Source organism: Gavia stellata, chromosome 23, assembly GCF_030936135.1.
Source record: "Gavia stellata isolate bGavSte3 chromosome 23, bGavSte3.hap2, whole genome shotgun sequence".
Classification (NCBI taxonomy): domain Eukaryota; kingdom Metazoa; phylum Chordata; class Aves; order Gaviiformes; family Gaviidae; genus Gavia; species Gavia stellata.
This window is the reverse complement of record NC_082616.1, coordinates 2,577,532-2,649,314: the sequence shown is the minus strand read 5'-3', so window position 1 is coordinate 2,649,314 and position 71,783 is coordinate 2,577,532. Positions and strand designations below refer to the sequence as shown.

The 71,783-nt window shown below is 47.2% G+C and overlaps 1 protein-coding gene across 1 annotated transcript; it reads right to left on the bottom strand.

Annotated features, from left to right (window-relative positions):
• Nucleotides 1–17,170: 17,170 nt before the first annotated feature.
• On the bottom strand, nucleotides 17,171–45,063 carry SLC1A4 (solute carrier family 1 member 4). The gene is made up of 8 exons (XM_059828545.1): nucleotides 44,546–45,063; nucleotides 34,499–34,541; nucleotides 33,015–33,077; nucleotides 26,525–26,691; nucleotides 22,750–22,983; nucleotides 21,446–21,640; nucleotides 19,876–20,010; nucleotides 17,171–17,405 (listed from the first exon to the last, which is right to left on the bottom strand). The coding sequence occupies exons 1-8, from the start codon at nucleotides 45,061–45,063 to the stop codon at nucleotides 17,171–17,173; spliced, it is 1,590 nt and encodes a 529-aa protein (XP_059684528.1).
• Between the last annotated feature and the right edge of the window lie 26,720 nt (nucleotides 45,064–71,783).

Below are 71,783 nucleotides of genomic sequence, written 5' to 3'. Positions count from 1 at the left end.
CCCCCGCGCCGCGTCGCGGCCAATGGGAGCGGGGGTCGCTACGTCACCAAGGGCGCCCTTGTGGCCTGGCAGCCAATAGGAGCGGAGCGTGGCGCTGGGCGCCGCCGCGCGGCCCTGAGTGCCCTCGGCGCTGGGCCCGATCCGGCCCCGATCCAGACGCGCTCCGCCCTCGCTCCCGGCCCCGCTCCGGCCTCGCTCCCGGCCCCCGCTCCGGCCTCGCTCCGGGCCCCGCTCCTCGGCCCCCGCTCCCCGGCCTCGCACGGGGCGGAGCAAATTAGCCGCCTGCCACCGGGGACTCAAAGATCCCCCCCGGGACCGGCGGGCGCTGCCGTTACTGGAGCAGCGTCACCTCCAGTGCCCTTGAGGAGCTTGTTGCAACCTTAGGCTGTCTCCTTTTATCCTATAGATCGACCTTCCCGGGGCTAAGCTGTGCGCTGGCAGCCTCCGCTCCTCTCCGGGCCCTTTCCGGGGTGGAAAACCACCTAAAAGTGGTGTTGGGCGAGCGATGGCCGTACGTGTCATGGCAGACGGGTTTTAGCATCCTACAAGCACAAGGCAAAGCCTCTTCAGCCGCAGGAGGAGGCCCCCCCGGTACAAGACCTTCCTCCGATGTAGCAGAGCGGGGTCTGGTTCGGGGGCCAGGCTGCCAGCGTGTCCCGGGGCCGGCTGACACAGCGCCCTGCCCTTTGGGCAGCTTTCTGGGTAGATCTCCACGGAATTGTTTCAGTTGGAAAAGACCTTGAAGATCATGGAGTCCAAGCGTAATCCCAGCCCTGCCGAGCCCGCCGCTAAACCACGTCCCGAAGCGCCTCGTCCGCACAACGGCCTCATCCATGCCGTGCTTTGAAAGGGGCTGCTCTGGGGTTTGTACCCGTCTTTGGTGGATATCCCGACACGTGCCCACGTCCCGTAGAAAATACAAACCTTCTCCCTTGTTTCTGTCCGTAGGCTGATTCTGGTTTTTGTCTGCATCATCTGCTCCTGGAGCTCACTTCTTAGATAATGCTGAGATTCCCTAGAGGTCAGTTATCTGATAAAGCACTTTATGAACAACATTGCTGGCAGCTTTAGGCCACGAAGGACCAAAGAGATGTCTCAGCAGGCTGGCAGCAGGGTGAGGGGCACAACGCAGGTATCCCAAGTCCCTGGCTAGTGCTTCGGTCCCCTGGTCACACTCCTCAGCCGCGCAGCGTGCTCCCGCTCTGCCACCCCGTGTATTATGGTCCAGATTCCCAGCTGTTATGACCCGGGTTTATTCTACTGACCTCAAGGAACCGGCCCCATTTACCATCCCGGAGGATCTTGCTTTTTCTCTGTAGAGAAACAGAGTGGGAGTATCTTTTTCAGGGCTGCTTTAAAAAGCGGAGCTGTAACGCCGCGGTATAACATGGTACGGCGCTCTCAGAAGAACTCACGGCTGAGAAAAAGCCCACATAATCTCTGTTCCTGCATAATATTTGTATGGGTTTTCTTTGATGAATGTTACAGCGGGTCTTCCAGAGGGCTGCACATCCCCCTGTCTCAGATGCACGCTTTTGAGAGTTGGCTTTTTGTTAGAATTCACGGAGGCAAAGCCCTTGTGAAAGAGAAGTCCTTTAAAAATGTTTATTGCTTATTCTCCAGGGAGAGCCGGTTGCCTGCCAGTAGAGGCCGGTGCTGCTTTCAGGCGAGTCGAAAGGCTGAAGCAAACAGGGATGGGTCATGATTCATACCCAGGCTCGACCATTTTTAGCTGGTTTAAATTACTTGCAAGCTGCCAGACATTGTTCTCGGAGCTGAATAGCGCTCGGCTGCAATCTCAGCCCCGGCAGGAAAGGTTCGCGTCCTGTTCCACCTCCGATCAAACGAGTGCCAGGATGTCGGTCGACAAGAACAGCCAGAGCGCCGCAAAATCTTTCCCCTCTCCTTGGCCTCACGCTGAGAGGATGTCAATAAACAAGGGGGGGAATAAATTGGTGATCTAAAGGAGAGATTATTTAAAAAATTCAGGGAAACAATACCGATTTTCTTCCGCTGACATCTGGCCCTCTTTGTCAGGAACTTCGCTGAAGAGGAACTAGCTTATTTGATCTGTAACGTAGGGTCAAACCCAGCCAAACTCCCACCCAAAGTCACTCAAGGCTGGCAAAGACTAACATGGATATTTTCTTGCTGATTTGAGACCTCAGGATTCTCTCAGACTTGTGTTTTTCAGCAAGAAGGTTCTCCAGCGAAGACAAATGATTTCACCACATCTGTGGATGCAATAATTCAGCAGTAATTCAGCAGTAATCCCCACATCTATGACAAGAAGTAGAGCTTCCTTACGATGATCAGATTTGAAAGTGCTGTGTTTCTAGTCTATGAGAAGCTGGGGTAGGAAGACTCCATTTTCTTCAAAAACTTCTACCTTCTTGGTGGGAATATCCATGTTATTGTACAGAACAGGATCCATCAGGAGCACCAGCTAAATGTATCCTGAGTTTTAATGTGCCCATAACCAATAATGTGCTGTTATCCAGAGTTTTCGGCACATCAATTTCTTTCTACCTTGAACGGTCTCACACTACAAGCCAGATAGTTAACACCCTGCGATGAAACCTGAAGCCTGGATGTGCACCATATGCTCTTGCATAGCATCTGCACTATCTTCAGCAGCAAATTTCAGAGTACTGCAGTGAAAAGAAAAACTGGTTGTAATCACTTTTTGCCATCTTTTGGCCAGCAGTGTGGTATTATCTGTGGGGAGGATTTGCCTGCGTTCGGAAAATTACTCCATTTCTGATGCTGTGCCTCAGACAGCCAAAGAGATAATATTATCTGTAACCCATTAGTACACCTGCCTGTCTTCCAGTGTTATCATGGAGGTGGGAAGGAGATGCCACAAGCCTTCTTTGCTTCTGTTGGCTACATCAAAGTGATTGACATCATTCCTCTCCTGTGCTAAAATTGCTCAGGCACTGATTTATAAAAATACCTATGTTGCAGCCCGACAGCGCCGCATTCCTCGCTCCTTAAGGACAGGCTGGCTGGCAAACTCTCTCAGCCCTGGTTCTGGGCAGGAGCCGTCTTCATACAAACTGCTCAGGACTCTGTTCGCTGTGCACTCGCTCTGCCTCTGAAAGGCGTTCGCAGGGAGAGGTCCTTCTCTTCTTGAGGCTAACAACCGTTTTCTTTTCCCCAGAGGTCAAGATTTCCACCTCTTGGACTGTTCCCCTTGTTCTCTTCTTGATTCTCACTCTTTGGGCCACGTTTCTTTGAAGTTCAACACCTAAACCTGGTCCGAAACTCCAGGGCAGTCTTGGCTATGATTAGGCAAAACTGGTACGGTAGTCCAGGCTGCGTTCCTGTTTACACAGCCTGGTTAGTACCTGCCTTATTCACAGTGCAGGGCATTTGACTCATGCTTCTGACTGCCCGTAACTTCCTGATCCTGCTCCTTAATCTACCGTTTCCCACCAGTATTAGTGCAGTTAATTACTCTCATCTAGATTAAGTCTTCGCAGCCTCTGTTGCCCAGACCTTCTCTCAGTTTTTCTGATGCTGCTATGAATTTCAGCTCTGCGCTTTTCCATGTTCCCAGACCTTCTCCTCCAGGTGGGACCTGCAGTTTTTTCTCTGTTCCAACATTTGTGTCACTAATCAACTACTTATGGTCCTGGACTTATGGTAGGCCCCTGAGGAATCCAGTCGTTCAGCTGGACAGTCTCTCTAGTAATGGCTAAATAAGCAGGTTCAAACTCAGCCATGTTGCTTTAGCTTCTTTATAAAGTCATGAGAAGACTGATGGAAAGCCTACAAACTTTCCCTCACTCTTCTAGATCATCATAGCTACTACTGCACTATTACGAAATACTTCCTAAAAAAGGTAGCTGCTTCTTTTTCTTCCTGATTTTGAAGAAGCACCTGAAAATATGACTTAAGCAAATGCAAGGCAGCTGACAAATGAAACATGTAAGGCAGGATTAATGAAGAACAGAGGAAAAACTAGAGTGACATCTATTTTCGTGTCAACATTGAAGCGCAGAGCAATGAACCCCAGTGCTAGCAGCTGGGCAATTTCAGTTCTTTACCACTTGGTTGCTCAGCTGGAGAGAGGGGCAGGATTTAGCCCAAGAAAAAGGTCAACTAGAAATTGCACTTCTCCTTTCTGGCCACACGATGTACCCATCACACCACCAACAGCCTGGCCGGACCGCCAGCAACAGGAGACCCAGCCAGAAAGGCGGGTGTTTCAAGTTTCCATATTCCCCCAAAACATCTCCTTACCTCCAAAACACCCAACACAGCTGCAGGTCAGGGCTAGGTGCCGTGGTGCAGCGGGAAATGAATGGGATGGAGTTGGTGTGGTCCAGACGCTTCGCCTTTCCTCTTGTTGGATGAAGGTGGCACGTTGCTGTGAAATAAAAATAGGAGACAGCTGGTCAAGAGGTGGTGGCAGCTTTCGGGCAATGTGAATTGTAACAGGCAATGAATAATTGGGATTAATTTTACTTTTTAAATGTGAGATTTTACTGCTGCTTTCAGTGGGGAGTGCGAGGGGTTTTTTTTTTCATTCTAATTGCTGGCATGTCTTGGCCCTTTGTTATTTATATGTTGTCCAGAGCAGAGCCAAGAGGCTCTTCAAAACCGGAGCTGGTTTCTGCAGGAACCAGTTATCAGCACAGAGATTTTTAAAAGAAATATTGGGACTGGTATGAATGAAAATCTGTTTAGGTAAGCATCAGGAGAAATAGCAGAAGAGGCGGGTTAAGGACAGCTTGTATTCATAACAAATAACACCATTCCCAGCAAAAAAATTGAGACGATGTTATTTTTGTCAAGCCCAGAAGGTCTGCACACCGATAAGACCATAGCACACACAACTCATTCATGAAAGACCCTCCTCTCTGATAACAAGAGGATGGCAGCATATCACATCTCCCATTCCTTCTCCTGGCAGCCTAGCAGGAAGAGAGACTGCAGCAAAGGACTACCACAAAAAAAACCCTGTCGATTCTTAAAGATTATTAAAGAACTGTCCCAAAACTGGGAGGTTTAGTGAAGATTTAACAGCCGCCATCCCTTGTGTGTGTTGCACGCAAGTGATCGGGGCCAGACCACTTGAACAACCATGTCTTGTTGCTTGTGAGCGTTGAGTGAATGAAATCTATAAGAGAATGAGTGCGGGCGGGTGAAATCAGCTTAAAATGTAAATAAATACCATATTCCCCTTCTGTAAGATCTATACTGAGTTTGGCCATGCTAGTTTCCTACCTCAACCAGAATGGTACTGCTAACAGGACAAAGCCCGGTGCCTTCAGGATGCTCAGTGAGTCAAATTACTCGAGCCAATTAACGATGCAGTACCAGGGAAGTCTAATCTTAACGACTCTGCTGGTGTTGGTTGGAACCTACTCGGTTTGCAAGCTTCGAGTTGCAAATGTTTGTAGGCCTCCCTCAAACTCCAGTGGCTGTAGGCATCGCCACCTAATTATACTGTAGCACACCACGATGAGAATCCAGATCTGCCTGATTGTGTACACGTTTTAGTGACACAGTAATTACAGTAATTTACATCGCATTGCTGATCGCTATCCTGCGGAAACGGTGAAGTCTTGTTACCCAAGCCTGCGGAGTGGCTTTGCATTGCAACTCTGGTCCTAGGTTTCAGAGACAGTTTGTAATTTGCCTGGTCCCTGGCATATATTTTGACAAACCCAACCCTTACGATCATGAGGATAACTTTCAAAATGTGGAAATAAATTCCAGCTGCTACTCTGTTTGCCCAGTCTATAACCACAGGTATCTTCTGTAGCGTGATGGCTCGACCCTAACATCCAAAATGCAAGAACTTGCAAGAACAGCAAGTTAGCTGTAAGCTCGCCAAGCTATTTTCATGCACATCGCAGCTCACGAGAGTCCCGAGAGGTACAACGTACTTGTACGTCGGCTTGAATTCTCATAATGGGAAGATAGCAGAGATTTGATTTTCAACAAGCTAACATCAGTCTACATATTTGGAAGATGACCTGTTAGCACAGCTGTACCACACAACCTGTTCGACTCAAACCATTCATTTCACAGCAGAACAAAATGGTGTTGTCTTCCATTTAATTAACTCACAAAGCACTTCCCTATAATTATATCTATCTTAATCAGACAAACTAGGGATTAAAAAAAAAATAAAAAGGACTAATCTGCTCCTTGGCCATAATTGGATTTCCTCTGCAAATATTAAGTTACAACAATAGCAGTGGGTTTTGTTATAAATTTATTTTTAAATGCTTTTCTTTATGTGAACTAGACAAATGTGTGTTGCCTGCCCAGAGCTTTTTAGAAGGATGAAGTGGGGAGCATTTTCCCCGAAAACTGTCATCCTCTTAAAAAAAGATGAAATTACTAAGAAATGGGAAAGCACGTGGCCAGACTGGTAGGTGGTGGTAGAAAAACAACATAAAGTCACTGAACTTTAATTAGAACTTCTTCCAACTTCTATTACTTTGTTGAAATATCATAAGAAACTTTATCTATTTTGGTTGGCGTTAATAATAATGCCTAGCAAGCTTTAATAATGTCTTGCTTGAGTCAGCTGGGACTCAGTCTACCGCTTGACTCAGTTCTCATTAAAGACAAGAATCATTCCACATTTTTCCACAGGTCTCATAAAGCTTCTTGTGTTTCAAATGGTGAGGCACTACAGCTCTGACAACCACCACTTACCTCAGAAGATTTCAGAAAACCTGCTTGTTTTAGGCAGCAGCCATCTGTATCCAAAGCTGACATTTGAACGGCTAGGGGCTGGGGTTCAAGAGGACTTCGCTGATAGCTCGCTGGTCTAGTGTTGCTCCAGGTATCTCCTCGGGGTTTCAGCTAGGAAGTGAGAAGACAAAAGATACAGCCATGGAGTCGGAGAGGCTTTTTGGAAACCACCACATTGATGGTTTTGTAAAATTCACATACCAAGACACAATACCAGACACAATGTGTAAGTCATACATGGGCAGGTCCTTCGAATTGTACTTCTTTCTTCTGGTGCTTGCAATTCTTGCAAATTTTGCACCCTTGTTTATTAGTTTTAATGCTTGAAACTAACCAATCTACACTTACGTAGTAGATTTTTGTCAGGATTTGTGATATTCTGTGTTGTGCGTCTCAGGATAAAATCTACCCTACGGAGACATAGGAGCTTTTAATGGAAAAGTGATATCAAAACTACTTTGATGGCAAACCCAGGCCCTCAGTCCTGGAACCAGCACACTGCTCAGACTGACTGCGTGCGTCCAATGCAAAATTACCCTGAACTTACCCGTCCGGTTGCCTACTGCAAAGGATTTGCTAGGTGATTTCTCCCACTCCTCAGTCCTCCTCCAGGGAACAAAGTCTGTTTGCTTGGCAGAATAGGCAGCCGGTCTGTCTGTCAGCCCTTGGACTCCACACATCGACAAAAATTACCTACTATTCTGAGCTCCCCCAAGGCCCCCGTCGAGCTGAGTACCTGTGCAGAGGGCTTGGAGAAATACTACCCTGTGTAGGCTTGCCCTGGGCTCCAGAGGAAGGGGTTAAAAGGAGTGATACGCCGATAATCAGTGACAGCAGCATGCTAGCAAAGGGCGTGATCTGGGAAAGTTACACAATTCTCATTCAGGGGCATTTCCAAAGGAGTCGCAGAGAGTTTGCCAGCTGCCTAGGCAAGGCTGACCCAGCTAAAAGGCTGGGTCTTCTCCAAAGAAAGATGGAAACATGAGTTCTATTCGGGGTGATTTTTATTTCAGATTGAGAAGCTACACAAAGAGAGAACAAATATACATTGCCATGAGAGAAGGGAAGAAGAGAGAGAGCATCCTACTGTGTCACCCTCCTAATACAACAAACCACCTCAGCCTGAGCCTGTTTTCTTCCCGGGCAGGCGGGGAGAGTTTTTACGCCGAAGGGTGCACTACACATTAAACATCTGTAATATCTACCCCAGGGTCACACACCCCCAGACTCAGCAATATGGTCTTTTTTTTTTCCACATGTGCACATACATCTGTTCTTGGTAGATAATAAAAAGCCTGATACAGAGTCACATGGATCAAACCCATAGCTTTAAAACAGGAACAATTATGGATGTTCACAAGGATCAACGCACCCATATGGCACACGTACTTACTCAATGGAGTGGTTACTGTAAGCGCTAGGTTTTCTCTGAAGGCAGATACCTTTGTATCAGTGATACTGGATTGTACGGAGCAGATGGCAGTGAATTTCAGAGTTCATCTGTCTGTCATTTTATTAAAGTAATTAATCAAATGGCTTAGCATATAAAAATACAAGAATCCTCCCTCCTAATTAGAGCAATTTGTGTTGATGTAGAAATAAAAGCACACACACGCGTACATACATCAGAGGCAGGAATGCTGACAGGGAGCTTACAGGATAAAGAAAAGAAACTCACTTTCCCCGTCCCACACCAGGACATCACGTTCTCCCTCCTGTCTCCAGGGATAATGGAGACTCTCACCTTTGGTGCATAGTTATATTCAAAAGCCAAACAGCAACTTGGAATTTGTCCTGAAGGGAACTAGGACAAGGCACCTTTAAGGATAATAAGGCAGATTGTGTACCTCTGCTGCAGCGACTCCTCGTGCCTTAGGGGTGATCCTGCTGTCCCTGAATCTAGGGGGAGTAAGCAAAATCTAATCAAAATCTTCACCCTCACAAAGCAGTGAGCAAGTCAGTCTCAGTTTGCCATAAACAAGCAGCAATTCAGAAAAAGAGCCTCATCTCCCATTAGCAGAGGTACGCTCAGCTACTTGTAGTGCTATGGTCTCCATCCTGTACAGCACGTGCTTTGTGGGCGACCTCACAAAAGCGTAGCCAGGATAGCGACAGAGAAAGTCTAAATAAGACTATATTCTTAAAAGGCTGCAATATTCAGGGATGGCAAACACGTTACCTCCACACTGGTCCTCAGGGAAGCAATGTCAACAGAGCATCTATTGTGGGGCAGAGCAGGGAGGCAGCCAGGGCTGGGCTAGCTTGGTCACAACTATTTGACTTGTTAAGTGTAAAATGTCATTAAGGTATTGCCTTAATGAAGTAGGGTTTTCTTCAGCCCAGCCCCTCCTTCAAAGTTGAAGCTACGTCTTTGTCCCCTCATAACAGGATGTGAGACCTATGTCCTCACATGGGACTAGAATATCTTCAAGTTTAATCTAGGTACTATAGGAGCCTGGTCCTGCTGGGGTCTGGGCAGACTCCAAGGACCACAGCAGACTCTGCAAAAGGGATACAAAGGAAAACCGACCAAGAAACAAGGAAGCTTTGCTTCTGCATCAACACTGACCATCTAGAAAACACATTTTTCTTGTGGGAGCAACCATGTCGTAAGAATACTGTCAGCACGTAAAATGCCTCCAGTTATAGCCAACAATTTTTAAAAATGTTCCTTTACTGCTGCTTTACTGAACACGATCATCTTAAGAGGACCAGACCAAGGAGGTAGGTATCATCTCCACCAGAAGTCCACAGGCCACTGAAAGCTCAGGAAATTACGTTCATGCACACCAGCGAAGGCCCTGGCCCGTCCACTTTGTGGCATCTGGTTCTTAAAAAAGCTGCAATCCAAACCAGTTAATATTTGGAGTATTTTTTATGGTTAAGCACAATTTTTTCTGTGGGAATGTAATCCAGGGGAATTCATTCTTGTATAAACTGTTCCCTTCAGAGGTTTCCCTTGGTAATTTCTTTCTGCAACCTGTAACTGCAATTAACTTAAGTCGCACCAACATGCCATATGCAGTTTAGCTTCAGTTACTAAATACATGCTTGCAAAAGAAGCGTCGTACTTTTTCAGTGTTGTTATCAGAAGGAGCAAGCAAAAGCTATCCTAAGGAACATCTAATACCGAATTGCTTGGTCTCTGTGGCTTAAAACCACACCGTTAACTTAGCATTACAACAGGGTTGGCTCAAAATTCATTTCCTCACGCTGGTTCCTGTCAGTAGGGCTGCTTGCCTTGCAAACGGCATCTGTGGCCTTGGAAAAGAAGAGTATAAATGTTTCTTAAGCAAGACTTCAAGTCAGAGCAGTTGGCCTGCTGAAATGTCCACAGTCCTCACCTCCTGCTGGCACCAGGATCAGTGGTTAAATCCAAATGACATTTCATAGCTGCTGAGGATGATATAGCTGCTGACATTGAGATAGAACTTGATAAATAACTATACCGTGAACTCTTCAATGAAAACAAGATTTGCTTTTTTCTTTTCTATTAAAAAAATCCATCCTAGAGGGAAGATAACTCTCCTACACTTCTCCCCTTCCATTCCTCCAAAAAGAGAAGTGATCATCCTGCGCTAACATGCTATTAATACTCTGGTATCAATACTCAAATATATTTATAAACCCCCAGATGTTAATTTTTTAAGGTAGGTGATAGTTGTTAGCTAACAATGAACTTGGCTTCAGGATTCAAGGTCTGCTCCTAGCCTGCTTGATGATACTTCGTGTGACTCGAGAAAGCATTCTTTCACCTTTTTCTGCGTGCATTCACTTCTGCAGCTGTGAAATGGTGCCTGCTGGTCACAAATGTCTGTAAAGACCCCATGCAGAGAATGAATACCGTGTTAACATTTACTTCCCAAGCCGGTACTCAGATGTGAAGAGAGCGAGCTACGGGAGCCAAATAAGGTTCTCGATCACGTCTCGTCAGACTTACAAGTATTCAGTGGCAACAGTCTCAACGTGTTGCCCAATGTTTGGAAAAAGTTTCAGATCATTTGTCATACCCTTTTCCCTCCTCCCTGAAACTGAAGCAGCAAGTGAACATGGCTTTCATCAATATGCTCGCATAGATAACAAGGTCTTCTTTGTCCTCGGAGAATAACGGCGACCATGCATTTATCTGAGAAGCTTTTGTCCTAGCTATCCTGCAAGGAGGAATGTGGGTCAATCCCTGATCCAGAACTGTACCGTTATTTCTCTGTGGTCATGGCTAGCGGCCAGGAGCAGCTTATCAGAGCTCCATGCTGGCACACTGCATGCTTCCTTGTTGCTCAGTGACGGTGTGCTTCAGAAACATCGGCACTTGGCATCTGCCTCTCCCTGCCAGTCAGCGGGCAGGGATTTGCATAGTCTCTGCTACCTGCCGGACAAGTGCCTGTGGTCTTTTTGATACTATCTGTATCAAAACGCCAAGGAAAAGATGCTTCTTTCAGCGTCTCGCCTTCTTTATCCACTTGTTTACTCTGTCCTCTGTGATGGCCCCCTTGCAACCCTCCAGCTCTTCTTTCTTTCTCTCCACCTTTTCTCCCATACTGCCAAGACAACTTGGTTTTTTAGTTGAAACGCTCTTTCATCAAAACTAGACAGAAACGAAGCCGTCAAAGCTCCTAACTGAGATGTTGAATCCATGGTGAGGTCTGTTATTTTACCTGAACCTAAGCTTTCATGGCATCCCAGGTGGAGCTGGAAGGAAGCAGATATAACAGGGCACTGTGCCCCCCTTGACTAAATCACGTCTGCTTTTTGAAATGCAACTCACACTGACACTAGCTCCCCCGCTTCCCCCTGAGTTAGCCCAGCAAATGCATACACTGGATCTCCTCTCCATCACACGGTCATTCACACTCTAGCACAATGAAACTCTGACTTCATGATGCATACTTTAATTATTTGATTCCTTTCAGATTTTTGAAAAGTTCATTATTATTTAAGATTTAGTGCTCTGTGCCTTAAGAGTGCTTTCCAAACACTGTGACTCACTATTGTCCACACTATTGCCTGTGAGAGACAGGTAAGTATCTGTAAACTCAATTTACAGAAAAGGAAGCACAGGCAGAGGATTTATGTGACCTGCCTAATGCTGTGCTGTTCATCAGTCACAGGATCAGTCCTTACAGGCAGGTCTGCACATGATTATGAACTGCCATGGCCCAGTTAAAATCAATGAAGATGTGACTTTCCTCCTTTGGTGAGAGTTTGTCTTTTGCCCCTTTGACTTCCCACCTGAGGCCCATTGCTCACTGCCTGTGTGAGGGTTAGAATTAAAAATGATGATTTCCAACAGGACAATGCTTTCTAGTGGCTGCAGAAATATGCTGTGCTGGCACAGTGAAGATTCAGCCTGGATTGTTGACCAACACTGCAAATCTTTGCCGAAAGAAGTGGTGGTTTTGTACCTTTTGCAAGCTCTCCTGGACATAATCTACAACATATGGCAGGGTGGTCAGTCACAAAGATACCAGGGCCTTTGACATGACTGAAAGAAGAACTGCCTAAATGCCTCAGTTTGCATTATTCCTGCTGTAAAATATGGAGGAACCACAGGAGAATGAGTCTAAGAATGGTGACACTGGGTCACGTTCTTCTCTGGCACTGGCCACAGCAAATGTCCAGGGAACAGTATAGGAACAGAGCAAGCACATATGAAACCTTCCTGCCCCTCATACTGTCCCCCTAACCTCTCACCACCTCCAGCTCAGGGCACTGCCTCTTCAGGCAGTAACAGGGCTGCCCAGAAAAGACAAAGCAGAGGTGGTTTCACCAACTGATTCAGTACTTTGGCTGGCTCCTCATTTCTGTTACGTCCGAAGGACACAGTCCTATTTGGCACATCCCTGCAGGGGAAGCCCTGGGTTTGGCCCTAGTCTGTTTTCAACACAAAAGCCATCCTGATTGCAAGAGCCATCCCCAGAAGGGTTTAAAGTCCTTTGCAATTACTGAATCTTGTAGTGCAATTACCAACACACCAGCCGAGACTCAACTAAAGCTCAATTCCTGGGAATAATGGGTCTTCACTGAAAATATCCTAATAGCAGCCAAGTGCTGGCACTCTCCGTTGCTCACTACAGCTTTTCAGGCATCCATAGCCACACCTCACAGCACAGAACAAGCACCTTTCTCAGGATGAGAGACAGATACTGCACCGCACTCTCTGAGCAACTCTTTAAATTACTAAGTCTCACAAAACTCTGGTGAGTTAAGGACAGGAGCAAGGCAGAATGCAAACTACTTTCCCAAAGACCAGCTGGAGCCCTCGAAACTTTGTCCACCCTCCCATTCATACCTGAGACACCAATACATAAAAACAGCATAGGGCATCCCAGGAAATGGGATGAGATCAGGCAGTGATGGGTAAAGCATGGAGTGGAAAGCCAGTCCTGGAGAAGAAGAAATAGAAGATGGTCCAAAACAAAGAAACTTCATTGAAAGAGAGAAGGTAAAAGTGGAAGAATAAATGGCATCAGAGACAAAATGGGATTGCATATGCCAAAGGCTTGCAGACTCTTCTCTTCCATATTCCCATATCTTTCTCCCAAAAAGCAATTGCTGTACTAGGGGGTAGTACATGAGCTGTTTGTAGCCTGCTTTCCTAAGGAGAGAATTTGTACCTTCCAAAAAAAAAACAAAACTAAAACCAAAAAGGAAAATAGTGTTTTCTAGATGAATTTATTTCCTCTTGAAAGAAGAAGCAACTGACTAAAGGTTTCCAATTTACAGTCATGTTGGGGGAACATAAACATATGTCTGGTCAAGAGACATTGGAATTAAGAACCACACTGGAACCAGATTCGTGGAGTGCCTGGGTGAGAGCAGAGCAGAGCAGGTACTACAGGCTGCACCTGCACTGCTGCTGAGCACCTCCTCAGCTCACAGCCTCTTGGAGTGAGGCTGCACGGGACCTGAAATAGGAAGCTCCCAGTGTAACACATTGCACTGCAGGTCAAGGACAGCATCTCAAATGCACATCCTTCAACAGCCCTTTCGTTTTTCTCCCAGTGGCCTTACCTGAAGGCCTTGACCACTTGAAGCAAATGCCAGGTCTTGTATCTCATCGGGCTTTTGATCAGGATTCACGTTGTTACAATGGCAGTTGTTGGAATGTGCCAAATTTTTTACAGTCCCAGAGGGTGTAATATTGGATCTTTTACATTTGTACCCTAAGGAAAAAAATCTGAAGCCAGGTGGAGAGCCCTAAAAGATGTGGCATGGCCATCGTGGGGAATGGGAATATCACAGAAAAACAAGAAATGTGATTTCTGACACAGATGATACAGAAAAGACCAAGAAGATGTTCTGACAAGCAGTAGTTACTCAGCGTTCCTGCTTCCGTGGAAAACTCTGGGATCCCTCTCGCTGTGCACGAACAACAAAAGAACTGGCACCTTGGTAAGTCTAAAGTAGGGCTTCTGAAAGATTACAGATTTCTGGCAGGTTAAGACCCAAACACTCATGGTTCATATAAACCCTATGGCACCTGTTTCCAGAAGGAGTGTTAGATTTCCTTGGTTAAATTCCTGCTACAAGAATGATTTGATCTCCTTAAATCTGTTTGCTCTAACAAGCTTTACACGGCACTAGACATTCACACTGATGCAAAATGTGGCAATCCACTAGTGGGGACTGGGAGAGGTGTTGTTCAGCAAAGACTTTGAGCTTCTGCAGTGCTATTGGAAAATAAGAAGACTCTGAGGTATGGGCTCGAATTTACCATTTCCTGGGATCTACTGTCAGAAAGTATGTGCGACAGCCTACGGCATGCTGCTACAAGGATGAGGCGCATTCAAGCTGCAGCACTGCAGGGAGGAAAGATCAATAAAGCAATGGCAAGGGGCTGCCTGCGAGGAAGCTCAGCCTGTGGACTTGCCCAGGTGAGCACTTTCACCTGTGGGCAACAACAGCTTTGGGGTGAAAAAAAAATAAAAATTGAGAAATGTTCTAGTCCAAAATGGTGCTGTGATGCTTCATGGGAATTGCCATTTGAGTGCTGCCTGCTCTCATGTCCTGATTCCAGCTGCATGTGTCATGGTGAAAGAGAGGATCAGAGGGGCTAAACGTCTGACGGGGGATAAAATGCAACTACAGAACCCAGCCCACGGGGAACAGTCATGATTTTTCAGCTTCCTTTAGACATCTATATATTGCTTTAAAATCAAAGTATTTGGGGTTCTGGTGCATTCAGATTTTTCAAAGAAATACTTAGACTTGTTAAAAAAAAAAAAAGAAAAAAGGTTTCGCTAAGGCCATTTTTTCAAACCTCCAACATTTTTCAAAACACCTCTTATTTGTTGACTTTCGTAGTCAGCTACAAAGTGCGCTTTTGGTTTCCTGAGTTGAAAGGAGTTGGGATGATTCTAATGGGAGGAAATGCAAAGTTTCAGTGGGTCTTGATGTGCTAAAAATGAAATAATAAATACTGGGCAAAGGATGTCCCTAGAGAATTGTGTTTGTCTCCTTCCATTTTGAAGATAAGCCAAGGAATGACCAAATTTTGTGGACATGGATATAAATAAACTGGTTAAAAAGAAACTCCACCTGCAGTTTCTCAGTGGGCTGACTAATCCTTTCCTACTTCAATTGTTTGCATAGCCCTGCTGCACACGATTAAACAGCCAGTAATGACGCACTCACTGTTTTCCCTCAGAGGTAGCCACATCTCATTCTCAGCGTCTTTTTGCAAAATTCATTGTGTCCCTTTACCAGGAAGGATGCTTTGCAAATGAAGGCTGCTGCTGCTGCTATGAAATTGGAGCTGCCTCTTCCTAGTGCCGTGAACATAAACATCAGCAACTGGGTATCTTTCCGAGATAGCTTCCTCTGAAGCAAAAGAGGAGAAAGAAAAAGGGAGACTTAGCATTACTTTATATCAAATCTAAGTGTAAATATATATATTGCTGAATTAACAGTGTGGAGACTGACCATATCCAATCATCTTGCTAAAGTAGCCAAGGGAAAGCATCACAAGTCCAGGCAAATCTTGGCATATGCACAACCGTAATTTTGTAACTATCTGCTGTCCAAAAAGCCAAGATAAATCAACAGGATCTTTGCAATGAGTTTACCGGACTTTGTTCAGGTTTGGGGTGCAAATTCAGGAATTATGTTGTAAAGGAAAAAAGGTGGAGTCAGAATCCAGAAGCATTTGGCTCAGCCTCAAGCAAAGGTTTCCAACTGCCACTAAGCATTACCCGGGCCCAGCACCACCCGGAATTACTAAATGTAAGCTGCTACCAGAAGGATGTTTATAGCATGACCAAACTCCTAGCAGGGACAGGTAAGCAGCTGTCCCAAGACACAGAGATTGCTGAACTACATGGGGTTACAAACTCACCTCTTCCCCTTTCAAGCCAACACTCAGACTTGCCTGTCGTCAGTTCCCACACGATGTGTGTTCAGATTTTTTCCTCCCCTGTTCAATTTTGCTGGAAGAGGGATATGACTTAACTGTTTGGACTGACCCATTAAACAAACATGAGCAGGACATGGTGTGCTAGCAAAGGAGCATGCGTGTTTTCATGAAGGGAACTGACTTCTGGATTTCTTGATGTTGTCACAGGCAAGCCTCTTTCAGACATATTTATGCTGGAACAGACTCTACATTTTTTTCAGCCCCAGAGGGATTACTTTAACAAAATTTGTGTTTCCTCTGGATTTTTTCCTTAACAGCTTGGTTAGAGGAAAGGAGAAAACCAGTCCTTGATCTGCACGAAGTTCTCCTCTGTTTGGTCCCAAAGGCAGGAAAGCTGCTATGAGCTGCAATGCAGTGGGGGAATGGAACAAGGGTCAGACCCCTATAAGCTATTAATTCGGATATGAAAGAAAAAATAAAAAAAAAAAAAAAAAGAAAAAGCTAGTTTTCAGGATATATTTGACTTTTTTAAAGGATCGATCAGAAAACAGGAGAGGAAGGGGAGTGGGAGAAAAATGTTGCTTCATATCGTGTTTGTAATGGTCAGTAAGTGTTTCCAGGACAGAAACTAAATTTAAGTAAGCAACAATTTCACCCACTCTGGAGTTTCTGGACTGCACCTCCATTCAAACAGCAGCACAATAAGCTTACTAATTTCTCTCTACAATAAGCACATACTGGGTTTGTCTGCTTCCCCATCTCCAACCCATATGGGCCTTTACTAACAGAAGTCTTGTTAAACCAGAAGTCTCAATGGCATTGTTTTCACATACATGTATATGTGTGTGCATGTGCAACACATATACATGTATACATATGAATTATCAAAATACTATTATAAAGCGAGTGTTTTTTCTCAACACCCCTCTTCTGCCCACCCCACCTCCCTCCCCTTCCCCAGGCCAGCGTATTTCAAAACAGACTGGAACTGAAAACTTTCAAGAGCCATCCAAGCCCTTGTTAGCACTGCAAACGTCTAGGTGTGTTAACAAGTCCCTGGTCCACCTCTAGGACACGTGTTGACGAACGGCCTCTAGTTCACAATACTGATTCCTTAGATTCAGGGTCTGCTGTACTGGTTGTGTTGGAGACTTGGTTTTTGTGGGTTACCAAAGGCGATGTTTCCCCTTCAGACTTGCTGTTAGCAACTGCTTCTACGTTGACTTCCTTTAGCTCCTGCTCTTTATCTTTCTTGTCTTTTTCATTCAGGTAATTAAGGATGCCCGCTCCTAGGGCATCCCCTTCCACATTCACAACTGTGGTGGTTCGGTCCCTGGTTAAAATCAGAAACAAAAAACAAAGCGGCAGGCTTTTAGCTTAAGAAAGTTACAGTACAATAAGGGGAGCTGATTCACCCCTGTTGACCCACTAACATCAGTGGAACTAGACAAGGGAGATGATGTTACCATAGGTATTTTCCACAGAAGTATCATCACCATTTCAGAACTAAAAATGTGTACCAGAGCTGGTTTAAGGTCGTCCCGACTGTTACTATCAACTGGTTCTGGTCTCTCAGTGGGTTGCAGCAATGGTACTACTCTTTCCCGGGCACCCTTCTTTCCCCAGTCCACCTCCTTCCGCTTCCCCTTCCCCAGGCCAGCATTTTTCAAATGCGAGTTCAGAGCAGGAACATAATTTGGGCTTATCCAGAAGGTGAATCAGAGCACGCAGCTCTCTTTTTTAACTATAGAGACTTGTACCTTAACCCAAACACCTACTTAAGGGGTCCTTCCAAAAGCAGGCAGAATGCCCGTGTTCTCTGGATTTCTTGCTAGTAGCACCTGTCCTAATCTTTGGTCCTACAACACAAAACTACTGTGTCCCAGGGTCTAACGGAGGAAGTTTACAGGTCATAAAGAAGAACAATTTCTTCACGTGCCTTTTGAGACTTCTGTTAGTAATTCTGCAGCCTAACTCCAACCCGTGCTCAACTTGTAACTGTAGTCCTCTCCGGCAATTAAACAGCTGACACTAAAACAAGACACGGGGACTCTTCCCTCCCTCCTTCTCCCTTTTGTTACCACACGGCCGAGTTCCTTAACTAGAACAACAGCGTTGACCACAGAGGGATGCTACATGTTTTGAAACGAAGGCAGCCAGCACGACACAGGCTGAGGGCAGCCCAGAGTAAAAGGAAGGGCAAGCTTTGCACTCTTGCCTCCACGCACTTGCAAGTACAGCTTGTGGAAAGCACGGCTACTGCTGTAATCCTTGAGGAAGATGGGATACAAAGAGCTAGCCACTGCTTTGCCTGTCTCTCCTGTCCTTTGGAGGTGGCTGATCCCCAAGAGGTGACAGCGAGGAAGAGTGTGATAGCCCTAATGAAGCCATAGGAATATGATTACGCTCCACAGACACATGTGATGTGGGAAGAGAAGGAAGCAATACTGCTGCCGCCTTCCCCAGCCTCTGGAATTGAAGAGTGTCCTCAGGCATCCTAATTTCCACATCTGCTGTGCAAGTGCACAATCTATACAGAGAGGCTGGTGTTTCCAAAAAGCAATGCAGAGGGTTTATGTACAGTCTAAACCAGGAACTGCCCAGAAACCCACCAACTGAAGAGAAACTCCAATGGGATTCAGATAGCTTGACCCATACTGACCAGTCATTTCAGCCCACAGCCCAACTTCAACCAGATGGCTTCAAAGCAGATTATGCTTTTAAATTATCAGATCATGCTTACTTCACTAGCGTTTAAACTCTAAGCATGCTGTAATTCATGAGTGCTCAGAGAAGTCCTTCCAGTTTGATTTTCTAGTATTTGAAGAACAGCAGACAGCTAGGGTTGTTTGAGGAAAAGGGGAGACACCCTTTTCCAGGGGGCTCACCTAAGCTATACAAAAATCACCTACATGCAGCATTGACACTTATCATGCACTTGTGGCTGGGTCCCCAATACTTAAAGCAAAACAAATTTTCTAGGCTTTCCTTAATCTAATTTACGTGGCACAGAAGGTAAATTTAGGCCTTAACAAGGACATAACTAACGCTAAGTAGTGAGATAAGCTCTTCTAAACAGCTGGGCAAGGAGATAATCTCTCATGTTTCAAGGAGGGGAAGGGCTCTTGGAAAGAAGAGAAGGAGCTGAGCAAAGGTCTGACCTCTTGTCTCTTTCCCAGAAGATGGAAAGGAAAGGTGGCAATACTGTGTACTAAACTGGTGACTCCCAACAGCGTGTTCCAGCTGTGACACTGCCCACAGCTGTGATGAGTGCCACAAACCCTCTGTGTCCCTGCCCTGCCAATGGAGGGCACCTCTCTGTGATGCTTGTGTTTGTGCTTTGACCAGTCTTGAACTACAAAAATAGTTCAAAAAATAGCTGATGAAACAACAGCTTCTGATGGAGACTGCTTCCCACATGTTACCAAGAAAGCTTTCCACCACTATTCAGACTCAATTTCCTTTTTCCCCCTTCCCTCCTAGTGTCCAACTAATTTCCAGCAATATCGACACCTTCTGAACAAACTTTTAAGAATCCTTCTAAAGGGAACTGAAACCAGGAATAAATACATTTCAATAAAGGCTGAGAAAAAAAGCTGAAGATGGGTTTTAGCATACTAACTGCTTTAGTTGAGAAGGGACCACCTTTTCCATTGTCTGTCAAGAGTTACCTGTCCCGTGGGCAGCCATATTTTGCAGGGTTTTATTTTATACTGTGCTACTTGGACTACCCTGCCCCGTGTTTCCACCTGAACATGCTACATGTCATGCAACAGCAGATACGTGTGGCCTAAAGTACTCACACAATCCAGTCCACTGCTAATATCAAGGAGAGATCGTTGGTTGGAAGTCCAATGGCCTCCAAGATGATAGCAATGGTGAGGACTCCTCCGGCTGGGACCCCGGCTGCGCCCACGCTGGATGCGGTAGCTGTCACACTGCAAATCAATTTGCGTATCCGGTTAGCAGGAGCTCTGCAGCACTCCTCTTCGACACTGACGTCACACATTTGCCCGCTATGGGAATTGTAAACAAACTCTACGGTGTGTAACACAGAGATCGTTTGCTTCCCAGGCAAACCCTTTCCTGCCTGCTGATGCAAAGGAATGGGTACAGAGCACAGTTGCTCAGCAGGCACAGCAGCTACCAAGGCAATGGCTCTGTGTTTAATACCATGATTGCCTTTTCAGAAAAAAAAACCAACCAACACAACTATATCCTGCTGCCTTACTAATATATCCATTTCCAAGTCATGTATCAGTTCAAATATGCTGAATACATCATATCTCCTGGCCCCAAATGTATGCCATGTGGGGTACTGTCCCTTCTCTGTGTCTCGTTTGCATTCACAGACCCTAAATCAGGAGCTGGAAACCTGCGGTGCATGTGCTATAGACATGGACCACACACCTTTTTGTGCGCAGATGTCCACAACTGAGTTTTCCTTGGGTTACCACTGCAGAATGCTCAGGCCTGTGTTAACACCTGATTCATTAAGAGTACCTGAAAGGTTAATCTGGCCATCTGCAAAGAAAATAATGCCCCAGCCCTGCCTTAAATAGACAAACAATATACTGGGAAATGCAATAAGGAAGGAAATAAAACCTGGTCAGGGAGGGTAAAAAAATGCCAGGAATCAGCCCTAGGAGGCATCCGGTGGATAGAGCTATGGCTTCTTGGCACAGCGATGGGCGAGAACTCCTTGTAGGATCCTCACTTAAGGGATTTTGAAGAGGGAAACACTTCATGGGATACGTGATGTGGAAGGATATTCCAGGCATGGAGGGGAGAGAGTCCTAGAGAGGGAGGCAGGACTGGGGTGGTGGAGGGGATAATGGAGCAAAGCAGTCAGGAGGGGAATGATAATGGGTCTGACCTGGGAAGCCAGCGATGTGATGGTAGAAAGGGCAGAGGCAAGCAGGAACAGAGTCTTTAGTATGAAATTGATACATAAGGAACTGAGAAGCTGGCAGGAGGATTTTCTAAGATGTGCAGAGGGGGATTCGGGGTAGTTTTTTGGGTAGAGCAGCATGCCTCAATTACCCAGCTTAATGGTGAGTGGAGGGTGAGGGAGTGAGATGCTTAAGGAAGGAGAGGGATTTCGTGTGAGAAACAGCTTTAAACAGCTCAAAGTCTGTTTCAGAATTCAATTACCCCTCCCAGGTTCCACCTTTTATTAAATCGAGATTCTGGCAAATCTTTAACGCTTGAAAAACTCCATCCTTTAATCACCCTATAATTATGTTTCATAGCAGTTTGCAAGCTTTAGGTCAGAGATGTGGAATGCAAACTACTAGCTATTAAACAGAGAGACCACAGGCTTGAATGTGTCTGGAGGCCAGAAGGATGTGGTTGTAATAGCAAGCAACTTACAGAATTGTGAAGATTTGCCCAGGGTTGAGGTCGACATTGTTCAGCTGCGCAATAAACACAGCTGCCATGCACTGAAAAATAGCAGCTCCATCCATGTTTACAGTCGCCCCGATAGGAAGGATAAACCTGCTGATCCTCTTGTCGACTCCATTGTTCTCCTCAATACACTTGATCATCGACGGGAGAGTGGCTGAGCTAGAAACAGAGAACAGGGAAAAATCAAACACAAAGCATCAGGGTGCACTGAATGGGAAGTCAATGTCTCATGGCTTCCATGTTTCTAACATGCTGCAGACGGGACTGTCAAGACAACAATGCCATTTTATAGTCCCTCTCTGTCATGATAGCAATGAGGCACCCTCCTTGTTGGTCTTGAGCAGTGGTATTTAATAATCTGCTTCCATCCAGAAATAGCGGATAATCTCCCAGAAGCAAGAACTCATGACTTAACACAGTATGCAGCCTAACAGGGCTGTGGAATGATCAAGTCTCAAAACCATAAAAATACACCAATAGATGCCAATACAAACATAACAGATGCAACAGCAATCTTTATTAATGTTGTACTAGTACCTTCTCAAATGAACAGACAAATAATAATTAAAAAAATAAATCATTGTTGGATTTATTTCTTGCATTATAAATTACATGGTTTTATTCATAAACCCTTCTCCTACTTCATGTACTTCAGCCCCTGTGACAGACATGCATCTACTTTTGGAGATGACCTGAGATGATTTTATACAGTTATGATATTTGATCAGGTGTTTGCCCCTTGAGAAAAGTGTAAATTACATGCTTGATAGTTTGGTTATGACAAAATAAAAGCTGATCACGCAGATCTTTGAAATCAATAATATTAAGTCCCTTTACACTAGCTAGTAAGTCAGCTTTGCTCCTGCAAAATCAGTCTAAACTTGTTCCAGATCCTCTGAACTTGGAGAACTAAACTTCTCAGGACAAAGTCCCTCACTACTGACCCTCACTTTACTTAAAATTGAAAGGATAGCCTGCAGGATCTTTTTAAGGCAAATACTTTCACCTTTTCCCCCCAAAATTTCCAACTCGGCATCATGCTACAGTCCCAATATTTGGAGGAAAGGTTTTCAACAGCTAATTATCAGTATGCGCTGTGTGGCAGGCTGCTGCCAGCAGTGAGACTCTCTATGCTCAGAAGTCTCTTTTTGCGATCTCAGGAACAATAGTCACACCTAAAACTCCACACAGTTCGGTGTTGGGATATAACCAGTTTACAGTGATAAATATAACCAGGCTATAATCCCAAAAGAAGCACAGAAACCCACCTGGAGCAAGTGGCAAAAGCAGTGGCAAATGGTGTGATAAGTCCCAAGAGAAAACGATATGGATTTTGACGTGTGGATGCAAAATAAATAAGCGGCAGAATGATTCCTCCATGGATGAAGTGGCCCAGAATAGAGGCGAAGATGTATTTTCCCAGACTGGTCACCAGAAGCACAATATCTTCCATTTCCACAATCTTGCTCCCAACAAGGAACATAATGCCAATAGGTACATACCTGTGTAAAGAAATATTGACTGTCATTAAGTACAAACAAAAAGCCTTGAAAAACATGCCATCTTCCATCCTGGAGATAACATTCTTCTAAAGAATATGCTCCTCCTACTGAAGGACAGCGCCTTATTCACCACACACTCAGGTTAAGCAAACTTGGAAGGTCTCTCTAACACTGTTGCTGGTGGAAGGCAAGCAGTCAAACTGAAAAAGGTCTGTTCACCTAGGCCCTCAAAGACACAGCTAGGAGAATGCCAAAGGGAAGCCAGGCGGGAAGCAGAAATGCTGGCAGAAGCTGTCAGGACAAGACACCGGTGTGGAGTTTTAGTCCATCAGGGAGGAAGGCAGGTAAAGACCTAAAGCTAAAGTCACTGCTGAAGGGATGGCAGATGGTAGGAAAGAAAAAGCAGCAGTATCATGTCATTGGAGTAGAGAAAGGGGTGGAAGAGTAGGATCTTACACATGTGGTGACTACCAGCAGAAGTATGAAGTTAGGTCATTAAAATGGTAGACATACTGGGTGCCAACATATAGGAAACATGTAGACACACTGGGTGCCAACATGTAGGAAAGAAAAAGCCCATACCAGAGAGCTCAGCTAAAGGCTGCTGACGTACGTGCCAAAGATAGCAATTAACGTTGCTATTTGCCTACAAAAGACTAAGTTAAATGATAAGGCTTCCAGAGCTTCCCTCAAGCCAAGAGCCACGTACACGTACATTCCCATGCCTCCTACCTAGAAACATGCCACGTACATTCCCATGCCTCCTACCTAGAAACATGCCACGTCTTAGGACGTCAGCATTTGTTTGAGGTTTCCTTTGTCAGAACACTTGGAGCTGCTCCAGGGGAAGGGCCACCTGCGGGCCGCAGCCACACCTCTGGTCCCAGCAGTGCAGCTGGGAACAGCCCGGAAAAGCCAGAATTGCCCTTGCACCTACAGCACAACAGCTACTAAATGAACTGCAGGAATCACTTCAGGGTCAGGGTCAGCTCCTCAGAAGCGCTACTTGGGACGTCTGTGCCTAAGTACCTCTGCTGATGCTGTCCATGCTCCATCCATTTCTGCTTCTGAGATTAAGAAATACTAAAAGATCACCCAGCTCTCCAAAACCCTGCCCCAGGCACACATATGCCTATAAAAGATCTGCCTGTACATCTCAGGAATAAAGAATGTTTTTTCTCCCACTCCCCACTCTAATCCAATGCCCATGTTCAGAGAAGCTGATCTGCAGAGTCAGGACAAACTTCAGAAGGTTTGGTTAAGCATGCAAAGGTTTGGAAAGGTGGGCAAGCCTTAAGGTTGCCCAGATAACTCACTTCTTCCTAGCCTGCCTCTCCCTCAGCGGTTCTGCAGCTCCTCTGTTCTGTGCAGAGAGCACCTCCTCATGTCCCGGATCAAAGTGAGTATCCTCTCTCTGTCCTCCCTTGGCCCAATCTCTAGGGGCCCCTGTTGAACCTTCCCCACTTAGCCTCTGCTAATTCTGTGACATATTGCCTTTGAACTACGTTTCTGAGCACCCCGACTAGCCAGATCTAGCTAAACCCCAGTCCTGCACAAGCTCTGCAAACATGAACACCGGATTCAGAGCTGAGACTGGATCCCTCCCCTGGATCCCAGACAGAGGCTGGAGAGGAAGGAACTGAAAGTTGAGACCAAAGTGCTGCTAAACACAAGAGCGGCTGTTGAATGGGACTAGATACGAGCTCAAGCTGCCTTTTCTCTTGGTAGTATGATTTCACCCATTCCAAAGTATCCTTTGGGAAGTCTATGGAGCTTGACAGATTTTGAATAAATACCGGGATGACACAAGAGCCTTGAGGAAGGAAAGAGAACAAGTAAGGGCTACGGTGCACTGCAGTGTTAAGAGTCAGCTGTGGTCCCGACAATCCACAAAGTAAAGGATTATGTACCAACTGATTGGCTTGAAGTGTTAGCACTGTAATCAGCTGAATACAAGAACTGCCTCTTATCAGTATTCAGTGTCCAAGGAATTACACTCAAGAGTAAAAGGCTTAAGCTGCTTTGAGACTTGCTGACAGCAACTAACACAGAGATCTGCCTGTGTAAAAGCAGGTGTTTTGTTAAAACCTTTCTGCTTCTTAGAGGGAAGAGAATAGTAGCAATGAAAAATGCAGTATGAAGGGAGAAAAAATACCTCTGCTAAGGTAAGCTTATAGCTTTTCCAACAACTTTGGAAAGGGAGTGAGAAATGTCCCACTGTTCATTTGTTAGCTAGCTGTCCTTATGAATATTTTTATTTTTGTGTGTGAGGTATTAGCACTGTTGGTTTCACAGGAGAAGCCTAGACCCATTCAGCTGCACAAGAACAGCCATGATAGCACTCTGAGGCCCAGATTGATCCCACCTGACAGAAAACCCAGTCAGGAGGCTGGTCCTACCACAGCTTAGGTGGCCTGAACCGCTCTCTAGAGGTGCCTGCCTCCCCCAACGCTGGTTTCTTGCCTAGTGAGAAAGTTCAGTGCACTCCAGTTCCTAACATGCAGACTGTTTGGTGCCGAAAGCTTTGTGAGATCAGTCAGAGCAACATGCACCCCATAAACACGTCTGGACTCTAGGGAAGTAAGTGAAATAACGGATTTTCTCATTAATAGGCAGAAGACCAAATAAACAATCAACCTTAGGAAATACCTACTCTCAGGGACGTGAAATGGAAAAGAGAAGCATCTCTGGAAAATCAAGCACAAACAAGAAACAAACAGTTGATCACTCTGCTAGTAATATTAGTTCCTGCTTCACCCAAGAAAATGAAAGAGATCTTAGAAGAGGAACAGAGATTTAAAGATCCACTGCGTAACTCAGGCTCTGCTGACAACAATAACAAAACACTCAAGAGCCAGCACTACTGTTTCAGTAGGATGCAGAGCATAGTCCTGGAGACTGTTCCTCCTTTCTATACAAAGGGACGTAGGTTCTCCGTCACCCTTTGATGCAAGTGGACAGATGGGGCTCTGTATTCATGCACTCAGCAGGGCTTCTCTCAAACCGATAGCAGTGAGTGGGCTATCATCTGATCTCGGTATCTTTTGCGTCAGTATAACAAACCTTTTGACCAACAAAAAAATCAAGGCATGAAGCTACAAGTCAGATTTTAGGTACGTACTGCATTTTCAAGTGCACTCCAAGCACAAACACCCCTGGCCTTCACATGACCATATTCCTCACTTGCATCTCCTTTATTCATTCAAGGCCAGTGCCTTTAGGCACATCATGGCAGCTAGCCATGGGCTTATACTGCTTCAAAATAGAAAGCCTTCTTTCCACTAATTAATCAAAAAGCAGTCCTGAAGGGGATTTTTAAGCAACCCTCTGAAGTGTTCCAGACTGATACCTTAAGCTATGCGTGACTGTCTAATTACAGGACGCAAGCAAGAAGAAAAGACCCCATCGTGTGACACCATGACATTCACTTTTGCTGTGATGAGGGATCTGGTAGGAAAAAGCTGGAGAGGTGGATAAATGGTGAGATTCCTGAACTGAGCATAATATTGTACTGCAGATGTATCTGCAGTCACACACTTACCACATAATCCAGGAAACCAAGACCATAGTTGCCTCATTGAATGAATTAAAGAAGCGAATCAGATCTTCCCCTTCCTGGCCAAGCTTCTTCAGCGCCACTCCTAAAACCAAAGCGAACAGCACCAGTCCCAGGATATTCATCCCTTCAATCTCAGTACCGACAGGGATCTGTGGAGGCAAAAAAAGAAAGCTTGTTAGATGTGAGACCGGCACAAAACCCAGCAAAAGGGTCACATAATTTTGTTGCTGCCTGATCGATCTGCAATCAACAAGCAGAACCTATTTTGGGAAGGAAGAACCATTTTTGTTGACAGAAAGCAAACAAGATCTGCACACAGTCCAGATACAAACCTCCCTAGTTATGAGCTCGCATGGATTCACTGGAGAAGGAAAGGGCCTGCCACTATCTCCCCTGATGCCCTTCAATACGATAAGTGTGCTCTCAGTGACCTGAACGGGAAACCTCCCCAGTTTACTCAGGACAAGCTCCACTGCATATGCGAAACAGCACGGGCACCAATCACACACATGTGGTTAAAAGACTGAAACTTTCCTCCCTGTTTTCCCATGACGGAAGATGGGTGTGGGAGAGACCGCAGGTATAAATGGCAAATACTGACTTCTTAGCTCTGCTTATTCCACCAAGCATCATTCACTGTTGGCACTATGATATTCTACCAAATTATACCTGCAGGAGGCTTGCAGTGGTCTGGCCCCAAACCTGCTCGTATTTCCTGACACCTCTGATGGGAATCTGCTCTCAGAAACTGCCAGCTCCATCGCTTTAGTGCAATATTTATACCAAGGTGAAAACAACCAATGTTATGAAGCAGAAAGGGAGGAGAGGGGCAGAGAAGGGTAGCAAACCGTGGAAACCTACTCATTTATCTGTCCACATCAGATAAATCTGTCCACATCTCCCACCGTGGGAGATACAGAGAGAACTGCAGAAATACCTGTTCCCCTCCTCAGAAATCATGTGGCTGCATGGTAAAAGCAAGAGGATAAAACCAGGATCTACCTGTTGACAAAAAGTGGTCTACTCACAAGTCTGCTCTGCTGGTCCTTCACAGTTCGTTTCTCAAAGAGAGCTGGAGCTTAGTTGGCAATGTAGTATCATATGAACTGAATGACTGTTCTTGTGGCTACATAAAAATATAATTGTTTTGACAAACTGGTTTCCCCCCCAACTTGGCAGTACAAGCTCAACATGTCAAATTGTTGTTTTATTTGGAAGAGCTTCTAAAACAGATTAGGTTTGTGTACAAGTTTTGGCCTTCTGGCTAGTTTAAGTAGACACTAGCTCAACACTAGGAAAGAAAAATATATTCTGAGCTAAAAGCTTGAAATGAATATTGACTAAAGAACTTGGGATGCTGATCTGCTAAATCTGATAAAACCAACCTGCTTGAGATAATGTTTTTGCTGGAAGTATACTGCTGAACTGGACTGTCTCTTAGTGGCAGGTGGAAACAAAGTACTGCAGGGAAGGGGATAAAACATAGATTATACACAAAAGCATGAAGGCTAAACTGCTGTTATCAAAAGTGTTTACAAACAATGAAGGTTCTGGCTTTTTTTTATTTACTAGCTACAACACAATTAGATACAAGATCTGCAATTTTTTTATGGTAGTTGCTTGTTGAGAGCTAAGTTGTCAGTATTCATTCAATTTCCGAGTGGAAGAATTGAAAACATGGGCAGGATATTAAGAATGGGGCGCAGTGTATCTCCAGAGATGTCTGAAGAAATGTGCTGTTTTCTCCACACACAGTAACACTTCTCTGCCTGGATAGTTTTGTCTATATTCTGTCTTGTGTGCCTTAAAGTCCTAAACTCTTCTGTGGTTGGAAAAGTTAGACACAAAAAAAATCAATTGAATAAACTGTCTGAGTACATGGCATGCACGTCTTTCTATTTTTCACTTCTGATGGTAAACATAACTCTAGGGTAGGAGAAAAGGTTTACCATAAGACTGAAGAGAATCTAATAAAATTTCAGTGACAATTTATCAGTAACAATGTATGAATCGATGTATGAGTCTCAAATTTTATGACTAATTTATTAGCAGGAAGAAAGTAAATGTGCAGTAAAATAATGCTGCCATGTCATTTCATCAAAACCAAAGCTTTCTCTGGGAAATGTGAACTTGGGCAAAATGCGAACACCTCTACACCAGAAAAGAAACAGCTACTTCATTCACCTGGAGTGAATGCAATACTTTTTCCTTTTGACACAACTTTTCACCTTGTTGTTGGTTTTTTCAACTTGTTATTTTATAATATAACATCTTATATCGGGTTCATGTGATACAAGGCTAATATAAAAAGTTCAGCTTGGAATAGAATTTTACCATAATGGGCCCAAACTTCTTTCATAAAAAATATCCTAAAAACATTGAATGTTCTTATGTTTTGGTTCTCATTCAGAAAAAAAAAAAGCTATCAAACCTTGCTATGGAACAGAAATCCAGTGTTTCAAGCTGCTGAAAGCACCCAGCAACCTGACCAGGATGTTACTGGGAGGGAATTTCATTATACTACTTTAGATTGATGTTTTGTAAAGCATCTCCGCCCTTTCAATTCCTTCTACAGGAGTTTTGCTTCTCAACTCATTAAACGCAGCGGTGCGAGCCTGAAGCCCAGCAACCTGCTACCGTTGGGGCTTCTCAAAGATCTAGTCTCAGGAATGAGGCAGAAGCGTACTGAATCTGCAAGAGGATTGCTCAGCTTCCCACCAGCTGCGTAGGGTACACAGGATCACAGAGCAGGACACAGAGCTTGGGAGGCACACAGGAGAACCAGGGCCAGAGCTCCTAGTGCTTTATTTGGAAGGTCACTTCCCTGACTAGAGAAGTCCAGGGCTCTTGTAGGTCATTCAATCCCCTCAAGCATCAGCCGCTCCACCTTCTTCAGAGCCATGGGTGCCAAAGGCTTGCCAAATTTTGTTCTTAGGAAGCTAGAGGAGGGCAAGAGATAGTAGCGTCTCCAGTTAGCTACAGCCAGGACACAGCTGGCTTCTCACCTTTCGTCTTAACCTTCACAGTGGCCTACTGTGCGTAAGTTGGCTAATTCTCCTCGAACTTCCCTACACTTCTCCAGAATGACAATACATGGAGTTTAGTCTTCTTTCACCCTCAGAGATGTCTCTCTCCACCTTGCTCCCGGCATTGCGATCACTGCTGCTGCTGTTCTCCAAGTGCTCACACTTACTAGTCCTTCAAGCCTAGCTCTTGTGATCTGGGGACCCCTGAATTCGTGGTGACCGGAGGCAGGACTCTGTGCACAGCCACCAACAACTTCTCAGCTGTTTCCCTCTATTCACTGTCATCCTGCCCCCCCTTTCAGGTCTTACTCTCCCCTTCTCCCTCGAGCCAATTTCTTTACAACACACAACATTCCCATCGCCTCCCATCACCACAGATGTAGGCAGAAGGTGCATCACTTGCACGGAATAGTAACTTACTGCAAGAAATTGCTCCCTGCAAATCAAGGGGACAATCTGCAGCGAGGGAATTTCACCTCCTTGCAGCACTACATGGAAAGAGTCCAGCAGTATATCCTCAGCGGAAGATCCTCTCAATCCCAGCCTCTAGAACTGGCAGATGCTGAACGGCCTTTTTGTACTCTAACAGAAGAGTGCATCACCCCAAAGGAGCTGCCAAACCAAGCAGCATTGTGGACACCAAACAAAAACAGCTTTAATGAGAGCTTTGTTCCTGGATAAACTATGGGACGTGTTATTGTTTGCTTGAAATTATGTGTTCTGGTAGGAAGATTCATGGAGCTCTTCTGGTCCTTGAATCCCTCTGAAGATCCTATTGTTTTTTAGCTCTTGAAACAAAATTAAGGAAACAAGTGCTGACATTGAGCCGTCCCAGTAGTAGGTGGCTGAAAAGAAAATGCAGCCATGTGATGTGAGGAAGAAGAGCAATCACAGGTTTGTGTATTTTTACTGCTGCCACAAGAGGAACTCAGAATCCCCCACAGCCTCCCTGCGCTGCAGATGGACAACTGAGATAGCCCGTGCCCCAGGAAGCCTTGCTGCCGAAGAGACAAAAAGGATGTAGCTAAAAAAGCTGGGTAAACACAAGGGGAACATGTGAAACAACAAAAAGGACGTGGCTGAGCAGACATCTACGTGTCCCGCTATTCACATCACATCAGCGAGAGAAGACAGGGCCTATTAACCAGTGATGGTGGGGAAATATAATCAATGGAAAATTTTGCTCTACACTGTTCATATGGAAAGTAGAAGGAAAACATTTCTCCTCTTCAATCAAATATTCTGCTGATGAAAGAAAACATTAGATAGGCATATCATCTTGTTTCCCTGGAACCTAACTTCTATCGCTATCATATTTATACTGCGTATTATCCAAAAATCATACTCTTCCTTTCCACACTTAATCCTCATCTATCCATAAATAATAGGGTCAGACCAGTACTGAAACTGAGCTAACAAAACTGGGCTGATGCTTTCTTTTTATTTGATCCGCTCTTCCCTACAGACAGGAGGGCGTCTTCTGGAATCAAAGCAGCTCAGCTCTGGTTTCGCTCCAACAACTAAGGAAAAGTTTTGGAAAAGTAATAGCAGAAATAACCTTTACATCATAACCGCTGGCAAAAACAGGCACCGGTGACAAATTCAGAATATTTTTTCTGATATTGCATCAAACAGGAGTCTGATAAATGGGAAAAGGTAAGAAGAAAACTGAAAAAGAATCTCATGTCTTAAATTGCCAAAAGATGCATTCTTATCTCTTGAGGAGGAGTGATGGCTTTGCACAAGCATTACAAAAGTACTTGACAGCCAAGCCTATGTCCAATGGATATGGTTGCCCCTAATCCGTGCTTGGTTGCCAAGAAGCCCCTATCAAACTTGACACTTGAATAAGAGTCTTATTCACCTATCATTTACCCCTGCTTAAATAAAGAGCAAACACACGTGTCTAAATGCACATTGTTACAGCCTTTCATATTGAACTTGGTTTTTAGCAGCACAAGGCTGCACAGGCTTGTACTGCCTGAGGATATATGGCGTGAGAAGAGAAAGTGCTCTTTTGGGATCACATGGCCCTTTGCAGTCATTGCCGCGCATCCATGCCAGACGGGGTGAGTGCCGATCTGGGCTAATGCAATCTTACAGGCACGGGCAGAGCCCGGGCAGATGGGGCTGCCTTCTTCCCCAGTGAAACCGCTCACCGCTTGCAGGCTTCCAGGCAAGGGCTGACTTTTCCCCTGCTCTTTCCCCTGTTCTTGTGCCATCCAAGTCACCTGTCTCCAGGGCTGGTGAAAGTTCAGCCCGTCAGCTGAAAGCAGAGCTTGGAAACACACTGTTCTGCATCGTCTGCTCACGCACCATGCATGGCGAGGAGAAGGTAATGAGGCCAATACTTCCCGTGCTCAGGGATACGCTTCGGAGTCCCTCTGGATGAGCATAAACTGCTTTTTTTTTTTCCCTCCATGGTTTTACAAAACGGTGGGCAAGCCCCAGCTGAGCCCTTCCATGTCAAATACAAACGTTACAAGTCTCTTGCCCTAGGGACATTCAAATCATATTAAAAATCTAGTAATCCAACATCCAATACTGATCTCAGATAGTCAGAATGAGCCTGAGAAATAGAAAATAACCCTGAAAGTAATTTCCAGTTTCAGACCTGTCTCCCCAAAATGCCATAAAAGCACGAGATACTTCATTTGGAGTGAGGTGACACATCGCAGGCTGGGATACTGGGTCTGTTTCATAGCACGCTGCCTGTAAGACAACTGTAATTATTGCTGGAGCTGCAATATGTTGGCTCTGGCTAATAATAAAGATGTTTGATAGCCCCGTGCTGCAGGAGGGATGCCACTCAATGGGATATAGAGCATCTCTGGAAGTTCTATGAGCTACATATGAAAGACAACACACTCTACCTCAGCTACATCTGCAAATTAGTTTCCTTATTGACACCACTGCAATAGCAGCCTATTCATAATGTTCTGTCTATAATTTTTACTCCTTCAGACCACTTGTTACTGTTTCAAACAAAATTTCAGCAGCATGGCAAGAAGAAAAAATTCTCACCTAACCTTTTTTTTTTTTTTAAAGAGCCTTTTTAAAGGGTAGTGGAAAAAAGCTCATTCTCTCCAAACTGTTAATGAAGAGTAAGGTTTAAGGAACATATTCAGCCACCCTGATTGATACTTAATTCCAAGTCTACAGAAAGTTATTTGGAAATATTAGGCAGAGTGACTAATAAAAATTTAGATCAAGTGAGAGCAGATCTAAGAAAGCATGGCCTAAAAGTAAGGTCTTAGGGGTCAGATCAGTTGACCCCAACTCGCCTATCCATCATAGCTTTCTTGTGTGGCTGTGGGTGTCTCGGTTCCAGGCAAAGAAAAGTACTTGTTTCTTTCCAAGGACTCCTGGAAAGGATTAAAGATTGCAAAGTAGTCAGATATTACGGTTAACAAAGGTTTGTACAAAAACCTAAAAAATGACCTTACCTTTTCCCATGTGACATTTCCAGAGGTAGTGTTTCTGAGCAGCATCTTATATTCTGTCGCGTACTGCAGGTACGAAAAAAAACAACAAAACAAACAAAACCACAATGTTTGCCGATCAGATCATCAATTTGACCATATCATCTCGCATTTCACAAGGAGGAGATTACTGTTAGGAAGACTTTTTCTGGAGACCGTACTGTGGAGCTAACGAGCCTGTCCTGTGCAAGAAAAGGGAGTGCCAGCATATGCAGCTCCTTCCCCATGTGGCAACAGAGAAGTGGTCTGTGACCTCCTGGGCTCCCAGGTTTGGGCAGCAGCCAAGGAATTCCCCTCTCCTCCACCCTGCTGTTGCTCACACACTGTGCCAGCTCCTGCAGAAGGCAAGAGGCACTTGTGCTGTTTCCCTGTTAGAAACGGTGAGGCAGGTATTAAAATTGTCAGTAAAATATCTAAAAATCTAGGGCAACAGTTTACTTTGATAAATAAGCTAGACACCTCGCAAAAGCAGGGCACTTCTTTGGGCTTGTTTTCTTTAGATATAAAATAGGGGAAAGAAAAGCTTATGTACTTGCCAATTACCTGTGACAACAGGAGCACAGAGGAAAGGAGGACTTCTTTATTTCATCCCTGAACATAAAGAACCCTGACACTTGAGGTACCACAGAATATCCTTTTCTTAATGATATTTTGGTACTGTTCCTGTTTTTATTTATGGCATATTGACTTGTACTGTGTTATATATACACTCAAAATGGAACTTGATTTTAAGAGTTTGACCTTGTTTTTGATACAAGAGCAAACCCACAGAATACCATGAAGGCAAAAACTATTATTCTGCTCCTGTATCATAAAGAATCACTCTGCCCCATAGCAATATTCTCAACAGTGTCTATCCCGACATCTAAAATTAGCATTAAGAACTAAATCAAAATCTTCTTGGAGCCCCACAGCTCCTGTCCATCATTTTAAACCACACTATGTTCTGGTGCCAGTTATCATCCCACCACACTTAGTCCTCTGTTGGAAGAGAAGCCAAGCTGAGCAATTAATCCAGCAAAGGATACAATGGAAAATACTGAATAAAGCATCAGGCAACAGGTAATGCTTACACACAAAGGAGCCTAGAAGTCTTTAGCCTTGTCTGTTCTGAGCCCGGCTCCAAACTATGTACCCAAGGGTTTCCCAGCTAGCTCCTGCAAAGTGATAAGCAGCGTGGCACAAAGCAGAGTTGTCATTGCTGCCCAACACAGCACCTAAAGTATGAAAGTTTAAAGAACATTTTTGGTGGAGGTACAAAACATAGGCTATTTGCCATGGAAGTTGTATGTCTGATTATGTCAGGTGCTTTTGAAAATCCCACCTACTATAAGTAAATTAACTTTTGCTATTTTCTACACCATCTTTCTAGTCCTTTTTCACAAAAAAGTCGTCACTTTTTCTGTCTGTGCACTGTAGCTCATGTCCAAAGTCCACACATATCTTACCGTTCGGAAAGCTGCAGCAACAAGATTTGCGGGAAACAGGTTTCTGTAAAATACAAACAAGAAAATTAAATATTTCTTGTAGAACTGCCCAGATGAACAAACCAAGGTGTTTTACTCTCAGAAACTGAATTCCTTTTGCAAAGGCAAGCATATTGGCATTAGGGAGGTACATACTACAGAAGATACTCTGGTAGCATGGAGCAGATGTCTTTCTTCGTCTCCAGAGGTGTGAATGCCATCTTCTTTTGCTCACATAAAAAGGTTCCTGCTTGTCTGCCACACCTAACCATTTGGGTAGGGACACCAGAGGCAATCACAGACAATGGTAGTTATACACACCCATCAGCCAGTGGCTACAGAAACTGTCTCAGCCACACCAGCTGCAGCAACAGTTGATGGCCTCCAGGGTCAGGCAGATTTTTAACATTACTCATATGATTACACTTTGCTCACAGAACCAACATGAAGGACAAGCCACTCGGCAAAATCCACTTAAGAGAACTGCTTAACCCTTCAACACAACAAGGTCAGCTTCCCCAGACCCCGAGGTAAAGCAGAACAATGCCATGGGCCAGAGTTGTCTGCAAGGGCTTAAGTGGTTAAACAGCACAGATGAAAGTAGGGGCAACTCATATGGAAAGTTGCAACATCTGAATTCGGCAGTGCCTTCATACAGAAATGCAAATCAAGCATCAGGTTGGTGCAGAGAGGATAATATGCAAAGCAATGTACACTTCTACCGGGCATCCAGTGTATACATGCATCTATGAAGCAACAAGGACAGGGAAAACGGTTAACTGGTCCATGTAAGGAAAAAATTGTTTCTTGTTGTATTTTATAGTTGTTTTTAATGCTACACTTCCTTTCTCTCCTTATGGTGGACAAAGAGCATGTGTTCCCCATGCCAAATGGCAGCTTTTTTTTGCTGTGTCAGAAAGCAAAATAGGAATAAAAGCTGATCTCTGGGGTCACGACAGGACCCTAGCTGGCGAGGGCAGGAAGGCTAGGGGTACGAACTGAAAACACTGCCAGCTGAATGTATCAGGGAGGCATGGCAACTCTTATGGTAAGGAAAGAAAAGACCTTACCCAGAGCCAGTTAACTGTGGCGAAAAAACATTTGGGTAGCTGCTCCCCATCCTTTGCTCCTTGTGCTGCTCCGAGGAAGCTGTGGCTACCTCCAGGCCGTGCCCTGCTAACCTCTCCCCAGTTTTTGACGTAGTTACCCTGGCAAACACGATTTTAAACCAGACTTTCAGTTGTGATCGTTCCACAGATGACATGCAAGGCGCAAATCCGAATGACAGCAAGAAACGGAGCAGCAGCGTCAAGTCTTTGAAAGCAAGAGGGAGGTTACGATATGGCACAGATAAGGGCTTTGGTCTTTTCCATTGCATAGCTCCGTTATCCTGCCACACAGTGAGGGTTTTCCCACAGCCTTGACAGCAATGTAAAGTACATGGACTTTCATCAAACAAGTGGCTGCTGTGAACTACCTCAGCCTCTCTCTCTGTTGCATTACAAGTGTATTAGGAGGCTGCTGCAAAAGCCAAATTGCTGTAAGAGTGACTTGGCTTCTGGAGTCTACGTTCCCCTGAGCACAAAAGAAACAGCAACTTAAAATTTGACAATACAGCTGTCTGTCTGAAAGTAGGAGAGCGAGCTCTAACTCCGCAAAGATGCTTAAGAATTGGTCAAATAAGAGCAATGGAACAGCTAATGTGCATCAATTCTCGGGCAGCTGGAACTCTCCAGCAGATAAAAACCTCATGTAAAGTAAAAGCAAACTTACTTTTATCAGGAGTAAAACATGACATATACAAATGGGCCCAGCTCAGTGCAGTTTTAACCACAAAAAGAAAACATGCTGTTGGGAGAATAAGGATATTTCATTTCAACTTTTCATAGTAGGGTGATTACTTTTTTAAAAAGGAATTGACTGGATTTTGAAGAAGAAAAGAGACCAAAAAAAGACTGAAAACCAACAAGAAATCAAGTTACTTCACTTTTTTTTTTTAAAATCAGCTTTTCCATCCTGATGAAACAAAACCAAAGGAAGCAATTCTAAAGCCTAAACAATATGGTTCTCCCATGTTTAAATGTGGCCGAGAAACCAAAGCCTCCATAATTTACACAGTATGTCAGGCATGGGCCTCAGTAATTAAACACTAACTTAACTCCAAGCATATACTTAACGCACATACTTGAGTGATGCCAGCAGCCCTGATACAGCAAGGGCAGGTTCGTGCTTCAAGTGTGAATAGCGCTAAAGCTATTCAAATACGAGCATATACCAGTCATTCTTCTTTATCCCCGGAGCACCGTTCGCAGGACTCAACTCTGAGGACAGCAAAGAGCATTTTTGACAATCTACCAAGTCAAAAATTTGGATCTCAATTCAGCAGCTCAGAAGGAGCTGTGTGTTTTGTTCAACCCAACTTTGAAGTACACCTGGCTGCAAAGTCACAAGATGTAAAAAAAAAAAAGTTTTGCCCTTCTTTGTTTCAAATCCTGAAGTTTAAAAACAAAACGTGTCAGGTCATAAAAAGCAATCAAGAAATAAATGGTTTATCTTAGAGGCACAAGTTATGCACAGACTACACTCATCGCTCACCTAAGATCAGTCAGCATGCAAATTAAATTAAGCTTTAATTACGGGTGGGTCAGACCACAGGTTTTTACCTTCGGATGGATTTGTGCAAGAACACCACACCAGTGCCTATAAAAAATCCGTGTGCTCCAGGGAGAGCCAAAAGCTGGCTGGTGACCTGCCTGGGCTCATCGTGCGCTTGTGCCTGCAGGTTTCACTCATCATGCGTGGCGAGGCAAAGTTCACCCACCGCAGAAATCCAGACCCAGCTCTCTCCCTGGAAGCCAGCATTCGCCGTGTCCCCAAGCCCAAGCGGAGGAGTCGCACGAGGAAGCACAAACACCCCTCCTGTCCGGGTGAGCCAGCGAGCAGGAAAGCTGATGACCTGGGTAATTGGGCATGCAAATTAAACACGGGGGTCTGCCAGTCAGTTTTTCCACGTGGACCAAATCTTGAGAAGGTTTCTTAGCTTTGAAAGCCTGTACCAGATGTGAACGTGGAGTTTAAAGAAATCACCACAGTTATACCACCAGATCACTGATCATTGCTGCTGTTTCTAACGGCCCCATCCCTGCCACTGCTATGCCCCGTGCTAGAGAACATAGTTGCCTTTTTGCCTTTTTGAAGCAGATGTGGGCTATCGTGAGAGCACGCCACTGAGGAAACCCTGAGTCTGGATGATAAGGAGCCCAGCAGAGGGGTCTGAGATCAGGCAGCCTTGGCCCCGTGACGCAGAGACACGAAACTTGCTGTACGTGGCAAGAATGAGACGAGCCAGCGATGCGTGACATTATGGCAGAGGGACAGGCGTGCTGCATGCACCCCGGGTGCTCCACTGCTGCTGGGACCTCGCTCCATGGAGAGGGATGGATTACCCACGCACGGACCCAGCCGCCTTCGTGGCATAAAGGCGAAGTAGGTGGTATGGACAGACTTTACTCCCCTCGCCAAGCACCAGGCAGGGAAGTGTTTCTCTGCATGTTGCAAGTCGTGCAGATAGCCTCCCCCAAAAAAATATCAGAAATCCACCAGACAGCTGCCAAGGGTGACAGCTGTGTCCCGGGGTCGGAGCGGCACCTGGGCTGAGCCGGGAAACCTCCGCGTACCTGCGCAACACACGGTGTGAGAAAGCACCCGTCTCGGGTCCTCTTAAAATAGGAACCAGAAAGTGGCAGCACCAAGGGCAGGACCTTCAGGGTCTGAATACTTTCTGTTTGAATACTGTAGTCATCACACTATCTCTCCATGCACAGCCAGATAAATGCAGCTTTTTCCTTTTCGCCAGTGAAAAGCTGCTCCCACCAGGCAAGAAGGGACCATTACTCCCCTGAATTTAGCAGGAAGGCCTCGCTGTATTTTTGCTGTAACAGAAATCTTAGTTCAGCTGCAGCATCCGCTACTGGGAATCCCAGATGACTAAGGAAACCTGGAGCTGTAAAGGGAGCAAAAAGGGGCTGTAGCTCCCATCCTTCTCAATTTTGATATTACGGGCAAATTGCTCTTTTCCTTACCCTGTGTCTTTCCACCAGCGGGATAAGGATGGCACAAGAACTCCTTCATTGCATGTGTAAGGGATTATTATTATTAATAACTGTTTCTAAATGCTTCTTTTGCTAGAGCTCTGCAAAGAACTCTGCTCTGGCAGCAAAAGCAGGAAGGGAAATCCAGGCAAGCAGAACGAAACCTTAAAATACTACGCACTCCTCTAGCATTGCTTCTTTCAAAAAGGTTCCACTTCTGAGGCCAAAAACTTTGCTGTTGGAAAACATATTTTTGTGAGGAAGCCTAGAAAAAATATTCTGCATTGCGTTATCTCCTGGGGTTTTTTTCAATGAAGTGTTTTCAATGGTAGGAGTCCACTGATGGCAACTTTATTGCCATCTGTGGCAACCTGCCAGAGCCCAGTTTGGATTGCTCCAGTACCTTTATTTTTCTTTCTGTCCCAAGAGTTTCATTCAATATCACACAACAACTTTTCTCATCTGCTTTGTGATATGTATGCGGATGCACAATACATGCCGTGGACATATACATATTTATGAGTGTGTGCACTTGCTTTAACACAGAGAAACTTGAAAATGCGTTTACTTATAGCAGGTATTTGGTACTTTCTGCCTTAATGGTCCAGTCTGCATCTTTGTTGCTTGGAAAATAAAACATAACGGGGGGAATCAGTAGTAAAAGGTAATGAATATAAAGAGCAAAAGAAAGGAGCAGAAATGTTCAGAGGCTGCCTAAAAAAATCCCCAGCAGGCAGTGCAGGCACATGAAGGAAAACATTGAGTCCTTCCTACAAAAATCAGTCAGCAATCCCTATACTTCAAGAGAGGATCCAGGCCCAGAAAATGACACAGGCAAAGACGGACAGTAACATTTACTACTTCCCTTTTTTCTGAGGGTACCCCAGAGTTAAGAGCTAGCCATCCAGCTACGAAACCCAGTGGTTAGCCTATATGGGGACTCGCCATTGGTGTAACTGCAGCTGTTCCCCGGCCACTTCTTATTCTATTTATTGCTCCTAACAATCAAGTTTTGCTCTCTTTCCACACTGGGATTTCAGAGACAGCCTTCATGGTTGCTGCTTTTGGGTGACTCACCAGGAAGACCAAGGCTATAAGAAACCAGCGCTACTGGAACGACTGGTGCCCAAGCGAGGGTCACCGTGCGAGTGCTCTGGACCCCATGGCCCACCCTGTAGCCCAGCCAGCAAAACGCGACCGATGCTTCTCCCTGTGCCCATGCTCATGCCTGCCTTCCCTCCGGCTCCGAAGGCGCTCGGAGCCAAGGCACGGGCTTGCTGACGGCACCGCAGGTACTCCCTTTGGCAGCACAGCTGGTAACCTCTGGCAGAGAGACAGAAAGGGCAGTGAGGAGCAATAAAATTTAAACTGCTTTTGCAGACTTGCCTGGCAGCCTGAGAAACCCTGACTTTACTGGTCAGGGCAGACACCTGGACCTCTGTGTACCCTTCCTATAAAAAGTGGATGATGCTACTACCTCCTTCCCTCCCCGGACTGTTACAGCTAGAGCTGGATTAAAACCAGAATTCCCTTCCCAAAGCCAATTCCACAGTTTCAAAATATGTTTTCATCCCAGTATTGGGCAAAGAAAGCCTGTTCCAGACCTTTTTTCCCCACTAAAAAAATATTGTAAAATATTTTCTTGAAATGTTCCTTTTTGATGAGTGAGATTTTCTACTTAAGTCTTTTGTATAAAATTACAGCAAAACATTGACCTCACTGAAGTGAAATGCCAGGATCACCCGCTGTTGGAAATTTTGACAGGATCAATAGGTTCCTGTGAAACTGTTTAATTTCATTGAATCAGCAAATATAAATCAGAGCTAAACCAAAACTCTGACCTTATCGAAACATGACAATTGCCCGTCAAAAGTGTTAACAAATCAATAGATTCTTGCAAAACACTTGATCCTGATGTTTCAACTGCTTTCCAAGAAACTATAGGTGGGCTGTGTTAGTTGGTGGCCCGAGCCACCTCCTGTCACCACCCCTCTCCTCCTCATATGTTTCTCCCTGGTTAGACACCCGGTGCGATCAAAGCCAAGTTGGCTCTCTGCAACGTCACCTACCCAGGTGCGTGCTGAGCCCCAGAGCCTACCGTATCACAGCTAGCCTCTTCCTCCGCCCATTACCCACTTCATAGCCAAGCTGACAAGCGCTCTTTATTCTCCATTGCTTTGCCTTCTCCACCAAACAAACGAGTAAGGGATGAAACCAGAAATTCTAAAATTTCCCTTCACTCTCCTCACCTTCTGCTGGCACTCAGCGCTATTTGGTACAACCGAGCTGCTCTCCACACCAGGTACTCTGGAGATGTTCACAAGGTCCACCTTCAGCTAAGACCACGTGGAGTGCTCCAGAGCCTGAACTGGGTGCTCTGGCAAAGCCTGTCTTGCTCCATTGAGATGGGACAATGTTAAGGAAAGCCAAGGTCCTCCCTTGGGTTCAGAGCACACCCCACTTTTTGGTTTTGTTCTTTTTTTTTTTTAAAGCCATCAGCCTTGTGGAAGCACCTCTGAACTCTTACTGGATCCCCTCCCATGATCACTGAGCTGCAGCCTCTCCCTGCCTTTGGCCACGCTCATCTTTTAGGGAGCTCCAAAGAGTTGCCCGCATGACAGACCTGAGATGAGATGGGCCATCAGCGTCCTGCTGTGGGGCACAAAGGCACCTTTGGGACAGCTCTGCTGTCCCCACCTCACGTTCTGGGGCAGAGGACAGTGTGCCTAAGCCCTGGCCAGGCACACTCGAGGCTTGCCTCCTGCATTTGGCAGATGGGAAACCAGGAGGGTGCTCCAGCACCTCCAGCCAGAGGAAGGCAGACAAATCAGACCTGGAGGTTATGGTCAACGGACAAAACAAAACAGAGACAGCCTTTTGGTTCACCAGTGAGTCATCATTCAGTTGCTACCAAAGCCCAAGATAAATCTCTTTTCCAGAGGTTGGCTCTGCATGCATGGCTGCGTGTTTGTGTGGAAGCTTTAGACCTGGAAATGGAAAACCATGACCAAGAATTAAGCTGGCCTCCAGACATCGCTGCGACAACGGAAAGCAACATCTTTGGTCATTGACTAATACACTTCCCAAAAGCAGAAGGGATCTACATCCTGCGAAAGGACACGCTGTGCCATCCCTGCAGAAGCCATGGCAAATACTGACTCACAGCTGTGATTTATTCCTTGGGCCACATTTTACATCCGCTTTCAGCGCATAGGGGGACTCAGTTTACCCATTTGCGCCTCATTTTTACCTTTTATCTGAAACTGAGCAGTGAAGTCTTGAAGGACACAGCCAGTCTTGTGACACAATTGAAAACAAAGTTTTCTTGCATCTAATAGAAAGTTTCATGACCAAAAGAGAGAAAAGGAAAAGCAAAGAGCAGGACGCTGTAAGACCCACCCGCACTGAAGGCAACGGTTTCAGCCCTCCAGGCCCTATAGACTCAAGGCCTCATCAACTGAAGATGAGGTTACTCCGGTCCTTCCACCACAGCAACGACCGAGATCAATGCTCAAACCAGAATACCCACATTTTCAAAAGCGGTTAAAGAAAAAATTAAAAGGCAGACGGAGAGAGATATTATTTCCGGAAAATCACGTAACTCACTCCATCCCTGGGTCTGTCGGGGATTTGTGCTACGACTGGGAGTTTTACTGATGGCTATATCCAAAAGCATCTTTTCTGGACTGGATTTCGCTGTTGCCGCTGTGACAACTGGACTGCCCAACAATGTGGCTGCAACAGCCCTTCCACGAAAAAGCTGAATTCACAGCCCACTGTACATGCATTGGGGGAAAGCCCCTGGCCCCTCATTTCCCAGAAGGAAACCCCTCTGCAACCCACATGCTTTACCCAAGTCTGATCATTATGAGCATTACTTTGGAGTTAAGGACTCAATCCCACCACCATTATAACCCCTTGGAAGATGAACTCTCCACCTGTATTTACAGACCAGAGCAAGAAGCAGCTTTCTACTCCCAGCTTCACAGATGTTACCCTCAGCCTGAAGCTCGCTGGAGCATCCCTGCCCTGTTTCTCAGCTACATTCTACTCCGGGCTGCGTGGCAACACAGGAATGAAACACCATCCACAACAGCCACGCCAGGATGCACCTGGGGCAGCCACCACTACAGCCGTTTTCCCACCTTTGCCGGTTGTGCTGAATCCTTTTTTTTTTGTAATTTTCCTTCACCTGCCTACACTTCCATTCAGCTCCACGTTGCCTTCACAGCCATCCCACCTACTCCCACTATCCTGTTATTACTTCTTAACGTGCTCTGTCAGGAATTGCTGGTCCTTAAGAGAGGTCCTTAATTGTTGGTCCTTCAGAGAGGTGGGCTGAGGACACAAAGTACGTGGTTGCCAATGGGACAAACCAGACTGATTTTCTGTCCAAAGGGAACATACTTCTCTCTGAGGGAAAAAAGGACATTAACAAGGATTTTTAAATACAGTTTTGGACTGGGTTTTCATGGGGTTTTTTTAGAAACTCTTTTTATCTTTCTTGCCACATCCCTTTACCCAGACACAGCAAAAAAGTCTCTCAGCTGAAAAACTGAACTCATAAAAGCAAAGCAAATGATTTAAACAAAAACCCCCCACTCAGCTTTGTAATTACCAAGATATCCGCTAAGCACAACTCTCCAGCCACTTCGCAGGTACACAGGTCACCTTCCTTACTCTTCTCTTTGCATCCTGGTAAGAACATCTACCACCTCCAAAGCTGTTCATCTTGCAAATGTTTCAGCAAACCTCCACGCTCCCTACTGATGCGCTATCATTTCCCATCACTCCCTCAGCTACGCTCGACTGGAGAGACCCAGCTGCCGCTCCCCAGTTTTCCTTTATTCCACCACTTTTCTCAGGTGCCTGTAACACGCTTTTCCATGACTGCCCAACGCTACTCAGGTGTGAAAAAGTGGCAGAGCCAGACCCGGGATAACAAAACACATCAGCTGTTCACATCTGGGGTTCTGCACCAAGATTCATCAAAGCAGAAGAGAGTGCGGTTGGAAGTCCGATACTCAAAAAGCTGGCTGGATGTTTGCCTCATTTATCTAAGTGTTCCTCTCTTATTTGAAAGAGCTGGACAGATCTCAACAAGACATGGGCTCTAAAAAAAAAAAAAAAAACAAAAAGGTGAAGTCTGCAACTTTGCAAGGAGGAATAAGGATAAACCAAAAAGACTACGATCCGGTTAGGAGTGGAAGCCTTGCTTTCAGGTAGTTTTGGGGAATGTGAGTCTTGTCTTTGCAAGGTGCAGAGGTGGGATGGGAAGCTCACGAACATACAGGGTGTCCTGATGCTGGACTATGTTTAGGGGATGTCCTCGATGGGAATACGGAGTTGCGCATCCATGCCCGCACCTATGGGAGGGCACTATAAGAGGCAGGTTGGCATTTGTGTGAGGAGACTGAGTAAAAGGTGGGGGAATAAAAGGAAAAGGTGGGTGTGAGGGACGGGGGGAGCTGCCCTGCCTGCGGGAGACGGGCAACCCCAGCGGGGCAGGGGAAGGTGCCAGGCAAGGCCATGCCCGCCCTGCAGCGAGCACCCAGGAGCCGCTCTCCCTCCAGGCGGGACCGAAAACGGGCCCAGGCACCCAAAGCTCCGAGCAAGCCTCGACTCATCCTCGCAGCCACCCAGCCAAAATTAAAAATAAAGGGGGGAGAGGTAGAGCACCACACAGCCCTACACCTGACCGGGCTGCGGGAACCCCGGGCAGAAAGCGGTGCTTCTGGAGAAGCCATGAGGAGAAGGAGGATGAGAAGAAGAAGGAGGAGGAGGATGGGGAGGAGAATGAGAAGAAGGAGGAGGGGGGGGGGGGTTCCCCGGCTGCAGCGTGCAACACCGCCGGGTCTGTCATCATCCTCCGGCGGCGGCGGCGGCGGCGGGGAGGGCGGGAAGGGGGGGGGGGGGGGGGGGAGCGGGGCGGCCTCACCTGACGAGGTCGAGGAAGGAGTCCACCGTCTCCTTGCTGGTGGGCACGGCGCCCTGCAGCCCCAGCCCGGGGGCGTTGAGGGCGGAGGCGCCGGCGCCGGGGCGGACGATGAAGCCGAGGGCGACGGCGAGGCCGGAGGCCAGCAGCGTGGTGCCGAGGAAATAGGCGACGGCGATGCCTCCCAGGCGGCCGAGCGAGCGGGTGTCCAGGCTGGCGGCTCCCGACACCAGGCTGCAGACCACCAGCGGCAGGATCACCATCCGCAGCATCCGCAGCAGCAGCTCCCCCGGGAAGGCCAGGTAGGCCACCTGCGCCGGGCTCAGCGCCGCTCCGCGCACGGCGGTGCCCAGCGCCACGCCGGCCACCACCCCCGACACCGTCAGCAGCACCAGCGCGTTGCGCCGCAGGAAGCCCCGGCAGCCCCGCAGCCGCCCCCCGCCGCCCCGCGCCGCCGCCGGCGGGCCCTCCGCGTGCCCGTTGCGGCCGTCGCCCGCCTTCTCCTCATCCGCCGCCTCCATGCTGCCCGGCGCGGCGGCGGCGGCGCCCTCCCCGCTCGCCGGCTGCCTGCGCGCGCCTCGCGCCCCGATACCGCCCGCCGCGCGACTGACTGACTGGCGGGCCCCGCCCCCGCCGCGCGCCCCGGGGGGGCGGTGCCGGCCCGGCCCGGCCCCGCCCCGCCCGCGAGGAGGTGACCCCGCCCCGCCGCCCGCCCGCCCGCCCGCCCGCCGGCGCGGGTCTCCTCAGCGCCATCGCCGCCCGCGGGACCCGCACGTCCCCTCCGCGCCCCCACGGAGCGGCCCGCGCCCTTTCGCGGGCCCTCCGCGTGCTCGTGGTCCACCCGCATCCCCTCAGTGTCCCCGAGCTCACACATGTCCCCTCAGTGTCCCCCTCGGCGTCCCCCGTGGATCGTCCATGTCTCCTCAGTCTCCCCATGGTTGGGACACGTCCCCTCAGTGTCCCCACGGCTCACACGTGTCCCCTCAGCGTCCCCGCGGTTTGCACACATCCCTGTCGGTGTCCCCACAGCTCGTTTATGTCCCCCTCGGTGTCCCTGCAGCTCGCACACGTCCCCACACTGTCCCCCTCAGTCTTCCTGTGGACCATATATGTCCCCTCCGTCTCCCCACGGTTCATACACCTCCCCGCAGTGCCGCCCTCAGTGTCCCCATGGTTCACACACGTCACCATCAGTGTCCCCACAGCTCACACATGTCCCCTCAGTGTCCCCCTCAGTGTCCCCGTGGCTCACACACATACCCTCAGTGTCCCCATGGTTCATACACGTCCCCTCAGTGTCCCCATGGTTCTCACACATCCCCTCAGTGTCCCCGAGCTCACACATGTCCCCTCAGTGGTCTCCTCAGTGTCCCCCTCAGCGTCCCCACGGCTCACACATGTCCCCTCAGTGTCCCAACAGCTCACACATGTCCCCTCAGTGTCCCCCTCAATGTCCCCACAGCTCACACATGTCCCCTCAGTGTCCCCACAGCTCACACCCCCCCCCCCACTGTCCCCATGGTTTACACACAACCCCATCAGTGTCCCCACAGCTCACACATGTCCCCTCAGTGTCCCAACAGCTCACACATGTCCCCTCAGTGTCCCCCTCAGCGTCCCCACAGCTCACACATGTCCCCCCATTGTCCCCCTCAGTGTCCCCACAGCTCACACACCCCCCTCACTGTCCCCATGGTTTACACACAACCCCATCAGTGTCCCCACAGCTCACACGTGTCCCCTCAGTGTCCCCCTCAGCGTCCCCACAGCTCACACATGTCCCCCCATTGTCCCCCTCAGTGTCCCCACAGCTCACACCCCCCCCCCACTGTCCCCATGGTTTACACACAACCCCATCAGTGTCCCCACAGCTCACACATGTCCCCTCAGTGTCCCAACAGCTCACACATGTCCCCCCATTGTCCCCCTCAGTGTCCCCACAGCTCACACATGTCCCCTCAGCGTCCCCACAGCTCACACATGTCCCCCCATTGTCCCCCTCAGTGTCCCCACAGCTCACACACCCCCCTCACTGTCCCCATGGTTTACACACAACCCCATCAGTGTCCCCACAGCTCACACATGTCCCCTCAGTGTCCCCCTCAGTGTCCCCACAGCTCATACACCCCCCTCACTGTCCCCACGGTTTACACACAACCCCATCAGTGTCCCCACAGCTCACACATGTCCCCCCAGTGTCCCCCGCAGTGTACCCACAGCTCACACACGTCCCCTCAGTGTCCCCTTCCTCTCTCCAGGAACCTCTCGGAGAGGCGGGAGCCACCCTCTGCACCAGGACAGGTTGTGGCTCTGCCCCCCGTCCCCACAGTCAAAGCCATCCAGCGGGTCCACGGGCTCATCGGTGGCAGGGTGGCACGGACACGCGGACTCCGAGCACACTGCCGTGCGGAACCGGGCTGAAACCCGCCTCTGATCACACGAGCAGGTTGTCTGAGGAGCAGACGATGTCTCCGACGGTACGAGGGGCTGATAAAGGGCACCCGGGGTTTTCAAATCCGCAAGGGCCTCGGAGGTACAGCACCGTCGTGTTCGCTGACGGAGCCACTTGCGCGAGCTTCAGCCGATGTTTGGATTTTAGAAGGGGCTTCATTTCAGTTCATTCCCTTGACATCAGCAAAGCACAGCCTAGCAGAAAATGCGCTGTGAAAACGACCGACCACACATCTGCTTTTCGAGTAGACCGGACAGAGACTGACAGGGCGTGATGGGGCAATAATCCCGATTTAATAAGGCTCTTTTCTGCTTTCCAGCCTCATGGATAGACCCAAAGATCCCTACACCGTGACTGGGGCTCCTGGGAATTGTCTCCATCTAAATAGCTAATCACACCACCGACGAGCAACTGCATCCACCACCACCCATCTCAGAGCTCAACGTGACATCTTGACTCAGAGCTTGCTCTTGCGCTGAAATTTGAGTCAAGATACCAGGCGTATTCTTATTGAATTTATTTTTTTTCCTGTTAACTTACCCTTTGAGGAACACTTGGTTTGTGGAACTCCGGGAATGAATGTTCCACCAAATTAGGATAAGCAGAGAGAGGAAACAGAGACTAAACTAAACAGGAAAGGAAGTATCTGCATACACTTTCAAAGACATTCAATTCCATCAACCTCAAAAGGAACAAAAAGCACAGTGGGTCTTTAAAAATTGGGTTTGAATTTTTTTTGTCAATAGGTTTGTGAATAATAAACAATTAATCCTCCAAAATAATTGTTTCTTTCCCCATCAGAAGCGTTTCTAAAATGGATTTTTAATTAATATTTCGAGAGTATTCCTCGTAAAAATGTCATGCTTCATTTTTCCCTTGCATTTTTCCCTGCTGTCCTCTCCCAGTCTCACCCTTCTTTCTTTCCATTTACCCATGAAAAGGGGAAGAGAAAAAGGGAAAAGAAAGAACAGCAGAAAATTATAAAATAAATACAAAAATATAGAAGTCTTTATTCTCTGTTTCAGTCAAGAAAAGATTCTAAAACCAAACAATGAGCAGAAATGCTGGTCCCATATGCAAACTGAAAAGCAAGTGGAGAAATTCAGGGAAGCTTGAACAAGAAGAATGTAGTAAATCAGAAAACTCAGCCATGGCAGCACATGTACGAGGCCAGCGCAAGATTTAAAATAAGAGCCTTTTCCACCATATGAATCAATAGTAGGGTCCTCCTCTCCTGGAGGACCTCCCCATGTCCTTGCGGGGTTGACTGTGCTCGGAGCAATGCCACGAGAACAGCCAGGTGACCTGCAGGAACTCACACCTCCAAAATCGTAGATCCCACTGCACGTTTTTTAACTCGTGTTAAGGCTGGTTGGTGATCGCCAACCCTTTGTGAAGAACACCTTGACGTAGGCGTGCTCGCGTCAAGCTTCCTGGTCAATGACACCATGAAAATTCGGATTCCCAATTTCCCCTCCCTTTTTTTCCCTCTCGATTTTCTGATTCAAACAGTTATCCTTCTCTTAATATTTCTTCAGATGACAAGGCTTTTGCCAAGAAGGCAGCAATAGAGCGTGTGAACCTCCCACCATATGAATGGACATCATCCCAAAGATGTTCTAGGCAAAGCTAACTGTTTTTCCACACCCTGTGAGAGTTCACGGATGGCTGCAGTGATTAACTCCGAAGCCCGCTGACTTATTCAGTAGTAACCGTTGACTGATCCATTGTGTCATGTTTTTATTTCAGCGCTTGTAGATCTTGGGAGCTTTCCAGTGAGTGAGTCTGCATGTTTCCAATGTCCACCCTGCGGGTGCTTCTAAATTAGGATTTTCGACTTTCCCTATGGTGGATTGAAGAATTTTTTTGTCTTAGATGGCTCTCACCCGCACAGGGCTAGAGTACTTCCTCCAGAAATCAGCAGAGGGTTCATAAACAGGCAACAGAAAATAAACAAAAAACCCCAGGAAAAAAAAAATCCAGTTCTTTTTAAATAAAATAAAATAATTCCTTTTGCTTTCAGGGAGGAGACAGCCAACGTAGTTTTCACCACTGGCCCAGGAAGGAAGAGGTCCTGCTGATTTCCCGTCAAATTCTGCTTGATATCATTTTTTGATGGTGGGTATTTGAAATTCCAGCCTCAGCGAAGGGAATGAAAACATCTCAGCGGCTGAAGGGAATCAGGTCCTTCCCCTCTATGTTTCAGCACCAAGCAAGCAGAGTACAGGACTTATTTTGAGCCATTTCCCTCAGAAAAGGTCCTGCTTTGTTGAGGGAAGTTGATGTCAAGACCTCTTTGAGGAAAGGCTTACAAGTCCTTTTTCCTACTGCTCATCCATTCCCACCGTCAACCTTTAGCACAATCTTGCTGCAAATCAGTGGGATGGACACTTAGGATGGGATCTATGTCATCTAGCTGTTGCCACCTAGAAATTTAATGTCTAATTCTTGCTTTTTCCATAGTCAATAGAGATATAGGGAAGATCACCCCTTTTTAAAAGATGTGCCTGAGGCAGATGAGATGACATTCCCGTGGGGGTATCTACTGTGCTCCACTGAGTATGGAGAAGACCTAGACAATTGGTTTAGGATACCCAGCTTTCAGGTAATTTCTGTCGTGTGACCCACCCTGCCCCTGACTTACACTTCAGGTCTCACCAAAACCAGACTCTACAACAATATCATAGAAAATCATTATTTTCCTCCCTCTGTGACTTCCATACGTATTATACTCACCCAACATTACAAACCCAAGATGATTTTTTTGTTCCTCAGAGGAGATTTAACCTGGCATCTGAACTGCATCCTACTTTTTTTCTGCCCTGACCTCCAAAATGTAAATGTCCCTGAGGACATCCACAGCTGGAGCTAGCTCTGAACTTCATGGTGGCCTCTGTAATAAAACCAAACCTCTGGATAGCAACAGCTGTGATCTCTGGAGAAAGACAAATTTGACCGTTAACTGCACAGTGCTGCTCCTCTCAGCCAGAAATAAAGGTATTAAAGACAGCTTCTGCCTTGTGATTTTTGTTTTTAGGGAAGGAAAAAAGTGGAATCCACTTGCATTACTACATAGTATCTATCTGTCCTACTGCATTTGTTAGGTATTATTATGTACTACCATGAAGCACAAGCATAGCAGAGTATATGTAACAAATACTTCTGAAAGAGCAAAGCCCATGAAATAAAGCAGCAATTGCTACACCCTTCGCTTTTGATAATCTATGATGATCATAAACCCATCTGGTGGGTGTTTCCTCCATCACTCATAGGGTCATATCAACACATATTAAGTTGCTGGCACAAAAGTGCTCCAATGGCATTGGTTTCAGAGGGTGGAAAAGCCCATGAGAAACAGAGGAGAAGGTTTTCCACACCTGAGGAAGGTCAACACAAAGTCTGAAAGAAATCAGACTTGAGTTTCTTCACTAGGGGTGGAGAGGAAGGCTTTCAGAGAGCTATTTGCAGCTCCTTGAGTCTCACACCTGATACATGCCCTCTTGGCACAGGTTAGAGTAGCCCTCGGGCCGTGTTTCCTACAAAACCGCGTACCAGCTGTGAGCAGCAGGCGTGCAGTGAACACTCATCGTCCCACCTCCGCTTCCTTCTGTCTTCCTGCCGCTATCTCCCCCTTCGTAAGACCAGCAAGGTCATCTGCGGCTTTCAGGAGCTTCCTCGGGTCTGGCGGCTGTTTACCCTCTGGGTTTGGGAGACCTAACAGAAACCTCTGTAGGCTTAGAAAGAGAACATCAATCAGCCCATCTCCCGTGACCGCTTTGATTTGAAGTAGTTTGAAGAGTGACACCTAAAAGTCATGGTGGGGTGAGGAGGGAGCAAGACGAAAGGGAAGAGGGCAGGAAGGGGTTGGGGTTTATATTTGTGTTTTTCAAGAGAAGCTGGAATAAAGGTGCTCCCAAACATCCCAACGGAGATGTTCTGGGCAGTCTGCGGTGTCCCAAGGGGCTGTATTACAGAGAGGGCTTTTATGAGGAGAATACATGAAAAGCATGTGGGAGAGAGCTTGTTTTCCACCAGGCAAAATGAAGCGCTCTGAAGAACCACAACACACTGGCTGAGGCAGGAAGGCCTAGAGCACTTCCTTGGTATGCAGACTTTAGCTTGGCAAGAAGACTTTGTTGGGCCTGGGATGCCAAGCCATTTGGATGGACTCCAGCCCCATCACAGAAACGCTCTCCGCCCGCTTCTGGGAGGAACATGAAGTGTGCTCCTCGGCTCTTCCCGGTGCCACCGACCTGCTCACCCCGTTGCAAGCTGCACCCACATGCAGCCACCTGGATATATTGGAATGAGCCTGATTTTGAGACATCTGAAACCATGGAAAGAAAACCTCCTGGCCCTCAGTGATGCCAGGTCCCAAGAATATTCCTCAGGTCCTGCTGCACATAGGTTCCTGGCTAGCAACCGAAATGACCCAGTCGCAAACACAATCCTATCACAGTGTCACACATGGATTCACTGTCTCTCCAGGCTCGGTAAGTTCTCAAGCCTGATCGAAAATATTCTGAGGATGAAAAAAAAAGGCCTTTGTGAGTGCATTTTCTAATAGCAGAGGCAGGCAAGGAATTTTGCAAATACCACTTGCTTGCCCAAACTCCAACAAAATATAAACTCTGCAGACAGGGATGGTTGACCTAGGGTAAATGTTTAACTTTATCCTCCAAAGGCACATGCAGTTTTACCAGCAAGAAGATGAAAAGTATAGAATAATACCCCCACACACACCTTGGTCACTCTAAGGCTCCTTTGAATGGCTCTGGAAACAAAGTTGAATTGAGACAGGAGTAAATTTAAAACTGGGTGTGTTGTCCCCTTTTTCAAAACCATAATAATGTACAAAAATGAAGAAAAACAAATCATCACGTGCTGGAAAAGAAGGGCCCTGGCTCGCCTCCCAAGAATAATGGCATTTTCTCCTTCGTAGGGTCTCCCTGAGATTTTTCTTTGAGGGTAAAGTGGGGAAGAGCAGAAAAAAAGGGCAAGAACAAGCACAGACGTTCAAGATCTTGGACGTGTGACATCCTGTCCTAGCAGGGGACATTGCCTCTAGCTGGCGGGGGAAATGCAGGGTCAGGCTTTTCAAAACAAGCTGGGCTGATCTGAAAACAAGTTGTGTGATCTGCTCTCACAGTGAAGCTTTGCTACTGAAGAAGCAAGGGAAACGATCGGAGGGTTTCAACTATGGGAAACGTGCTTGAACGAAGAACCTGTGAGTGCTCCAAGTAGAAATGCCTGCTGATTTCTGCCATGGTTGTGGGTTGATAAAGTGCCTCGCTGGTGGCAGGAGCGGGGTAAGTTAGACAGCTGAGCATTTGTCTGGCATTCAAGGATTAATACACAAGCAGAGCATGACTTGATTTACATCAGCTGTATGGAATATGCTATAAAAAGCTACATTAGGGAGAGAAAAACACATGAGCAATTTCTGAACGTTGGTTGTGATTCAGTGGCTAGAAGTAGCAAGGGGAATCTCTGTCCTTACACATTTTATCCCTGATTACGATATGACAATGAATACTGTATCCCTGATTATGGGTGACAGTAAACTGGGATGACAGCAAACAGGAGTGGTAAAGCTTCTGCCAGGGAACGTAGGGAAACGTGCAGCTGCCCTTTGCCCACTGTCCCATGAGGATGTCTTCCCATGCCCCCAGCTTGCTGCAGGAGTGTGACAGTGGCCACACCAAGGGGCTGTGGGAGCAAACACGTGAACTGAACAGGTCTCTGAGAAGTAACTGCAGCTTTAGATACCCTTGGGGCCATGCAAGAGAGCAGCAAAATATCGTAAGAACAGTCATACTGGAAAGGAAGAACATAAGAATAAGCAAAGCAAGAACATGTGATATTTTCTGAGAATACTTTCCAAGTAAAAGGACCTGGGGGTGTTGGTAGACAGATGGCTGAACGTGAGCCAGCAGTGTGCCCAGGTGGCCAAGAAGGCCAACGGCATCCTGGCCTGTATCAGAAATGGTGTGGCCAGCAGGAGTAGGGAGGTGATGGTGCCCCTGTACTCGGCGCTGGTGAGGCCGCACCTCGAATGCTGTGTTCAGTTTTGGGCCCCTCACTACAAGAAGGACATTGAGGTGCTGGAGCGTGTCCAGAGAAGGGCGACGGAGCTGGTGAGGGGTCTGGAGCACAAGTCTGCTGAGGAGCGGCTGAGGGAGCTGGGGGTGTTCAGTGTGGAGAAGAGGAGGCTGAGGGGAGACCTCATCGCTCTCTACAATACCTGAAAAGGGGTTGCAGAGAGGTGGGTGTTGGCCTCTTCTCCCAAGTGACAAGCGACAGGACAAGAGGAAATGGCCTCAAGTTGTGCCGGGGAGGTTTAGGCTGGATATTAGGAAAAATCTCTTTACTGAGAGAGTGGTGAGACAGTGGAATAAGCTGCCCAGGGAGGTGGTGGAGTCACCATCACTGGAGGTGTTCAAGGAACGTGTGGACGTGGCACTGCGGGACATGGTTTAGTGGGCATGGTGGGGTTGGGTTGGTGGTTGGACTTGATGGTCTTACAGGTCTTTTCCAACCTTAGTGATTCTATGATTCTGTGATTCTGTGATTCTGCAGCTCAGGTGTTTCCAGGTGCAGTCCTTTGGATTTAAAAACCTTCCATGCGTTTTTCTCCTGCAAATTCATCTGCTGTTTTTTTGAACCCTGTCATCTCTTTTCCATACTAAAGAGAAGTTGTTAGTCCTGTACAGAGCTCACTGCATGCTTTTGTCACCCTCTGCACCTTTCCTGGCTCTTCCGTACCCCTTGAGACCAGAGCATGGATTGATGATAGGTGGAAACTCCTCTCTCCCTGCCAGCTACAGCCAGGGCAGCAGAGTCAGCAGGCAGGAGCTAACAAAGGCAGCCCGTTACGACCAGAGAAGTAATTTCCCTACTCGATGCTGCGCTTCACCAGTAACACTGCTACATGCACTGCTGCCAAGGTCCGTGGCTGCAGATTCAAGCATGGCCAGTAGTTACAAGGCCCCCGACAGCTGTGCATGGATTAGGCAGAAAAGTAACCAGCCTGGAGCAAAGAGCAACTGCTCCTTGTGTGCGTGTTGCTGTAACGCTGTAACAGGAGCAAAAGTGCCGAGGAGAAAGCAGGTACTTCTGTTTTTCGGACTGCTATTTTAGCAGCGCACCACTTTGCCTGAGATTGTCAAATGCGGTGTTGCTATAACAGCTATACTTCATCATCAGGGGTATCCGAAATAACGTTTCTGTCAGCGGTCAGAGTAGAGCTCTCCCTCCTCCCTGAAAAATTAAGTTTACACCTGATTGGTATAAGAAATGGAGACTGTTGAAGAAAAGAAGTACTTGGTCATTTATGCCAAGACCCCAAGGACCGTATAGATGTCTTTTAGGGCAGTGAGAGGCAGGTAGCTACCAGGACTGCTTCTGACCTACTGCAGAAGATGGCATCTGGCCAGTGATGTGTTCTGACTTGGTTGATTAACCAAGTGGGTGTATTAACCACCCGTGTAAAGTACCAAACCACTAAAAACTCATTGTGTTTGCTCTATCTGTGAAATACAGATTTAGGAATGTGTTACAGCTTCTTTGCCTCTATCGTCTGAGGATGCCCTTCAGCCACCGAGTGCAATTCCCTCCTTTGCAATGAAGGGAATTTGGCATTCAGACCCAGGAGATGCTAAGACCAACCCATCTAACGAGGCTGTAGGTCTCCGAGGCTGTGAATCTACTGTTGTCCCAACTCCCTGTGTGAATCACAAAGTAGTTGTCCTAATATCGGAGAAAGGGGGGATGTAGATTTTCCCTTTAATCCTGAAAAGATACACAGAAATACGTGGAAAAGTGGGGGAGTCACATACGCGTAAGGAAAATGGTAAACATATACTCAATGCTTTCCTGGGCAGTGAGATAAAAAAAACAAAGTCAAGAGAAAGGGGAAACACAGAAACTCATGTAATGAGACTGCAGGTTAGCGCAAAAATAACCTCAAATTCTTGAGAAGTCACAGCAGTGTGTTGCCTTGCCACTCCCTCCCTTTCCTCCCATCATGTCCCATCACAGAAAATGAGCTTTTTGCTGCTGAAGTCCACGGTTTCAGACACGTTTCTTAGCCAGACCTAGAAAAGTACATAGGTACCTAATGTTTTCCTGGCGGTTGTAATTCTCATTGATCTCAAAGCCTTTGAGAATCTGAGCTTACGTTATCTACTGTACAATTTTCAAAGCTGTCTAGGCTACCTGCTAATGTAGGTATCTGAGAAAACTGCTGGGAGTTCCAAAGGCCCTTTTATTAGCCTGAACTAAAGCAATTTTCGTTCCTTAATTAAGTAGCATCATTATCAAATCCAGGAGGAAAAAAAAAACACCAACCAACAACATACCGTGCAGAGTAGATTACACACTACTGTGGCTGTGTAAGAGTCCTGTCACTGCAGGTTTTGGGAATTCAGACGAGGAAAACAAAGCGGGAGGAGCATGCACTTTCCACCTGCCTTAAATCAGAGCCAAGACCTCCTGCATCGGGGAGTGCAAGTTCAATCTCTGGCACGGCGCAGCCGCAGAGCAGAGCGGCAACCCCGGGTTGAAGCCCCCTGATCCTGCGTTGGGGCTGCTGACCCGCAGGGCACGTGTGCTTCTTGCGGGGGGTCCTAACTCAACCTCATAACCCCCAGCTTGCAAAGGAGCTTTAAGAAAAATATCCAGAGGCAAAGCCGTCCTCCACCCCTTGCTCACACGCCACGTCTTTTCAGAGGTGAAAGAGCGGCTCTATTAGCGGCAGAGGATATGCTGAGCAGAGCCACCGCATCTTTCTGGTGGGTAAGGAGAGGCAGCAGAGGCGGCAGCTGGAGCAGACTGAAAGCTTTTTCTGAGTGCCACAGGAAAAGAAACCATTATGAGAGCGTGCTAAAAGCCTATTCATTGCTAAGGAAAGGGCTACTGAAGAATGTGGGACGTCTGCCGAAAGCTGCCAGCCAGAGCAACAGGAAGATTATTAAAGCCCTTTGCAAAGACCCCCGTCTCCTTCCTTTGGCAGTGGCAATTCTGGACATGGAGTCATTTCAGACCTACCCATTGAAATCCTTTAAATAGCTGTCTGCAGGGAGGGAGAAGCTGGGTTACAGCTAAGGGGGTTTCTTCGTGTGGGAACTGTAGGTAAAACACCCATATTGTGGCCAAATACAGTTAGGAAGGAAGGCAAACGCACACCCTGCAGAAGCTCTCCTTGAATTATCAGACCTTATGGGGAGTGACCTGAACTCCTAAAGGAAGCAAATGTGGCTGTTTTCAGCTGTGCTCCTCAGCAGGGAGCAATGCTGACCCACTCTGCCGACCGCTTGTGCGGGGTCTGTGCACACAGGAGCCTGGGACTAGGGAAGTTTTTTGGTCTTCAGATGGGAGTATTTTGCTCTCAGTCAGCACCTACCTGTTCTGACAGACAAGAGAGCTGTCTCCTGCTTTCTGTCTCCCAATTTCTGTCTTCCTTTCCTGCCTGCTTTTCCATTTCTTTCCTTTTTCCCACCTCAGCTTTTTATCTCCTTGGAGCTGTTTGGGAAGAGTGCCTGCCAGACAAACCCTAGCCAAGGGGCACCCATCCAAGGACCAAAGCCCCTGTGAAATGCCTCCTACAAGCCAGGCGATCCCCTTTGCCTGCGGTGCTGATCCCATGGCTCTTGAATAAGATTGCTGTGCCCATAACTATGACTTTTTAGGACCCGATGCAGTCCCTCCCTGCAGGGTACAACCTGGTGGGAACCCTGTAGTGGTAGGTGCTGTACAGACACGGCAGGGAAAAGTCCTACCATCAAGGGTTTCTGTGGGCTGAGAAGAGAAGCGGAGGCACGGGGAGGTAAAATGACTTGCCCAACGTTACCCAGTACATCCAGCTCTTTGATCTGCTCTGTCCCATGCTGTCCCCTCCCTGGACCTGTACCACATATTCGGAGGCAATAGCATAGCTCCAGGCTGGGGACGTTGCCTTCCTGCCTCTAGGAATGGCTTGGCAGGGAACCAGCATGAAGGAGGAGGCAAGGCGGTACCCTCGTGGGGTTGCGATGGTCTATTGACTACTCTTGGCTGCAAGGAGACTCCAACATCACTGCTTTCATACCCAAGGGTTTAAAAGTCATGCGTCTGGTCCCTCCAAAAGCATGAGACTTTATGGTTTAAAAAGCACGGGGTTTAAAAGAAAAACAAGTGCATGATCTTCCTTTGCCTTTGGATCTGGAGCCCTTGGGTCATATTTTTGAGCTTATCACCCCAGAACCACAGTATCTGTTCTGCCCTTTTATTAGGGAACACAGAGCATCTTCCTTGTCTGCTCACTTGCACATATTCACAAGACTTTTCAGAACCTGAAGTCTTTGAGCCCCCTAACTCTCTGTCCACCTTCATTAAATTTGGCCAACGGGTTCAAGTTATGAGGGAATCAACAGGTAGACATATACATACGCAGGCATAGCACCATTAAATACATCTTGTGTCCTTAGAAAACAGGCCAGAAGTAGAGATGTGAAAGGTTACTGCTACTTTTTTAAAGACTAAAACTAAATCTTCTCGGAGCGGAGGAGAGGAAAGACATGGAAACACTCAATGTGTTGGAAAAACAGCCCAGGGGCTGGACCAAGAGTCTCTCTGGAAAGAAGAAAACACATTCAATAACCAAGCTCAGCCGAAGCAAAACCATAGAAAACAAGCTGCCTGCGCCAGGAATTTGGGGAAAGGGCCAATACTGGGAAAGGGGGAGAAAAGAGCACAGAGAATTATATAGTTCAAGTAAAAACAGAGCAGTACATCTGAAGAACATAACAGGGAAGTGCATGTTACAACTGGCCAGGATGAAAAGAATCAAAAAAGAAAGGAGGAGAGGCAAACACGGCTTTAGAAGTAATGACAGGGAAATCAGATTTTCAGGCAGCGCTCAGACATGTCGGCTAAGTGGAGCCTTGTGAGGGCTGCATGACGCTTAATCCGAAAGGAATCCCAAATGCCAGTAACAATATCCACTTCAAGCCAGCAGATGCACTGTCTCACCTATGCCCTTGGGGCACAGAAAAATCCTGGTGTTTGGAGTTTGCCCTTCCCTGCATCCATCCCAAATCCTGACTTACCTGTGCAGGGTAAGGAACGAGGCAGGAAAGAAAGTTCTAATAATGAGGCAGGAAAGAAGATGTTCAGCTGGGCCCGGCTAATGAAAGGGGTTGGAGATCTGCCTGCAAAAGCCTCGTGGCATTTTCACCCCAGCATGGCCAGGAGACATGCGGCTGAGACAGGAGGGCAGGTCACTTTGATCTCCCTGGTTTCCCACCCCAAAATTAAATCATAGGGTTCTTATCAATTCTCCTCCAGGGGACCGTGTGTGGTGCCAGGGAGAGCGCAGATGCCTCCAGTCCTGCAGCACAATTATACAAGTCGTGGCTGGGTGGTACTCGGTCCTGTAATGATCTGGTGCTGAGCAGAAAGAAAGGGGAGCAGCCAGGGTACCCCAGGACCTGCACAAGGATGAGCTACGGCCACAAGCCCCATGACCGTAGACTGGCCGCCTCTTGTCCCCAGCTGGAAACAGCTAAAGAAAGGGTTCAGGACAAATTGTGAGACCCAGCCTGAGCTGAAAACATGAAGCTGATGGGGACAGGAGGTCAGTACCATGGGTCTTGCAAGGTAGGAAATTCCTCTGCCATAAAACACCGCTGCCTCCCACTTCTGCTCAATCCAAAGTGCAGAACGAGCGGCCGGGCGCAGCCATGTCCCACCCTCGGTGGCACGCTCGCCCATCTTGTTGATTCGGTTCATTCCCAGTGGGGCAGGATGGGACAGGATTTGGCCCTTTGTCTCTCCATGTCCGCACAATCTGTGGGTTTGCAAGCAGTGAACCGTAAAAAATGAAGAGTTGACAATTAAATGTTCAAAATCTGCTAGGACTTTGTCCAGAGTGGGCTAAGCAAACAAGTACAGATGGAGTGACCTATGATCTGCACAGTTAAGGGTGTACTCTACATTTGTTTGAATCATATCAATTTACGACCCAGCTTTCTTGCTTAATTAGTCAAATGAAGAATGAAAAGAGAATGCCCAGAAGTAAGCCTCGACTTGTTCAGCTGGCTTATAGCCTCCATTACTGAGCTGGGAGAGTTGTGTTGATTCGGTGTCTGAAGGTTTAACGGGCCTGTTCACACGGTGCAGAAAATGGTGAAGAACCGAACACAAGGGAAGGGACTGAGATTTTCAATAGCCCTCGACCTCAGGGCCTGTCAGTGAAGACCGAGGCAGTGGCCACTGGATGTTCTTGGAAGGACTATTTTGGGCAAAGAAGTATGCAAGCCTTTGAGATGCTGCTGTGCACGGCACAGCATTTGCCTGCAGACCTGGAGCAAGGTTCCCACTTCATCCCCGAATGATTCCCCCAGGAACACAAGGAGATCACCGGGGCTTAACGTCTTTCACGGGAGAGCATCACCAGCCAGCTCCAGAAGGGTCCGGATGTATTTTTCTTTGCGGGACATTGATCACTGTTGATGCTGCTCATGCGGAACAAGGCGACGCCATCTCTCATGTGCCTCTAGGCAACTAAAGGGGACCGCAGGGAAGATGGCAAAAAAAATCTTCCTTGGGTCAGCATTTTCAGGCAGAAAACTGTTTTCAAGGAGTGAATTCTGATGATAAGGCAGGGTTGTTTTTTTCCACTTTGAAACTGATCTTTTTCTAGCTTCAGAAGGTTGTTCCCTCCACACTGTCAAATAGGAAAAGTAATCTAAAAAAATCTGTTGCAAATGCCTCAATTTTCTTTTTTCCCTCCCCTCTTTTTCTTTCTGCTGCTTTTAATTTTTGGACCAGCTCTATTATTGGATAATTGCATTGGCTAATCACATTTAAACAGTTTTAGCAAGATTGGGTAATTACATTGAGAGCAATTGCGCTAAAAATGCACAGAATCCAGCAGTAGTATTTCACAAGAGGCTGAACCGGATAAATAAGAAGGGATGTGTTAGTTTGTGTGACGGTACATGCACACAGTTTGGGTACACAGCTCCGACTCTGAAGAAGGGAAATAGTGTATTCAGAACCCCAAGCCCTTCCCCAGAACCTGGGCTCTATGGAACGCAATTCCGACTGGCATTGGGAGACCTCCTAAGTATATACCTAGATTTTCATTAACACCAGATAAACCAATTCCAAAAGTGAAAACCCCACAAATATCTTAGGAGTATCAGAAGCCTCACTGGCAAACACAGCTTTTACTTCTAAATACATTTGGTGAAATTCAAGTTTCTAAGAATTAAACTCTTGCAACCGGGTGTGTAACTGTACTCTTGGCTCTCTTTTAGCCAGCAGGAATGCAGCAACTCCCATTTAGCCTTGTGCATATTCAAAAATCAATTCCTGGGAGCTTATAGCCCACCATTTGTGAAGCAGGTATCCAGCATGAAGGGGACACGGGAGAGTTTTACCCAACTTCTTGTTGCTGGCTCCTTCCTTAGCCTTCCCTGCGGCTGGTTACCGCACGTAGAGTTTCCTCCTCCAGATCTCCAGCAGTTGGGAAGGTTGGTGGGAAATGCTGCAGATTTTGGTGAAGGGTTTCTGGACAAACCCAGAGGTCCCCCAGCTACGTGGAGAGCTGTGATGGAGCCTCATACACGTCGCACACAGTCATGGTGCTTGTCAGACCCCCACGGCACACAAGCAGGAGGGGTTGTTTCACCTTCCTAATGCTGTGCGTTAGTCCTGGCAAGGAAATTAAATCCCCTCATTTTCTGCTCCTAGGGAAGGGTTAACTGAGGAGCAGGCAGGGATTGGGTGTCAAAAGCCCACTAGCAACATCTCTGATTTAGCTAAAGCAATTTGCAGGGATGAAACCTGCACCAGTCTGCCTATTTACCCATCTTTCCTCTATCTTTCTCTCATCTGAATGCAAGACACAAGTTTGTGAGTCACAAGCAGCCTAATTTAAGAAAAGCCAAAACCACTTCTGAGAGCTCATGGGCGAGACTCTGGCCCCGCCGGAGCAAACCTCTGGCCAGTCCCATCCAGGCATCCAACCGAGATAAAACATGGCAAAACGCTTCTCATTAAACAACCCTGCCACAAATCGTTTCATAAAGGGCATCTTGATGATGGTAAGTCTTTCAGGCCAGGACTGTGAATTCTCCACACTAACCATAATGTCCACGATCGGCATGAAGAGGCGTGATGGAGAGCAAAGCTGGGTGGACAGGTCTGAGCCAAGGGCTTCAGCCCTGGGGCTTTCTGAACCTTGCAGCCTGCGTGGGCACTGGATGGGCACAAGTCTGGGCGAAGCTTGGCATTTCTCAGCTGCGTAGGCAGAATTTAATTTTGCCACCAAAAGGACGAGAAATTGGGGTATATGCTGTGTGGGGGACAGCCCTTGGGCGATGAGCTTCTGCTCCCATTGGAGGAAGAAAGATGGGGGACTGGTGGGGCTGATCTTAGCAGAAACTGCCCCCCCAGGCTCTGGCATAGGTGCCAGGACATGGTTGCCTTGCCTGATTTTCCATAAAACCTCACAGATTTCACTGCAAGGGCAGAGTTTGGCTTTTCTACCAGCAAATAGAAAAACCACACTGCGTCGACAGCAACTCCCACAGCAGCAAATGTTGTCACTTGGTGCTCCCCTGCTATTAAGCACCATCCATCTGAGCAGAGCAGATGCTGTGAAGGAGAGGGTGAAGATCTGGCCCATGTTTTTCACACCTCTGAGCCCCAGGGCCTCTGCAAAAGGGAGCAGGGAGGCTGATGATGTGTTGAGGTCTTTGCCGGTTCGGATGCTGAGGTGCACAAAGGCAGCGTGCCTCGAGGAAACTGGTGTTTTCTCACACCCAGACATTTCCCCTGGGACAAGAATCCCTTGTTTTCCCATCTGATCCCAGTAAGGCGAACCTTGCTGGAGCTATGCTATAACATATGGCATTGCTGCCAGCAAACAGGCTGAGCCAGCCCCTTAGCTAGCGTGAGCTTATGTAAACCCACTGGTCGCTGAAGCTAGGCTGATGTATAGACACTAGAGAATCTAAAGTGCTGGCATAAAGTCCATGGATTTGCTTTAAAATAAAGAAGAGCAAGGCATGACCTTGACACAGCTGTGAAAGGAGGCACACACACAGCCACACACCGCTAGCACGGTGGTGGGATGGGATCGGTCATGGACCAGTGTCATAGGAGTTGTTCTCCCTTGAGCTGGACACAGTGGTAGCTGGAGCCACCTGCTCTGGTCTGCAAAAGTGGAATGTGCGTTGCAATTGCCAAAGAGGTCTCCTCTGGAAGCGGAAAAAGCAGTACTCCCCCTGGCACGGTCATGTCCTTTGCTGGTGTAGTGTTCTTTTGGGGTCTGCAATGAGTGTCCACCAGGTTGCATGAACCCTGCGTATGCTTGCCCAGCGTCTCGCTGCACTTCAGGGGGATTTGGTGTCCATTCAGGGGGATTTGGTGTCCATCGCTGCTCTCCGTGTGTGTAGGCACCTGAGTGTTGTGAAAGTCTCCTTTTCCCTAGTCCTGGCCCACAAAAGAAGCACGGTTGTTATCCCAGAAACTTTCTCCAAACATCTTCTAGGAGAATGAAGAATTAGCTTCTGCATAACTCCAAGGTAAATTATAGCTTTCTGAGGTCCTGGTGATGCTGTCTCTGTGGAGGGAAGCTTGGTCCCGTGTCACTACCATAGGCAGGGCCACCCCAAGTCCTCCTGGTTGCCAGCACCAGAGCAGACCCCATCGCGTGACATTGAGCATTTCCAGTTCACAGACTGGCTTTGTTTGCATTTTATTTCCCCGGCATGACTGACATCCTTGCTGATGGATGTGTCCACACAAGTCAGTGTGCCACGCTGGGCGCAGCCTGCCCTCTAAACTGAGCCTGAGGTGCCGCAGGCACAACCAGCAGCTCCCAGGGCCACACAACATTTTTGGCTCGGAAAATGGTTGTGTTCCAGTTTCCTCACTTGGGTCTTCATCCACCCCAGAGCAGTTAAAATGGCCAAGATGTGACAGAAAGCGGAGGACCCTCGGATAAAATACCCTCCAGGGAGACAATGTATTGTTTTACAAACCCTCCATCACGCTGACTTCAGCGGGGTACCACGTTACTTGGGCTGCCTGAGTAAACTGTGAGCGCAGTGTTTTGCTCCTAGCAAATTTAGGGATTGTTTTCGTTTAGGGTGAAATCAGGACTTGTACGAATGTGGATATACCCCTGGCCTATTTGAAGAGCCGAACAGAAGTCGTAATTCCCCTACTGACCCCTTTAAACACCACTGCCTTGCTCCATGGACCATGCTGCTGTTGAAAGCTGGTCCCATTCCTCTCCTTAAAGCAGGGGCAGCTTTCCATCGAATAAATCCTAGCACCAGCACGAGTCCCAGCTGCAAACTCTGAGCAGCTCCTACCTTAAACCCCTCGCAAGCACACAGAGCAGAGGCAGGAGACACTGACACCTCCTGGTATAATGTGTCACTTGGAAATGATTCACCAGCCTTCACCTGAGAAACTCTGGTTTGGGATATACCCAACCCAACACACCAGATTTTGCTCTGGTGCATGGGCCACCTTGAAACAGGGTCATCCTTTGCGATGTCGGGAGATTCTGCATTTTTGTCATGAATACATAGCTGTTTTCTCATTATTTCTTTAGCATCCCATCGTTTCCCTGTCAAGGGTATGGTTTAGGTAAAAAATGCCATTCAGCTTTTAAATGCAGGTTTCTAACATCACAGAAACTTTATTAATTTCTCTGAGAACATCATTTTCATACAGGCTTGACCGCTCTGTGCTCCTGCCAAGCCTAGCAATCTGGGCAAACGTTTCTGTGTCCTTTCCCCTAGTGATGAACCCGACTGTACCATCGCTCATGAACTCATGGACCGCATCATCTCGCTGTCATTCGCTTGCTGCCGGTTCAATTTGGCAGAAGTTTTGCAATGGGAGCTAATCAGGGAGAGCGTCCTGATGAGAAAATCCTAGGGCAGATGAAAGCCAGACCCGAGCATCTCCCTTGCATCTCTAACAGAAGAGAAATGCAAAGAAAGATTATTGCAACAGATGCAAATCAAGTTCCACATCTCTTATTATCAAGAGCGAGTCACAACACTGACTCCCAATATTTTAAAGTTATTTGTAGGGGAGAGAGTGTCATAAATTAACAACATCCTGAAAAAGTGGACCAGCAATTATTCTCTGTGTTTTACAAGAAAAAAGGGCAACAAAAAAGTAGCAACCATACTCAATTTTTCCTAACAGACACTTCTTGCTCCTTAAACAAAAAAAATAGTGATGAAGAGCACAACTCAAACCAGGCTCAGCCTTCAGTGTAACTTTGCCATTTCTGATTTTCCTAGGGAAGCATCCTCCAGTTTGCTGTACCAGTTCCTCTCCGACGAACCTCGGCTTCGAGATGCTGCCGGTACAAAACCCATGCTCCCTGCCCCTCCGAAACCGCATGGCCCAAACCCCACCAGGCTGAAAAATGAAGATAGTGGAATAAAGCTATTTTGATTGCATAGTGCCACCCACTGTCGGAGAGACAGACGGCACCGTGGCTGCTGCTCAGGCTATTCGGATAAATAACTAAGATGTGTCTAAGACATATTACTCAGACAGCTAAGACAGCTAGGATATCTATAAGGCAGCTCTATACATACAGTGGGATATGTACACATGGCTATAGACATACTGCTGGGGTCAGGCAGTGTGCGAATATTTATGCACACGATCATTCTGAGTCTGGGCAGAGAAAGCCGGTGTGAAGCGAGAGGTCCGGCACAGTGTGGGAGATCCAGCCTCGCTGGAAAAATTTGGGGTGGGTCTGGGGGTCACAAGCACCTGGGAAAACGTGCCACGTGGGTGCCAGCCCCTCTTGGTGGCCTGCAGATGTAGAAGAGATGGGCAAGGAGATTGGGAGGGGATGGAGATGTGGAGGTACGGGGAAACATGGGTCCATGTGCACATTTCTTTGGTGAAGATGCTTAGTTTGTTGTTTGGATTTGATACGCGCTTTGATTATCAGCTACTTATATGTATCAGGATGGAGGGAATTATGTGATGAATTTCCTCTGTCCTGACATCAGGTGGAAAAAAATTCACCCGAAGCATCACACCGTTCTCTGGGTTATATCATTGTATGCCTACAGAAGGGAAGATATTTCCATCAGTCTTATGAGGAGCTCAGACCAAAGCATCCCAATGCATCTCCAAACCTATGAAACGGCGTATCCTGGGAAAAGACCAAGTTGTATTTCTCTATACATCCACCACCCGTGGCCAAAGGCAAGTCAAGCAGCTGGAGAGCAGGGTGTACTCTGATGAGCTGGGAGCTCTTGCAGGATGGTGTACTCTTCTGCAGAGACGCCCTTGGAGAAGAGATCTTTCATTAAGATTGTCGTTCGCTTCCATTTCCATCGCCGCAGAGGCTGCCTCCTCCTCGGCAGGCACCGTCCCCGGGGAGGGAGCGCTTGTGAAATATTCATACATCAGAAGAAATTACATTTGTAAGCGTGGACTGCAGAGCGACAACTGGCTGGAGGGGCGAGCGGGGAAAAACAATAGGAGCGAGGGAGAGAGGAAAAAAAGGCAGAAAGTGGGAAACGAAAGGTGAGCTGTGATTTCCCCCTGCCGAAATGCACGTTGAGTCTCACCGCGGCGAGGAGTATCCCGGGCTCTGCCGGGGTTGGTTTCTGGTGGCCGCAGAGATGCTCCAGCACCCATTAGGATAGGGAGTGTGGCTGGCTCTGAGCATGTGGAGTGAATTGATTTTCTCCTCACTCAGGGATGGCTAAACAGCGTTTGCATTCGTGCTACTGTGAGGCTGGAGCATAACCTCACCCAAGCACGTGCAAGAGGCAAAACCGTCCCCCAACCACCGACAGATGTGTGTCACTGGCTCGAGCGGTTTAAGCATCTCTGCAGGGGCTACCCCAGTTTTAAAGAACTTTTAAAAAAACCCCACAAATCCACATTTTGGGATCTTTGGTCAAATCGGATTGAACAGTGGGGGAAAATGCAAACCCAAGCCCACTTAGTCCTGCAGGAGAGGAAGCCTCTGGCCCATGATGGGCAGGACACAGCTGGGTGCTTGGTGCAGCCCTCGGGTATCTCCAGCACGTAGCTGCAAATCTTCTACATCGTGATGGACCACTATCGCCCCATGAGCGTAGTGCAGGACCTCCCTGAGAAATGCATATTCCCTCCTAAACCACCCGGTTTCTTTTCCTCTGCTCTCCGTGTCTCACACTGAGGACTGGATTCCTTGTCAGGGTCCGGAGGCTAAGATCTCTAGCAGTGACAATAATAGGAAAAACAGGAATAATCAGGGTTTTTTTAGTGCTGTGATCATTAGGACCCCTCATTGCTGCTGCTGCCTGTTGCCCACTGCTGCTTAATTTACCCAGATACCTATAGGGAAGGAGTCTGAAAGCATCCTATAGATGTTTTCTCAAGGGGGTTGCTCCCCCCCTGCATAAGAAGGATCCTTACAGCCTCCCTGCGCCCTCCTAGCTTGGTCCTCGCCTCCCTCGCAGGAAGCATACGCACGCTCGCATGATGCAGGAGCAAGTTTTGACTATTTTAGGGCCTGAAATTTCCCTGTCGGCATGGCAACTTTCAACTCCTCACCTCTGACGGAAGCTGCTTAAAATAGAAAATCCAGAAAGCGGGCATCGCGCTCCATGCTCGGCAAGCCCAGCTCCAGCACGGCAGGCAAGGCAGGATCTGGCCTCTCGGGGCTGGAGAAACGCCGGGGCTAAGGAGGACGACCCGTGGGCCATCACCGCCCACCTGCTGCGACTGCAGATTTTAAAACACCGCCCGAATCTTCATGATCTCTGCAGTGTAAAGGTATCCTCTCCCTGTCAGCCCTTCCTTGCTCAGCAAAGCTTTGTCTCGATATTCTCAGACCCATCCACAGCCATCGAACCTCCACCTTTCCATGGGTGCTGGCTCCATCCAAGATATATTTTCCCCCGGACTTCCAGGGCTGTTCAGTGCCATGGGATTGCCATTTTGAGAAAGTCTGCCCAACCCTCCAAGGTTCCTTTTTATTATTACTTTTTGTCGCTTTGGAAAACCCCTTAATTTTTACAACTACTTTTTCCCAGCCCCTTTTTTTTTCCCAGCTCACACATAAACAATTGGGATTGCACGGGGCCAAGCGGGCATGTGGTGTGTCTCCTCTAATCCCCGCTTAACCTAATTCATTTTCTGTCTAAGAGCAAAACTCTGCGAGATTCATTCAAGGAGCCTGGATTATGTCTCTCTCAGCCTACAGCACTCACGTAGGATTAGGGAATAAAAAACCCTAGAAGTCATCGGCAAGCCACTAAACCTGCAACAACCCAAACACCTAAAGGCCAACGCAGAGCCCAGTCCTCAGAGCTATTTTTAGGTCTTTGAGGATCTGGACCTTGCTGTCGTATTTTGTTTCTCAGTTTTTTTTCTTCTTTTCTCCTCTCTCCTACCCAAAGTTTTCTGCAGAGTTCAACGGGGGGAGTCGGGATGTCTGCGGGGTTTTATTTGGCATTCTTGTGGGAAAGATAGATGATCTGAAACTAGAAAAATAAAACTAATCTCCTACGTAGGGAAGAAGGGCTTGTTTTGCACAAACACAACCACTGCTGCTTGTTGTTGCTCCTAGGAGAGCTTGTTGATATTTTTCAATCAAAATACTTTCCACTCTCCCTCCAGTTGATGTCTTCTTCTTTCCTTTTTTTTTCCCCTCCCTTCAGTTTTGCCAGGTAAATTGTTTTTTTAAACAATTTACACATTTTCACTTCTATGTGTTTTTGGAAGTGCAACAAACATCCAAGCATTTTTTTTTCCCCTTTCTGCAACTGGGCAGTGAATCTTAATATAAGGAAGTTCCCTCTCCCCTGGCTTTATTGTATTCATTCCCATCCTTTCCCACTGCTTCCCTCCCTCCTGAACTCGTCAAAGCTGTTCCAACCAAGGAAGGGGCAACCCCCAGTTCTGCTCCGGAGAGCCTGAAGCACCCCACCTTTGCTTTCCAGGATAAAAATGGATTCACTTCTTAAAGGATTCCCCTTTTTCCTTTTATTTCTTGATTTGGGATCCACAGATGCTCGACTGAGCCACCTTTAACAAGGCATCCTTCGCAAGAGCCTGCTGCAAGCTCTTGGCTCCAGGGGGAAGCAGGAGATAGTTGGGAGGAGAAGTCACCTCCAAGCACAGGGACGAGCTCTGGCCAGGAGCAAGCTGGGGACACTGTCCCCTGCCGCTGTTTCCAGCCTTTTCAGGGTACACAGACTCCCTTAAAAGCTGCCAGTGGAAATGGGGATCCCTGTATTTTACCCGACTTGTGTTTCTCAACCTCCTTCCTTGGAGGAAAACCAGGGATGCCCGTTCCCCAGACCAGAGAGAAAACCAGGCGTCTGCATCTCTTACACATGATACCAGAGGAGATTTAATGCTTTACTACCACGAGTGTGTGCTCTTGTTCGGTCTAAGAGGCAGCAAATCCCCATTTCCCGGGTAAGGCTCCTCCTGAGCTCCTCTAAGGGCACGGGAGCTGCTACAGCCTCCAAGGAATACCGGGAAGAGGCTGGGATATCAAGAACAAGCAGCCAAGCTGGGCAAGCAGGTACCAGACGTTCACCCAAAGGACCTGCGGATAAGAGAAAAACAGGGAAAGAAATTCCAAAAGAAGAATAAGGGAGGAAAAAAAAATGCACTTACAGGCTCTTTTCCAGGCTGTCACGGTGTGAGCCCTGCCAGGCCAACAAATTAGGTGTTTGGGAGTGATTTACTGAGGTGTGCTCACTCCAAACATAAGCTTTCCTGGAGCTATTGAACAGTGAAGCAAAGTTAATATATTCATGTAGTTGCATTTACATATGGGTCTATAGTGTCATTATTAACACAGTCAATCCCAGGAGCTTTATTTCTTCATTCCCCTGAGAGGGACATGAAACCCGAGGTGCCCCGGGCACAAAGCCCTTCAGCGTGGAGCTGTGGGTGGGTTCCCGCAGGGGTGGGAGGACTACAAAGGGTGCCTGTGCTCGGGCTGCCTGAGCAGACAGGATAAACACCCTCGGCCCCAACTATTATAGGAAAGGGTGAGCCCGCAAGTCCTGACTCACTCCCCGAGGGACACCCAGCAGAGGAGCTCGCGGTCACCCGCACATCCCTCCTGCCCCACCACTCGCCTTTGCCGTGGCTGCAGCTGGCCCCCTCCGAAGAGCTGAGCCTCTCTGACCTCTGCTCCCAAGGGAGTGCACCCCTCCTTTCCCAAATTCACCCCGTTTGCCTCCTGCTTCTCCTCCCGTGCAGCCCCCGTTCCTCCTTTGGGTGCCCACTCCTCCTTGGAAGGGACCGGAGGTGATGGAGCTCCCTCTGGGCCAGCCCTGGGTTAAGCTTAGTCCATTGCTCCTTACCTACGGTGTTAATCTTGCTGTGTGAGCAGAGGATGAAAAAACTCATGGAAAATAAATCAAAGTTAGATATCTAAGCCCCCTCCCTGGTTTTGAGCTTCGCCGTTAGCCTCACAGCCTCACCAGCTAATTAAGCTTCCCCCCCCAGCCCCTCACCAGCCACCAGCTGAAACCCAAACCAGCTTTGAGTGCTCCGAGGGAACAGAAACCTGCCATGAGAAGCTCAAATGTTGGGGTAAAGGGAGAAGGGATCTCTTAAAATTATTAAAAAAGGTCAGCAACTACTTAATTTAGAATATATTTCCAATGAGAATTGCCTGGGTGGGTTGTACAGAAAGTCCCTTCCATACCTCAGAGTTAGTCCGGCTATTTAAAATCCCCTCTCTCCCCTCCCCAGATACCCCCCAGTCTGCCGCTGCTTGCAGGACATCTGCCAGGGAAGGATGATACGACAAAGAAGCAAACATAAATCACAGCTGCTAATTGCAACGCCGTACGTATCTGTCCTTGCCCTTTTGTGCTTTCGCCTTCAGTCCACGGCTTGCCCATCTGATCCATCTCCCTGTCACTACTGCTCTTTCTCATCTCTCTATGCTGCTCCCCTTTATGTTTTGAAGCACAGCCTCTTCTCCACAATCAGCTTGACTTCTTGTGTCTCCATCCTTGAGCACCTCTGGCCTTCTCCTCTTCGCCAGCCTGTTCGCTCCGTTTATATTTCTCCTCTTCTTCCTCTAGCATCATCACCCTCCTTGCCTCCCTGCTTGTCTCTCTGAATAGACACACACAAAACATTTTGCTGTTGCCGTGCTTTTCAAACATAAACTAATTACTGTCTACAAGCCAGCGAGTCAGCGGTATGATCCTTATTTTTGCAGCCCTCAATCCCGCTATGTCAATGCACGCGCTAACGTGCAGGGAGAAAGGATGAAGGTCTTTAGGGGAGGTGGTCAGCCCTAGCCACCGAAAACCTGTAAAACCAGTAAAAATGGCTAGTTCACACCATAGAAGCATCCCCTTGTCAGCACAGGCTGCTCTTGCTGCTCAAGAGAAAAGCCATGTCAGCTGCACTTTAACGCCAGGAAATATTCTGCCAACCTTGGGGTCATCTCCTCATCCTTAAAACATTAGCCGGCTTCCAGATTTCCAGGAACAGGGTTTTTACTGGCCAGAATAGCGTTGGGGGACTGTAAGAAGCCACAGTTTTACTTTCAAGTGATTAAAAAAAATATCAGGAATAGATCCCAGGGAAAGCAGGAAACCCCTTAGGGATGACTAGGAGTTAGTTTAGTGCTTCCCCGGGGGAAAAATAAATTGCTGGGCAAACCAAGAACTGACGGTCTCTGTGGCAGTGTTTGACTACCTGCAGAAAACGATGCCTGACGTTTGCTGTCAGTGCTTCCTTCAAGCCTGAACTGCCTCCACCCGAGCAAAGTTGCTCCACAGGTTTCAAATGCTGAAAAATCAGAGGGAAAACAGGGTTAAAATATTTAGGAGAACAAAGCAAACAGGGGAAGTTCTTCCATAAGCCAAATACCATTATGTTTTGTGGCATTAGTGGGAAACTTCTGGAGTGTGGGACCTCAGCGTTAGCAAATCTTGTTAACAAGCTGCTCAAGTGTTCGTGTGAGGCAGCAGAAGAATGGGTTACGTGCCTTATTGATTTAATGACAACTATCGCTGCTAGGAATTGATGCTTTCATTAGAGAAAGCAGATTAGCAGTAGGCTCGTTGATGTTTGGCCAACTCAGGGTATGGCAGGGTACGAATGGTTTCCCCTGTTGAAATATAACTTACAGGCAAGATCTAACGGAGGAAGACCCTCTGTAACACAGCCCTGGTTTACTGGATTAAAAAAAATCCCACAGTTGCTGATACGTGCCGCAGATTATGATTATGATACCATCCCTTTGCAGAAGAGAGGTGAAACACCTGAGGAAAGGTAGTACTTGTTGCTGAGTATCTATCTTTGAAGCCCCGGGAATAGTTCGGTTTCCCCATATTGGAAATCTTGGCTGATGATGCCTAGGAAAATTATAGGCAATGTAGGGCAGAGAAGGCTTCCTCAGTTGGAAAAAAAAGTCAGAAAGGGAATCAGAGAGTCACAGAATGGTTGAGGTGGGAAGGAACCTCTGGAGATCACCCAGCCCAGCCCATCTGCTCAAGCAGGGCCACCTAGAGCCATTTGCCCAGGCCATGTCCAGACGGCTTTTGAATATCCCCAAGGATGGAGACTCCACAAGCTCCCGTGGCAACGTGTGCTGGTGCTCGGCAACCCTCACAGAGAAAAAGCTTTTTGTGATGCTCAGGAGGAACCTGTGTTTCAGTTTGTGCTCATTGCCTCTGGTCCTGACGCAGGGCACCACTGAGAAGAGCCTGGCTCGGTCTTCTTTACACCCTCCCTTCAGGTATTTATATACATTGATGAGCT

Coding starts and splice junctions, on each gene's coding strand:
- SLC1A4 (XM_059828545.1), bottom strand. CDS start 45,063: ATGGAGGCGGCGGATGAGGAGAAGGCGGGCGACGGCCGCAACGGGCAC. Junction 26,692..33,014: donor GAAATGTCACATGGGAAAAG/GTAAGGTCATTT, acceptor TTGCCTCCACAG/ATCCCTGTCGGTACTGAGAT. Junction 17,406..19,875: donor TTAGCAGTGGACTGGATTGT/GTGAGTACTTTA, acceptor GATTTTAACCAG/GGACCGAACCACCACAGTTG.